This window comes from Idiotropiscis lumnitzeri, chromosome 8, assembly GCF_059441095.1.
Source record: "Idiotropiscis lumnitzeri isolate Australia: NSW breed Sydney's pygmy pipehorse chromosome 8, RoL_Ilum_1.0, whole genome shotgun sequence".
Taxonomy (NCBI): Eukaryota; Metazoa; Chordata; class Actinopteri; order Syngnathiformes; family Syngnathidae; genus Idiotropiscis; species Idiotropiscis lumnitzeri.
In genome coordinates, this window is record NC_142398.1 from 17,739,960 (window position 1) to 17,796,828 (window position 56,869).

General features: G+C 41.3%; 4 protein-coding genes across 10 annotated transcripts; all 4 read left to right on the forward strand.

Moving 5' to 3' along the window:
• Positions 1–22,289: 22,289 nt before the first annotated feature.
• Positions 22,290–25,504, forward strand: LOC148332478 (homeobox protein MSX-2-like). Its single transcript, XM_088302806.1, has 2 exons — positions 22,290–23,260; positions 23,797–25,504. Exons 1-2 carry the CDS (start codon positions 22,903–22,905, stop codon positions 24,210–24,212), a joined length of 774 nt encoding a protein of 257 aa, XP_088158932.1. The 5' UTR covers positions 22,290–22,902; the 3' UTR covers positions 24,213–25,504.
• A 519-nt stretch (positions 25,505–26,023) lies between these two features.
• Positions 26,024–28,553, forward strand: atp5pd (ATP synthase peripheral stalk subunit d). 2 transcript variants are annotated; one of them, XM_088302826.1, is made up of 6 exons: positions 26,024–26,176; positions 27,117–27,247; positions 27,828–27,924; positions 28,040–28,111; positions 28,226–28,288; positions 28,369–28,553. In XM_088302826.1, exons 2-6 carry the CDS (start codon positions 27,126–27,128, stop codon positions 28,498–28,500), a joined length of 486 nt encoding a protein of 161 aa, XP_088158952.1. In that variant the 5' UTR covers positions 26,024–26,176; positions 27,117–27,125; the 3' UTR covers positions 28,501–28,553. The 2 variants fall into 2 exon arrangements, with proteins under 2 accessions (XP_088158952.1, XP_088158951.1); XM_088302825.1 differs by having other exon boundaries at positions 26,142–26,286.
• Positions 28,554–29,287: 734 nt separating this feature from the next.
• pnpla6 (patatin-like phospholipase domain containing 6) lies at positions 29,288–50,091 on the forward strand. Of its 6 annotated transcripts, XM_088302095.1 has the most exons (37): positions 29,288–29,417; positions 31,756–31,844; positions 32,351–32,404; positions 32,545–32,632; positions 32,737–32,819; positions 32,900–32,991; positions 33,065–33,205; positions 33,288–33,447; positions 33,680–33,760; positions 33,967–34,095; positions 34,290–34,370; positions 34,679–34,802; positions 34,973–35,035; positions 35,846–35,946; positions 36,109–36,288; positions 36,997–37,074; positions 37,215–37,420; positions 37,611–37,742; positions 37,845–37,968; positions 38,666–38,779; positions 38,841–38,916; positions 39,040–39,189; positions 39,281–39,344; positions 39,507–39,675; positions 39,764–39,946; positions 40,056–40,174; positions 40,255–40,411; positions 40,631–40,747; positions 40,836–40,905; positions 42,942–43,058; positions 45,224–45,340; positions 47,026–47,174; positions 47,309–47,461; positions 47,930–48,046; positions 48,373–48,460; positions 48,713–48,858; positions 49,633–50,091. In XM_088302095.1, the coding sequence occupies exons 2-37, from the start codon at positions 31,797–31,799 to the stop codon at positions 49,699–49,701; spliced, it is 4,140 nt and encodes a 1,379-aa protein (XP_088158221.1). In that variant the 5' UTR covers positions 29,288–29,417; positions 31,756–31,796; the 3' UTR covers positions 49,702–50,091. The 6 variants fall into 6 exon arrangements, with proteins under 6 accessions (XP_088158221.1, XP_088158218.1, XP_088158216.1 ...); XM_088302092.1 differs by lacking the exon at positions 45,224–45,340 and having other exon boundaries at positions 34,679–34,814; XM_088302090.1 differs by lacking the exon at positions 42,942–43,058 and having other exon boundaries at positions 34,679–34,814.
• Positions 50,092–51,939: 1,848 nt separating this feature from the next.
• LOC148332481 (ependymin-like) lies at positions 51,940–54,376 on the forward strand. The gene is made up of 6 exons (XM_088302096.1): positions 51,940–52,072; positions 52,776–52,810; positions 52,896–53,030; positions 53,415–53,598; positions 53,762–53,849; positions 54,138–54,376. Exons 1-6 carry the CDS (start codon positions 51,970–51,972, stop codon positions 54,286–54,288), a joined length of 696 nt encoding a protein of 231 aa, XP_088158222.1. The 5' UTR covers positions 51,940–51,969; the 3' UTR covers positions 54,289–54,376.
• The last annotated feature ends 2,493 nt before the right edge of the window (positions 54,377–56,869 follow it).

Here is a 56,869-nt window from a genome sequence, read left to right on the forward strand (position 1 = left end):
GCCACCTAGGGGTCGTCTCCCATGGTTGCAGAGGCCCAATGTGGTGCCAACCCACTGCGGTGACGCATCCAGTTGTGTCTACATCGTCCCCTTCGGATAGACCGTACTGCTCATTGTGAGACACTGTACGGCTTTCATCGTTGCTTTTGTTATGATTTGTGAAATTCCTCATTAGTGTGTAATTCTGCGACAAAAAAAATCACTCTACACCAGTAAGACAAAAAAAAATACAAAAACAGAAAGCCACTTCACATTGCTGGAATACTTTGATAGTCTTGCGATTTCATTGTAATCGGCGCAGAATCGAGACGTCCAGTGCTTGGTGCAACAAAGCCGCCCCAGGACATAACCGAGCCTCCTCCTTGTTTCACAGTAGGGACAGTGTTCTCTTTTTGTTCTGCTTAATTATTTTGCAGCATAGAGCTGATGTGCCTTGCCAAAAAGTTCCAATTTTGTCTCGTCTGTTGCTTGGACATTGTCACACAAGGTTTGCCTTTTTATTTTTTAACTGCGCATTTAACAATGAAATCAAAATGCATGTGTTCACACCAATATCTGTTTTTACCAGCGCCCAGCTGCATGCATTTGCGAAAATAGCAAAATCCAGTCTAATTCGCATTTGCAGTGGGCACAAAAAGTAGAGCCCTTAGATTGAACATTTAGGTGCAAATATTGTTGTAAATGTGCAGAAAAGTCGCTTAAGTTTTTTAAGCACCGTTTGAAGCTAAATCCGACAAAATCTTGTGGTTATTTTCAGCATTGGCCGCTTTACAAATGGCGCACAATCTGTAATAAAATGCAATTAAGGCCATCAAAAGCTAGTAAACTGTCCGCAAAGTAAACTAAAGCTAATGCTAAACTGCAGGAGTCTGATTTGTTTTCACAGAACAGAGAGAATAAATGCCTGCGCATATTTTTGAATGAGCAGGACCAGTTTTGCATGGAGCTCAGTGAACAATTCCTGAACAATAAATGCAATGTTGCTGTTTTAAGGAGAATTTAAGACTAGACAAGAACTCGTGGAGTTTATGGAAATCTACAAAAAAGCTGCATCTGCGTTTAAGAGGCAGGTATTGTCCCAATTTTACTGTACTCAAAAATCACCCGATCACGTTGTCTGGAATCTGCAGAATGCCACTTTCCAGCAACAATCTCAATCGCCTCCTGAAAATGACATATCATATTGAAAGCTTGCTTTGTTTTATGTGCAATTCGAGATAAAACAGAAATGTGTTTGAGGAAGTACTAAAGATGAGACCGATGATTAAAAACATCAGTTCCGTTAAAAACCAAGGAGCTCCTGAGGGGGCGTGACATTCAGTGAATAAACTGGCTGCCTGTCGTCATTTCCAATGCAACATTTAGCCGTGATTTGTGTGAGCGGATACAAGCATCATGAGAATGCCTTTTCCAAGTGGAACAGCTTGTAGCAATCTACGTTATATGGGGGGGGGGGGGACAGCCGAAACAAATATTTGACCAGCGTCCATAATGAAATGGATATATTTATGCGCGGTGAATTGAATCAAAGGTTTTTTGTTTTTTTTTAATGAATACACGGCCCGACTGCCCTCATGTTGTAAACATTGTAGTGATGCTACGGGGGCTGGGGATGAAAGTTATTATGATTGTGCAAAGACAATCCTCAAGTCCCCAAGGGATTTGTACCAGTCATGCAAACACATTCAGAGATTCAGTTTGTTTCAGTCCAAAAACAATCATGGCAATTAGTGTGACAACTGTCTTACTAAGGGAAATGCAGAACTTTCTGATTTTTGAATAAGAACATCATCATCAACAGCATCCAGGGGTGGTGTCATAGTCACTCCTCATTTGCTAGCTGGCCAAAAATCTTATAGCCGGATGCAGCGCGGACAAAATATGCACTAATTAAGCTTTCCTTCATTTCTCAATGAATTATGGCGTGCTAAGTTCATTCGTGGCCCATTTTTGCTGTTTTTGGCATTTTTCGCAATAAAAAGTTAATATTGTGGCTGTAAAAAAAAAATTGATGGTTTTGTTATTTTTCATGTATAATTAACACCTTTAAAAGTGCATTTTGCCGCTTGCTGTATCCTAAAAATGACAAAAAAATGTGATCAGGGCTCAGCAAACAATCAATCACGACCTTTGTGGAGTTTGCAAGCTGAGCCGTGATTGGTCGTTACCTGAGCCCTACTCGTCTGTTTTTCAGAATATTAACGTTTTACAGCTGAAAATAACAAAATTAGTAATGTATCCCTATAAGGCCTTTTCCAAGATCAGATGAGCTCGGGTCGTTAATGTTCGGAAGCCACATTTTACTTCCCTTCACTTCTCTCCCATTCAGATTTGTCTTTGAGTTTAAACTGTCCATGGTTGTCCCTCTTCATTGTTAATATCTAAGGAATAAACGACAAATGTACCGATACCAGTATTGTATCAGTGCCGATACTGGTACTCTGTTTTCTAATGGGTACTCATTAATCGGACATATTTTCCAGATAAAAGTGATGTTTGCTGTGTGATGAACAAGCGATCGATTAGCTGTCACGTAATGTCACTATGCAGGATTCTATCACAAGGGGATTAACATTTTATTGGAACACATTTCTTTTCTAAAACACGCAGTTGGATATTAAAATGTCAGTCATGTCAAGTTGTTACTCTAACAATGGTATTATTTGAGTAAAATGTATATTATGTAATTTTTTTTTTTTTTAACAATTCCTGATTAAAATAAAACACATTTTCATCACAAATGCAGAATGTAATGGAATGCTCTAAAATCTTTATTTGGTATCAGCGGCTACTCAAATGGAAGCCATGGTCATTTTTTTGGATCTGGTACTTGTTTAAATGTCCTGTGTCTCCCAAATAAGATTTTGCGTTGCTCATTTTGGAATGGCTCTCTCACATGTTGTTGTTTGGCAAACTTCAGGTTGTAATACTTGACAAGTAAAATGTCAAAGTGCTCATGCTCGGCCTGAAAAAAAAAAACAACGCTGATGATCACAGATTTGACCCTGCATATACAAAACATTCGAAGCTACTCAGTATGTTGCCACAAAGTTATAGGCTACTGCAAATTACACACACACACACACACACACCCACCCCCACCCACACACACACACACACACAATAAGATCACTGTTTAAATGAATAATTCTCATTAAAAAAAAATATAAATGTTCATTCTAGTTTCTGATGGAACTTCCTCTTGCGTTTTGCGATAAGGGCTCCCTCTCATCAACTTGAACTGAGTAAAACCTAACATGAGTCATCTCAATAAATGTGTATCGTTGTTTTGTAAATGACATGATGAGTTACAGATGATTTGAAAGCGATCATCAGTGAACATATTTGTGTCCGCTGGCTACGTCACGCGGCATGCGTGAAGCTTCAAGGCAACACTCTTAATTAATATGTCACACCGAAAATATTTTAATGGCTTACAAATGGGGCCGAGTGCGCGCTGCCCTGTGCCATTTATTTTCGCAGAGGCTGAGACTTACTGGCACGAGGCTGCGAATTCTTAGACATCTAAATTAGAAGGAGCCTTCTGATGCGTGTGTGGGACTTCTGTGGTCTCCAAGCTCACCGACTCTTTCTTTTAGAAATTTGCCTCTTCTTAATCAGTACCAAATGTAGATCACTCTCTTTGTTTTTGCATCCTGGGTGATAGAGGGAAGGAATTGGTTGCATTCAATGAGCACCCTTCTATCAATGCACACTAAAAAAAAAAAAAAGTAAAAAAAAAAAAGCTGAGTGAGCACAAAATTTCAAGATGACAAAATTGTAAGTTGGGCAATTCAGAAAAAATATTTTAAGTTTTATTCTTGTGTAAAATGGCTTTCCAGTATTTCACAGCAGACAACTAATTATCTCTTGTATTACCTCACAACTTAAAGCTTTAAGTCAAAACATAGTCGCAAATTGTCTTAAAGCAAAAAATATACAGTACTTGATTTTTTGCACAAAAAAAACCATTGTTGCCATAAATTATTTATATTTCAAAGTTTCTCCTACTTAAATTATTGTTTTAGCCCCCCCCCCAACCTTTTACACTCCCATTCTCGTTCAAAAATATTTAATGAACCTAACATGCATTTTTTTTTATTATTATTATTATTACTATTTTATGTGGGAAGAAACAGAAATGCAAACTCTACACAAGATTCGAACACCAAACCTCAGAACTGTGAAGGAGTCGTTTAATTTTTTTTTTCCCTTTTACAGCCGAGTCACATCACCTCCCCCAAACCCCAACCCCAAATTCCAACTCTTATAGTTAGTGATGCTTTCATGTGTCCCAGCGAGCACTTATGGGGAATTGCGTATAATTAAGAGGTATTTGTTTTTGGGAGCCGCAGGGTGCTACATTCTTTCTACACATGACACACTGTGGTCATTTTTCAGGCGGTGTGAAACATTGAGCAAACATTCTTTATGCTCAGGAAAAGTCCAGGCGATTATGATTTTTGAATGAAATAAATTTTTGCCTGTAAAAAGTGCCGTTCCACTATGTCGGGTGAAGCGCTTGAGCGGCCGTTATTACACTTTTTCATCGCATTTACACCTATGGTCCCAGTAAAAAAAAAAAAAAAAAATCCATGCTTTGTACAGCATGTGCTTGTAATTATTAATTAGCGTTTTACTTGCATTTAAGCTAATAATAGGGAGAACTTGTAAAATTAAAAGCCCCTCAATGCCAAGGCCTACAATTATAGTTTACTATGTGTTTGTTTTTCAATCCGTTTTTAATGTTCAGCTGATGCAACAACTTGGCACACACATTCTCGGCCTCTCAACTGACTTTCTCCCGCAAGATGAAGTGAATTGTGCAGTGGGAATACCAGAGAAGCGAGTTGAAGGCTCGTGTCGCCACAAACACATATGCTACATTCGCTGACACTTTAATTGCTGTAAGAAATCATTCAGGACAATGTTGCGTTTATGAGGCCGGATTAATGAAATGGAAAAACACAGCGGGTCAAGAATCACACTCGGAGGATTGCGAACTTGTATTACTGCTGTATAATAAACATCAAATAAGCGGTTTATTTGTTTATTCCGTGTTGCTGTTGAAGTTACCGTAGCAATAAAAATGATAATCCATACAATTTTTATTTCACTTGACCTTAGTGTTGCAGGTAACCCGGTGACTTGGGGCAAGAGTTGGGGAACACTCAGAATTGGTCACCAGCCAATAACTGATAATCTAGCCCGAATGTGACAAAAAAGTACCAAGACAATCATTGCACTTAAAGGTCTGTTCCAGGACACTTGGCAACAATTTAAAATTTTTATACAATTTCTCCAAAAGGAAATATTGGAAAGAGAAATAATGCACTCCAGAGCAAATTGTTGCTTTAATAAAAATCTTCATTTGCTAAAAAAGGAATTAACTTAAAACAAATATGTTGCGACGTTCTGATTTTCCCAACAGGGATTACCACAGCAAACCACTCACATGATTTATTTGGCACAGATTTTCACACCAGATCCCTCTTTGAAGTAACCCGCCATTTTTCTTTTTTTTTAAACTGGGCTTGGTACCAGCAATGGCTGGGAATCAAACCTTTGCCAGCTGCAAAAATTGCAGCAGCATGTGAAAATATTTTATTAATATATTTTCATTATTTTTATTATCATCATTATGATGATGATCATTATTATTATTATCCGTCCATTATGCAAACCGCTTCTCCTCAAGAGGGTCGTGATTGCGCTGGAGCCTATCTCAGCTGTCGTTGGGCAGTGGGCGGGGTTACACCCTGAAGTGGTTGCCATCCAATCACAAGGCACACATAGACGAACAACCATTCACGCTTGCAATCGCACCTAGGGACAATTTAGAGTCTTCCATTAACGTACCTTGCATGTTTTTTGGGAATGTGGAAGGAAACCGGAGTACCCGGGAAAACCCCCCGCAGTCACGGGAAGAACATGCAAGCAGGAGCCCGGAATCGAACCCTGGACCTCTGCAATGTGAGACAGATCTGCTAATCAGCTTTATGAATACATTTTAAAAAATGCAATTAATTTAATGCAAGGAAAAATGCTATGTTGGGATTTATACGTCTTTCTTTAGAATAATCTATCCTTCCCAATTTTTGGGGAATAACTAGTGGAAGCAGCATAAATAAAATCCATCAATCAAATGAGTGGCAGGGTTAGCATTTGATCGAGTCGATAGCCTAGTTGTCAATTGAGCTTCGTGACGGAGGTAATGTAAGGTGTAATGTGATATATCAGTTCCTCTTTCTCTCTCATACACACACGCACTTTTTCCTTTTCATGCAATTTGCGCCCAGAGCATCCACTTGACAATGCAGCGTCACTGCGCTTCACTCATGACGTTCATCAAACTATGGAGAACAGAAGGTCGCTTCTTCTCTCTTCATCGCCTGAGTAATGCACTTAGGCTGATAATCAACAGAAAGGACACTTTTTCCACTGAGACCGCCAAACACACACGCACACACACACACCGTCCGATACACTTGTTCTCTCATAGGCTGACGTGTAGACTGTCCCACTGTCATTTGGTGATTCTGATGTGGCAGAAAAGCGTCTGGGTCACAGAGTCAGATGGCACCACAGTTAATGGCCAAATCTGCACAAACACACACACACACACGCACACCCAAACGGTTGCGGTGTGTGCGGCTCATCTCGCCCCCCCCCCCCCCCCCCCAGCTCTGTTCTCGGTCCACAATGAGCCGTGCTCTGAAATGTGGAGCCGCGCGATGACAGGCCGATCGGCGATGGACAATGTGCCGTAATTTGTGAAGGACCAGGCCTTGAGAGGAATGATGGGTAATTAAGAGGAAGACACTGAGAGACACCCTGGGGGCCGCTGGTGTGTACGGACAAGCCAACAAAACCCACTTTGGTCTCTTATAACACACACACGGTGACTTCAGAAATGTATCGTGCAATACAATTTAAAACCTGAATAAGGAAGCTGGTTTAATGTCGCGTTCCTTAAACATATTTTTTAACGTGACTGTTTTGACCACAGATGTGTCGTTAATTAGTTAATGAGGACATTTTCAAAGGACCTATTAGATGAAGCTGGGCTGTGGTTAATATGCTAAGCTATTGTAACTTAGATGGTCAAGGTTATGTCAGGTCACAGAGCTCCCAGGTTTTGATTACATTAGCGTCGGTGTGTAGCAACTGTATATATAAATTTTTAACGAACACGTGGCTCTTCAGCTTCCTTCAACTTCAACACTTGATAATTAGAACGATAAGGCTTCATTGTTCTAATTGACCCAATGTCAATATGATTGCCATATGAGGGTATCTGAAGTCTTGGATTTGCTGGCTATCATTTCACACAGCCAAAATACAATTCGTATAGCGGGGGGGGGGGAATCCAAAACGTACGATAAGAACCATTTGACCGTGCGGAAAATATCAAATGTTTTCCTTTTCTCTTGCATTTGCTCTCACGAGCCTTTTCATCTTAAGGGTTTTTAACCACATTCCTACTGGGACCAAAAACCGCACAGAGGACCAAATCCTTCAAGGTACGCACCACTTGGACTCGGTTCCCACAGAAAGCCCTTGTATCAACCCATGCCTGCACATCTCACCCTTGCATCTCCTTCGCAGCCTGTAAATCACCAAAGCTCACTCCTGGGCCCGTTAAATGTGCGGAGTCTCGGACTAATTGATAACATTACAATGTGAACCAGCTCTTAGTGGTGCTAAATTGAAAACACCGGTGGGAGGAAGCCGGGGGGTTGCTTGTAGTAAAGAGAAGTTGCATGGGAAAGTTTGGGAGGAAAGAGAGGATGGGCACAAACACGAAGACAAAGAGCGTGGAAGGCATCTCGGGACAGCCATGACAACAACATGTTCTCTCCATCATGGCAGTGTCAGGACGTAACGATATTTGATCGTCGTAAAAGTAGCACACTAAAAAGTGAAAAACATGGACTGCTTGTAACGAAGGCCAATAACAAGTGTGTTCAGATGAGAAAGAAAGACATTTTGGGGGAAAAAAAAAAAACAAAACATCCCGTCAATCATCTGTTAGCTCTTTTCGGTGCTGCACATCTCTTTTATTGCTTGGCGACATGAGAGGAAAAATTTATTAGAAACAGCTTCTTGGATGACGCAATGCTGTTACAACACTGCAAAGTACAGACACAACAATAAACATATTGGAATTAATCCCTCAAAAACTGTAAAAAAATATTGGTAACACTTTATAACATGTTTATTATATATATATATATATATTATTCATATATATATATATATGTATATATTATATATATTTTTTTAATTTCTCTTAATTGACTTTTGAAGGTTGCATGTACCTCAAATTTTTGGCTCAGACTCAGAATGCCCTTTATTGTCATTGTTCTCAGTGTACGAGATATGAGAGCTTCCCTCTCCAGTAAAATACAACAAATAATTTAATTAAATATATCAGTTCAATTAATTAAAGGCTAAACAATTAAATTAAAAAAATAAGTAAAATAAAAAATATCAACCAAGCACAAGGACTTGTGACACGGAAAGCTCAGGAAGTTGGGGGTTGCAGAATATGAAATCTATTATTATTATCCAACAAATAAAAGACACTTACACACAAACAGAAAACAAAAATAATAAGTTGGAAATGAGTGTGTAGCAACCGATGTGTATTATTATTATTATTATTATTATTATTATTATTATTATTATTATTATTTTTAAATATTATTATTACCCCAGAAGAGATTTATTTCCATTACATCCTTTGATCTTTTTTTTTTTCTTTTTTAATGTGTGAAAATCAGAGGCCATCCTATCCCAGCCTTAGAATTTCCTTGAATTAATTTATAAAACACATCAATACATGGTTGAAGTCGAGTATGATTAATGCTGAACTCCAGGTATGCGGCCATTGTGTCAAATCGGCAGCCAGGATAGCAGCAGATAGCGACTGAGAGCCGAGGAAGACGAGGAGGAGGGAGACGCACTTTGATCTTGCCGCTCGTCTGCCACGCTGTTTCCTTTCAAGGTTTGCTGGCAAGTTTCAGTAGACACGACCAGGTCCGCTCTCAGGGATCAGACGCTAATGGATCAGTTAAAGGGGCCGATTCTTTATGGCTGGGCTAAGTGTTATCATGTGGGGGTTAAAGACACTGACCATAGAGCAAAACCTTGTCAGATAGCGGCTCCTCCGGGGAATAATAAAAGGCCTTTTTGCCAAAATCAGATTATTGAGCAAAAGTGGCTCTCGTTATGCGTTTTGTTTTGCATCAATATCTCGGACGCATTGATCACTTATATTTTGCTCCTATCCTCTCCACAGTCACACACCAGGGAATTTGTCTGTAACGTTACCGGGTTGCTGCTTGAAAGCATTCATCTGTCGAGCAAGACAGAAAGCGGCGGATGGATTCCAGAGATTGAGGTGATCCCTTCCATACAGCATTTCATCCCGTCAAAGGGGGCGGGGGGTCGGGGCGTCTGCTTCAAATACGACGCAGGGCATGTCAGATAAGGATCGCAAAGACACAGACATAGCTCCTAAAGTGATCACCCCTGCCTGTGTTTTTGTTTAACGAGTGATCCGAGGGCTGGATTGGCAGCTCGTAGACTCCCTCTAATTGAATGTGATAGATTCAGTCATTAAGTTAATTGGCAGCTGGTTTTGATCACTGCGACCTGTCGCACTCACTCAGGGCATTTATGGCATCATTTTTCTTGTCCAGAGTCAAAAGATCAGTGACCCGACACGAGCTTGTAAGTGCACACCCAGACGGTCAGTTTATGGGGCAAAAGACGTTACGTAAGAGGAGACAATGCAAGTAGAAGTGTTCGGACGTAAGACAAGAATAAAACAACTGAGTTAGGTTTTTTTTTTTTTTTTTTTCAGAAGTATAACTCGAATATCACTAAGTAGAGCCCTCTGCCAAGGAAGATAAACAAAAACATAATCAGGACGCTCCATTTTTGTTTGTTTGGCTGACCACATTGCGGCAAGCGGTAGTTTCAGCAATTAGCAGAATGTGCCTTGACAAAAAGGAAATGAAATCCTCCTTATTGCCAGTTTGCCTTTGGTGCAACTTGCAATCTTACTATGAAGACAACATAAACAACAAGCCTCCCGCAATAATGTTCCTTTTCCTTTTATGTTGCATTTGCATCAATGTTATTAAAAAGTATTGAAAAGTGCTGGCAAAGTTTGGAGAATGGATTTTACGACAACCATTTTTGAAGGGTCGTTTGTCAATATGTGCGCTGTGATTGACTGCCGACCAGTCCAGGTTGTATTCCGCCCCCTCTTAAATCAATTAGGATAGGCTCCAGCTCTCCCGCAAGCCTGATGAGGACAACGATGATGTGTAAACACACACACGCACGTGTGTTCACTTAAAGGGGAAGCCCTCCCCCAAAAAATGTCTTTAAAATATGAGATTTTCTGCAGGTCCACCAGTCTGAACATGGCATTCTGATTAATATTGGATTTGTGGAATATGAGTTACGTATTAAAATCCACCTGTTTTTAGCCATGTCAGGGGGCGGCCATTTTGTCACGTCTGTCGACTGAAAATGACATCACAGTCGCGCAGGGATCACCTAACGACCAATCAGGGCTCAGCTTCAGAAAAGAGATGAGCCGTGATTGTTACCTGAGCCTTGAGCAACTGTGATGTCATTTTCAGCCAAGAAAAGTGACAAAATGGCCGCCCACCTGAGTTGATTAAAAACATGTGTATTTTTCTGCTTAACCAATCGTCCACGAATGTGATATTAATCAGAATGCCGTGTTCAGACTAGTGAAGGCGCTTAGATTATATTCTTTTAAGGAATTTTGGGTTTGACTTCCCCTTTAACAAATGCTACTTCGCCATTCTTGAATTCTCCATTCACAAATCTCATAGACTTAAGAAATATTTCCCATTGTTGCTTTTACTCAGTGCTTCTCAATTATTTTCTCTTACGCCCCCCCCACCATCTCCCACTCTCCGCCGCAACTATAAAAAAATAGTATATCCGTGACAAAACAAAACGTACATCGTAGAGTTAATACTTGCTGTGCACAACGGGCAAGGAGCGCGCCACTGCCAACTACTGGAGTGGATGTGCAATTACACTTCATTGTAGCACGGCAGAAAAAAAAAACATGTTCCCCCTCAGCATCGCACCGTTCCCCACCCCACTATTTCCCGCCAGTGAAATCTTGAAAAAGTCCCCTTAGAGGCTAACATTCCGTCCAATAGAAGAGAGGCGAGGCCCAATGGTGAAATAGCCAATAACACATGTTTCAAATTGGCCAATGGTTATAGATTGGTTTACAAGGCCGGCTGCTTATCAGCCTGGTGGCGTTTCCCCTGCGTTGATAAAGCACCAGGGAGTTGTGGGACAATTAATTTGCCGTAGCCGAAATTCCTGCAGACAGCCAATTAAAGCTGTTGGCCCCCAAGTCACGCCGCCCGCTCTTCCTGTTGACGGCTCCCGCTGTAAAAGTTAAATCTAGTGCTATTTATTAGTAGAACGCTTTAGGAGTTTATGTGTTTATGTGTGCTTCTGAAACATTGGCAGATTTGGCCAAACGTTTGTGCCAGGAAAAAAAAAATATATATAAACAAAATCAAACATTGGTAAATTAGAAGCAGGCTGCCAGCAAAGGCACAGACCTGATTGGACTGTCGGTCAGATGATGACACAAGAGCTTTGCTGGGAATCCGTTCTCGCAAAGACCCTCCCACCCTCCTTTTCCTTCTTAGCACCAATGAAAATCAAGCTTTCTGTCACTTTTATTGTTTAGCCATGCAGAATTGTTAATTTGCTGATGTGATATGAATGCAGCGTAACAGTAAACACTGCTCCATTGTGGGGATGTTGGTTTGGGAATTACCAGACTCAGCTGAGTCATGAGCTGTTTGTGCGTGTGTGCGCGTGTGCGCGTGTGCGTGTTCCTGTGTGTGTGATTATATAAGACAGGCTCCAGGATTCTTTGTTTGCTTGTTTCACTATTAAACTCATTCACTGCCAGCCCGGGTAAAATGAATGTACTTTTTTACGTCTATATCCGTCAATGGTAGCGAAAGAGTTGAGGAAAGGGACGCTTCCCTGACTGATCGATAACAGTGGTTCTTCTCCATCTTTTCTTAATGAGTCGTGACCGACTGTTATCGAAGTTAAGAAATTTCAAGTATTGCTCAAAATTCAGTTGGCCTTTTATTGTGCTTCAAGACCGACCGGAGTACTTCCTCTCGGCAACTCACCCATTCCACGCTTCCATGTCTTCTAACGTTTATCAGCATTCCCACTGATGCATGCGTCCTCATAAGTCCGAATACACGCCAAGAATCAGCTGATTCATGGTGGGGCACCCCTGGAGAAGCACCCGCTTAAGCCAAATGATCCCATGGAGCCAGTGTCATTTCAAAAGCCGACAGTCGAAGATGCGGGCCCCGATAAAGGACGCATGTGTTTTCCTTCATACTTAATTGAAATGGGGTTTCCTGCACACACACGAAAAAAAAAACAAGCCTGCAGCAACATGAGCAAACAAACAGATTGGAGGACATGACAACTGGATAATGTAATAGGAAAGTTTAGATTGTCGCATGGGAGTTATTTCTCCTGAGGGATGTTTATTTCATGTAGTTGTTTTTTGTGAAAGAAAATAACTGCAGTCATAGTTTATCATGGGATGTATTTGATCTTTTTCCATATGAAGTGGATTCATTTTGAAATATGTTCCACGTAAGGAAGCGTGCCATGACGACGGCTTTTCCAAAAGCATGACAGATTTGATTACGTTGGCAAAGACCTCAATGTGACAGCAGGCGTGTCATTTACAATCTGACAGAAATATGAAATACAGAATTTTAAAATTTCGGGGTTAAGAACATAACACATTCAAACCTAATTCAGTTTTTTTTTTTTTTTTTTAAATGATAGTGAGAAAATGGAAAACTCTATTATTACGAAAGTTAACGAGAGTCACGTGTTGTTTTATTCGTTTAATCCCGGAGGCTTCACCATCTCGCTGCTGCTGTCCTCCTGCGATCTGTTTGTATTTACAATTACCCCTTTACAAGGATCTCTTTACATTTTTTGGCACCGAGCCCGTTTTTTTTTTTTTTTGACTGCCTTCCTTTAATGTTAAATCATGACGACGTGTAAGTCGTTCCTTGACTTTGGAGACATGACATCTCTGGAAAGGTACAAGCCAGGTCAAAGATGGAGCTCATTAAACGTTTGCACGCAACCGCACATTCCCAGCAACATTTTGGACAAAAAAAAACGTCAGACACCCGTGGAGGCGAAAGCTCATCTTTTTTTTAAGTGACCGCTGGCGATGACAGACAAAGATAGTTTTGAGCCGACCGCTCAATGAGACATTTTATCTCGGGAAAATTATATTATCTTCAGTGGCGTTCAACAAGCAAAGACGCAAAATAGCACTCGCTGTAATTTTCTTCTAATGTTAAACATGTTTTTTAATTGCATCGTATAGAAGACGTCCATTCTTTATATGATGACTCTTCCGACAGACTACAAAGAACTTTCCAGCATCCGCAACAAACACTTTGGTAACTATTTGTCTCATTAAGTTCACTTTGTATCCCATTAAACCAAGCCTTGGACACGCCTAATGACTCTTCAGACGAGCAAATTACAGAGTTATTATTGTGAGCTTTAATTAGACTTTCCTAGCGAGCCAACATTGGGAGCATTTTATTTATTTACTTTCCACAAAACTGCTACATTTACACATCCCAGAACGCCTCAGTCACTCCACTTGCCGGGCTTGTTTTTCTCCGTCACATCATGATGCAATTTGAGTATTTTTAATCACCGTTTTAGCAGTTACGACGCGGCTGTCCCATTTCCTGCTGCAAAAGTGTGTCGTGCCATTAGCCCGAGCAATTCCACCCAGCAGGCCTCCGGTCGTGCGTGTGATCGGCCCCGAGAAGAAAATAACCTTCACAATGGAAAACCTGAGCTCATGTCCTCCATTGTCCCACCTTGATGTGGTTCTTTCGGTGACTGCACATTCCGCGTATATATTGTGGGAAAGTTCTCAGAGACTTGTTGTTTTGCTGTATTGCGTGCGCGTGTTTTGCACGCTGCGTTCTCAGGTATGTTTCGTATCACCGAATCTCATATGGATTGCAGGGCCGTGTGATGGTCCCTTAAGGTTCGTAAATGGGTCTGGAAAGGGATTGCGAGGTCAGTGGTGAGTCATGGAGCCTATGGTGGACCACTCAGCATAGTTTGCTACTGTGTCAGCGTTACGCTGGGATGTGAAGGTCGGGCTTTTTTTTTTTTTAAATTCCCCGGAAATGAACCCTCACGTGTATTCGCAAACCTCGACCTTCAGTTTCTTACTTGAACTTTTCAATCCTGGAATATTGAAGGCCGTGTGTGTGTGTGACAACATTGGCGGTGAATCTCTGCATATTTCGTTGCAAAAGTCAAGCAAACAAAGGCACACAGCGGGACGGATATCGAAAATGTGCACTGAGGGTGTATAAAGAACGTAAAACATATCAAATTTTTGTCCGGTGTCAACGCAGCCGGCGCAGGGTGATGTCTGATAAAATAGATCAAAATTACATTATTGGCTTTTATAGCCCACTGAAAACATAGCCCAAAGGTATGCTATTTGGCACGGAACAGCCCATAATATGTCCAAGAATTGTTACCATCTGGCTTGACTGCGGGGAAAGCTCCTCTATTAAAAAAAAAAAAAAAAAAAACCTCAGAGTCACAACGATGCAAGTCAAATGCAGCATTCATGACCAGCTTTGCTTGCACTGGTTGGACCTCAGCACCTTGGAAACAATCCCACTATTTAGACGAAATGAATGTTCAAATTAAAACATCTCATCACAGCTTGCATATGAACCTGCATAATGCAACAATATGAGACTTTTGAAAGCGACTCTCGTTTTGTTTTTCCACTAACATTGCTGCTTCAGCATGTTTACGGTAAATACCGTATTTTCCGGACTATAAGCCGCTACTTTTTTCCCCAGATCTTGAACCATGCGGCTGTGGATTTTTCTTTCTTTTTATTTATTTTTTCTTGGGTCTGTTCTGTTTTAATTAGCAAAGTTGTTGCCTTTATGTGCATTCACAGTACAAAATTGTTTTTTTTCAACATAGAAAACTGCCCGCTTATAACCTGGTGCCGCTTGTATATATCATTTTGGGGGGGGGGTTGCTGTGGCTTATATGCGGGTGCGCCCTATAGTCCGGAAAATATTGTAATAATTCTAGCTATCGAGATACTGAAAAAAAAATCACATTTTTATTGGAAAAGAAATCAAATCAGTACAAAAAGTCAATAGCGTGTTGACATAGTGTAAATAATAAAAGCTTTCGATAATGGCTGTATGACCCTCAAAGTCAATTATGACTTTTGGGACTATGCAGGGAATTTATTAAAAGCTGCACCATTCAGTAATACAGAATCAACATGAATTAGAAACCGAAACTCTGAAGGAGCAAAGTGAGTGAAACATGACATTTTGAGTCCCAGCCAAAACCTTTGGCCATGACTGTAGTTCATTTTCCATTTTTTTTTTCTGGTTGAAGCAATATAAAAACACTCACACGCACACACACACCATCTTCACCCTCTGTGCTTGGATGGGAAAATGTTTTTCCTGTGCTACACAGTTCTAATTGTCCTCCTGTACACAGTTTCAGCGCCCATTATGCTATTATGAGATTACAACGTCAATGCACTCGGAGTTGTGACAATTACAGTAAGTGCTGCGGTAATTTTCGCCATTAAATGGCCTCTTTGTGTACCATACAGTATTTCTATGGCCTGTCATGGGTTGAAAGTGATCGCGTATAAAGGTAAATAAATTCATATATTCTGTGTGTGTGTGTGTGTGTTGGCTTGTGGTATACGAAACTTGAGTCCCTGTTTAGCGGTGTGAAGCATGGGGGGGGGGTGTATGGGGAGGGGGCTCAGTGCCTCCTTGACCTGTCACTATTGATGATGTGTGCATGTGAGTGAGCACGAGAGTGTGTGAGAATCCGGCAGACATCTATGGGGGGGGGGGGGGGGGGACGGGCACCCCCCCCCCCCCCATCTCCATCTCCTCCGCCTCCCCTGCCGCCGATATCCTCTCATGCCACCACCGCCGCCCCTCCCTGTGCCCCCCCCGCCACTCTCCTGGCGCCCCGGTTTGAGAGAGAAAGCTGTTGTTAATAAAAAGTTTTCAAAGAATGGGATGAAAAGGGAGGTGAAATTGAGCGGCCCTGGCTGTATTATTTCTTCTCTGTATGGGTTCTGGCCTCTCGCGGTCTCTCCGACGCTCTCGGACCAGGAGGGGGTCGCTGGCTCGGTGACCATTACTGCCCCGGGGCCAAAGCAAATGATTTGCCTCTCTGAGGCTTCAAAGGGGAGCAATTACACTTAAGTAACCAAATGAATAGATAGCCCAGCTTGGCAGCAGTTTGGGGGAAACAGTGGAGGCCTTTGAGAGGAGAGGCACCACACCTCAGGAATAATATGTAACAGCTCGCATCACACAGGGGGAAAAAAAGAAGAAGAAAATTAACAGGGGAATATTCTGTCACCGACTTCAGAGGAAAACAAAGGTGCTGAAACCTGCCCCTGACAAAAACAACAAAGTGGTCTCTCAAACCAGCTAAAAGGGTTTACGATGATCTTGAAGCAAATCAACCACTGTGGCGTTCACATTTACTATGAAAACTGAATTCAAACCAAATTCATTCAAGAATGCTTGTTGACCTCTGATTTGCGCAGATATGAATACACACGAAAGAAAATACTACTGTGGGCGTTTCTAAAGCACACGCTGTGGATTTTGAGCAGATTGGCTTACTTTTAAGGTTGGCCTAAGTATTTTGACCCAGCAAATTGAGTTTAAACTTGGATTTGGAGGTTTTGTTACAAACCGAAATTGAAGTAAATTGGACGTAAGATTGTTGTGAGGATTGTGGTTGGAAGCTCGGTCTGGGCAGTGTAGTCACTGTGGTGACCCCTGACATGACAGCGTTGTTTATACTTCTTGGAAAATGTGGACAAATGTTAAATGGGTATTATCTTGAACAACAACTATTTTGGTAACTTCTTGTTGGTGATAAAAGTGCAAAACCTTTGACAACAAATGACGACACGTATGGTGACACTGGAGGTCTTCTTGTGAGTCAAATACACTAACTTGTTGTATATATTCTACTCTTAAAGCCCCTTACTGAGGCTGCTCGAAAACAAAGAGAAAGCAATACACAAGCACAGAGCTACTACCAGGATCACATGTTGAGCTAAGGTCTCGTGAGGTACACCTCAACCAAATATGCAGATTTTTTTTTTCGAAGTTTAGTGTTGCAAATAAAAAAAAAATGTAAAACAGTGAGAAGCAACTTAAATGCTTGGAGGGAGGGGGCATTTTCTTGTAAAATGTCTTTCAAAGAATTTTGGCATTTCGTCCACAAAAGATATCCCCCCCCCCCCCAAAAAAAAATAAAATTATTTGATTTTTCAAAATTTCATTATTATTATTTTATTTTATTTTTTTAATTATTCAAGGGGCCACTAAGAGTTGCCCATCCCTGATCTAAGATTGCCACAATCCATCTTTTTGAATCAAACTGCAGGTGTAGCTCCATGACAAGCATAACATGAGCTGTTGAAATTCACTGTTCTTGTTGCGGTTTGTGTAAGGGGCGCGCATAAACACACACACACACACACACACACAGTCGACGAATTGAAAGGGCCTCTGTTGAGTGGAGTGGAGACTGGGAGTCTCCACAGCTCACCTGTGGAGCGGAGTCTATAGCAGCATAGAAGGCCCAACAGCTGCCAGGGTTGTAAGTCTCGGCACCTAGCAGAGACACAGAATGGGAAATGCAAGTCCTTCTTTCAATGCACTGCCACTTAGTAACAGAAGGCATGTGCCAAACTTGCAGAATGAGAATGAAAACTCCCCCCTTCAGAGTTCACTAAATATCAGCAGTGGCTCTCTTTTTATCTACTCCCTGGCTTCTTTCTCTTTGCCCCCCCCCCTACTTTTAGTCTATTATAATTCCTCCATAAAAGAACAATGGCTGAGTCAAAGACCCCCAAACCACCGAGATATACCAACAATCGGTGGGGAGAGGGCAAGGAGTGAGGGGGGGGGGGACCCGGCTGAAGTGTGGAAGCCATCAATTATGGAGGGCCTTAAGTTAACATCCCAGCAGGGTACGTGCATTAGAATGCAGATATAGGCTGGCTACGGGCAGCAGATGCCAAGCGGCGCGGTCAAAAGAGCAGTCATGAGAGGACATATGCTATGTGGGAGACTCTCACCACTTGCGCCCTCACTTGAATTTTGCACAAGCATAGAAAATTCAATTGAGTGATGATTACGGTAGCACCTCAAAAGAGCCATTTGGAGGTCATGCTTGATTAAAAAAAAAAAAAACATCTCGAGATAATGGCGTTCATGTCAGGAAGTGGGTCCTTTGTCGCGAATCCGGGATTTGCCAGCGCAACAAGTAAGCCCGTCGGCCGAAGGCAACGGGATTCCTCCGCGTCGGTTTCTTAACAGGATTCTCTCCACTCACCACATCTCCCTATTCTGCACGCTCAGCAAGACTCAGCCCTCTGGGCTTCCTCACGCTGCTAATTTACACCAGCCTGGCGGCTATCTTCACAGCCAGAGCACTGCAATTGTATTTTCAGGCTCATTAAGCAATAGCACAAAAAAAGGGGAAGCTCTGACAACCCCCTCCCTTCCCACCCTTCTATCTATAAACTACCATCCATGCTATGTTCACCAAGATGGGACGGAAAAAGCTCAGGAGGTAAAAGTGAGTTGGGAGAAGTGGATCAAAATGCTGAATTTTGCCCAAGAGGAGACTCCATTAGGTTGTTTGGCTTTACTACGTGTGGAAGCTGAGCAGGAGGAGGAAGAGGGAGGGAGGCAGCTCCCAATCCTCTGAGAACCAATGCGGCTGCTCCGTTAGCCATCCTATTCAGAAGCAAAGCCATGCTTGTTTATTTGAAAGAGACCCGCTTTTTTAACTTCCCACCCACACCATTGTTCCTCTTCTCACGGGGAACACTTTGAAATTGTAATCTCGCCATATTCAAACACACACATTTGTTTTGACCTCCGGGGCCTTCAATAACGTTATCGCTATGAGACGAGCGTTGCCCATTTATGTCAGAGCGCATTCAGTGTCATGAAAAAGGTTTTATGACGATGCAACCATCAGCGTGTTGAATGATTAACATTTCTGCTCACATCCATTTGTATTGAGCAAAAGTTTGCTTTTTAATGTAGATGTATAATGAAATGAATGTTCTGTGATTATGATGATGATGAGTCATGTTTTTTGCTAGCCCCCTCCGGGGCCCACAAAGAAGATAAAGAATATGTGTTGCATTAAAACCAGATGTAGTTGACTTTTTTTTTTTGTAAATGTGTCAAATAAACATAATGACTTAAATTGAATTATCGACTGCAAAAAAAAAAAAAATTAATATCATAGTTTTTTAGCTGCTGGTTTTGACACTGTCGCATTGTCAATATTTCAATGAAAATTGTTTCTGCTGCCTTGTTTCTCGCTACACTGAACCACAGCTTAGGGATCTGTGAGCAAATAAAACGGCAGCGGCATGCTTGGGTTTTGGGAATGCGACCACAGTGTGCACATGGCCACTTAAATGTCATGCATTGTTTCTCGGGTATTTCCTATGCCCAAGAAAAATCAGCCGCTTGTTTTGACGTAAAGGAAGATTCATAAGTTGAGAGAAGCAAATGTGTTGCTTTTGATTTTCGGTACTTATTGAAATGGCACAACCACGAATAAAATGTCAACGAAAACTGTTTCACAATACATTCTATTAAACACTGAGTCGAAAAGACATTTTGAGTTTCTTTACTTTTATATGTTCCAAAAAATGTCAGTTGTCAGTCAGTTTGTTTATTTGTCAGTATTCTGCGTCAGCCAGGCAATAATTGTTCACATTTCTGAGGTAGTGGCTTTGGCAGGAAAAAGTCAACTCCAGGTTTTTAAAACCTGGACTGAAGCAATTGTGATCTGGTTTGGATCAAGTCGTTATGTCAAATACCAGTTTATGATACTCTGTAAATTTTTGAGTGTCGTGCAACCTGACGTTGGGCTTCTTGTCGCCTCACGTGAACTGAAGGAAACCAAAAAATGAGAATAAAGTCGACTTTTGAGCGTTAAAATGCAAACGTATCATACGAATGCGCTCCCAATCACAGCTGAGTGCGATCTGCCCGTAGCACACTCTTGCTAAGATGATTCCATATCAGAATAGTGATGCTAGTTGGGATGAACAATTAATTGATTTCAAATCGACATCACTATGTAGTAGAATGTAATTTAAAAAATCACAAATGCCGCGATTTTGGGGGGGAAAAAAGTTCATTTGAGTCGCTTGGTAGACTTTATTTGTACATGCGCACAAAAGCCACTTTCAAAAGCCAGGAAAAAGGTCAGCGGTGTTCACTCCCACAACGGCACAAACGCCCCTTTTCTAACTGCGTCCATCTATGAAAATGCCAAAAGAAAGAAAACTCCACCCATGCACACATTTAAACTATGCTTTATGCCAGATTGTGCTGTGCACAAAAATATAGCCCATAATGTTTAGTAAGGCAAAAATTGTAATTTGAGTTGAAAAATGAATTAACTTTCTTATTAATTCACTTTCCATTCGCATTTATTTTAACATTCGCCTAACCTGTGAGACCAAACCATTTATGTACAATAAAGTTGATAATGGTTATTTAAATACTGATTAATTTGTTGATTCTTTTTGTTAAAATTACAATGGAATAGGACCTTGAAAACATAATTGTGTATTAAATCATAATTACATTACTTTTCAAATTTGTTGTGATTTTAACAGACGTGTTTATAATTCTGTTTGTAGTTTGTGCTGGTGAAAAAAAATACATTTCATCATTCAGGTGTTTTCCTTTGGGCCCAAAGAAGAATTCGAAGAACCTCCACCTGCACTGCAAACTAACTACAATAATAAACATTATAATCTTTATATTTGAACCGTTCCAACGTGGCTTATTGTCTTTGCAAAATGGCTGTTTTTTTGTTTTTTTTTATGCTGCTCTTGTATTGCTCGTCACTGAACGGTGAAACTTGTGCTTTATGAAGTGACCAGTGAACGCTGTGTGCGCATTTGAATGATTTTCCATTTCTGACGCCAGCTGAAAGGGAACATGCTTCCTATCATGCTTGCATTGACCTTGATGGATGAATCTGCTTTCAAACTCGCTAACATCTTCTGACATGGCTTACTCCCCTGCACGCTGTTGCACAAATGTATTTTGGGGAGCATAAAGCAGAGGACAGTAAACTAGAGGGCAGGAGGAGGGGGGGGACTGTATACTTGTGTGCTGCTTAGATCGCTGGGTGTACCTGCATGCAGCAGATGAAACCCTGCCTGACTCTTCTAGCAAATAGAAGGGCGCCAACATGAGACGTAAACCCAAACCATGTGGGTAAAAAGAGGCCCCCAGTATATGTGGAGACAGAGGTCTGACTTTGTCGTAAAGGGAAAAAAAAGCAAAGAGACACAGCATGAAGATTTATGTACTCAGGTTGATTTCTTCATCAGACACCTAATGTGTATTTTTTAAGTAATTTCAAGCACTGAATGCTAGTGGGAACAATTGAGGGGAGTAAATAATAAATCAAACACTTTGTAAAATTCTTAAAAATGACTCCTTCAAATTTAATTACTTTTAACACATTATATGGCTGATTCGCTTTTAAAAATATGCTTGGAATCTTAAAAGACAGTATAATAATACTCAATAACGATACATTGTTTCATTTGACCATCAATGACCTCAATCAACGACAACAACACGCTACTTTTGTTATTTAATGATTAAATCTATTTTTAAACCCAAATCCTAAACTCAGAAACCATCTCACTGTGAGCTTTAAACTAATAAGCTCAATTGCACTCCCAGGCAGGATGAGAAAACGTTTCTTCATGCACGCAGTGCACGATGAAATATTTGGGGGACAATTGGTTTAGTGGAGTTGCACGGTCGAGTCCTTTCTCCCTGAGGTGTCTCTCTTTGAGATCCAACCGAGCCTGGCGCCGGCAAAACACAACTTGTCTGGCTTATTAAATGGTTGGAGCTGCAGAAAGAAAGAAAAAAAAGGCCTGTTGCTTCTCAGCCGAGGCCATTGTGAAGCCAGAAAGGATCCTGACAGGCCTTTAATTGCTGTGATACTGCTTGACCCAATCAGGATGCCTCGTCACTCTCCGTGACGTGTTTAATTAGATTTTCTCCCATAAAGGAATGTCTCTTTTTACTCTGGGAAGTCTTTCTTTAGACAGCTTTTTCTGGGGGGGAAATAGCTCACTAAAAAAAGCACACAGGTTTCCTTGCTCGTGTGTTGCGTATCATGCCAGTATAGATATTTTTTATTCATTATGTCAGTGAGCTGCACAGCAAGCACACCTCTCAAAAAGCAAGCCGCATTCCTGCCTGATGACTTCGATACAGACGTGATTGCGGGGAGAGGTTGTCGATGGAGTGTCCGGCTAATGGATGTAAATGGTCGAGAGAGTCCTCCCCACTGGTTAATTACACTAAAATTGGTCGAAGCTACTTTGCGAGGGCCTTGAATGGCCTCTCGCAGCATGGGGTCTGTATGATTAACTACTCCTTCCTTTCAAAGGCCTCTTGATGTTTCCTTAGAAGGCTGAGAGCCAATCGAAACCGCGCTCTGACCCCAAATTAGGCAGCTGATTGGTGGGAGTGAGCAGTGGAAACACACCTCTTCCTCTTATAGACGCTCCTGTCGAGTGCGGAAAAGTAAAAGTTAAAAGTGCGCGTCGCTGACGGTCCGTGAACGTATCGTCGACTCCATCGCTCCTTCTAGCGGCCCACCGGGAGGTGCATGGCCCCATCGCCTCGCCTGACGATGAACGCAGCGCAGGGCTCGCCGTCCCAAGACGCCCAAGTTGTCCATCCCAAGGAGGAAACGGAGGACGCGCAGCCCAAGGACATGACCACGGAGAAGGAGAGGAGCCGCCTCCCGTTCAGCGTCGAGTCTTTGATTTCCAAGAAGAACACCTGTAGGACTTCTTTCGATTCGGCCGTGCTTGCCCAGAAGCCCGCGACGCACTTCACTCCAAGGACTTTTTACGCGGAGGGCTCGCCGGCTGTTTGCAGCAGCTCCGCGGAAGATGCGCCACACTCGGCTGACACGGATCAGAGCACTTGGTTCCAGGCGAGCACCTTCTCTTCGAACTCTCGTAAGTAGGCGGCATTAAATGTGATCTTATGCATGCGGTGTTGACAAATAAAAGGGTGATATTCCGCAATTATACCCTCGTATACTGAAAGGACTCGCACACGGACTTGTAAAGCCCACATCAGGCTGCTGCGTGGGGATGCGTGTTTTCACATTTATGAATATGCAAGCTCATAATTTCACGGGAAAATGAAGAGACCACCACAAAATTATCAGTTCATGTCAATTCCTCTTCATCGTGATACATAGAAACTGAAGAATTTGTCTTTTTTCTCTAAATGTAAGCACAGCAGGCGAAAGTCCGTCGTATACGTCATCTTACTTACTTTTGATTGTTTTCTCTGGCAATAGTTTTTTTTTTCTTACAGGGTTATTTGTAACAGTCGTAATTTAATTAATCAACATTGTGAAATATGGGCACATACTCTTGAGCATACATTTGCACTATAAGTCATGGGGTGTGTGTGTGTGTGTGTGTGTGTTTTGTTGGGGGTTTTTTTTGACCCAGTGATGACTTTTATCTTGTCTCTGTACCAGGGAGCTCCAGTCCATCTCAGTGTACTTTACGGAAGCACAAAAACAACCGTAAACCTCGCACGCCCTTCACTACCTCTCAGCTGCTGGCCCTGGAGCGCAAGTTCCGCCAGAAGCAGTACCTCTCCATAGCCGAGAGAGCCGAGTTCTCCAGCTCGCTCAACCTGACCGAGACCCAGGTGAAGATCTGGTTCCAGAACCGCAGGGCCAAAGCCAAGAGGCTGCAGGAAGCCGAGTTGGAAAAGTTTAAGTTGGCCTCCAAACCCGTCCTGTCAGCCTTCGCGTTGCCTTTCCCCCTCAGCGCGCATATGCAGGGTTCGGCAACATGGGGGCCCTCGAACCCCTTCCCAAGGCCTAGTCTGCCGGTTCCGGGACTCTTTGGTGGACCTGTCACGTACGGGATGTACTATCTGTCGTAGTATTACCGTGGGTTCTTTCACGGGAAATAGGACATGGTTTCAAAAACACAAAGGCACAATAAGCATTTTCCAACTGGACAAACTATATTTTTTAATAGCTACTTTAAGTTAGACAAATGTTGTTCTTACCTCCAAAAATGAAAACTGTATTGTTGGACACGTTGTACAAATTCGTGAGGAAAAAAAAGTGCTGTTATTTGCGCAAGTTTATTTACCATGTTTCAGACGTAGTAGTCAAAAGTACTTAAATGAAGTGCCTTAAAGAGCCAGCCTCATATATTGTCATCTTGTTCAACTGTTTATTTTACTTACCACGAAGTTGTCAGCAGAGAGACAATTTATTTTATATAAAATGTGTATCAAATAGTGTTTACTCTCCCAGCGTTGCCTTTATGATTAGAATTCGATGGGATTTTGCTGTATATGTAAATAAAAAAGTCCCGCAGTCTTCCTTGACGAACAGCAGGACATTTGTATTTATTGAATCATCTGTACTGTGTACACTTCTTTATTCAAATCTATAGCGACGTGTAAATAAACTTTAAAAAATATCTGCACGTTTGTATAATGTTGTTGTGTGACAGGGCTGTCATTCACATTGCCTCAAAATACAATTTTATAGGCAAAGAAATGTGTATTGAATTAGTTTGATGTTAATCAGTGGCAAAAATCTGCATTTATTGTTATCTTAGTTTAACCCAAAATGACGTGTCTGACTCAAACTGTTCATGCACTTTGTAAATTGGAAATATGGAACATGGTGATACTGGTGTATAATCCTAATTTAAAAATACACAGCACAATCAGAGGACATGTCGTTTGTATTTACAAAGACATTGGTAATATGTCATTCAAGTCATTTGGAGTAACTTTCACACATTTTGAAATTCAACTTAGTCACTGCAGACGGTCGCAAAGAATCGCAAATAAAATTTATATATCCAATGGATATAATTTAATTGTAGCTCTCAATTATGCAGCTGTGCCGTTGATTGCATTTTGCAAAAAAAAAAAACATAAAAACATAAAAACGTCACGCCACGTTCACGTCAGCGGCCTTTTTTGAGTGGTGTGCCCAAAGCTCACTCTGTTTTATATAATTCAACCCACGGAGAGTTCATTTTATTTTAAATGTTTTTCCTATTATATATATGTTTTGTCAAGAGTCCTGTAAGATTTGTTGTGGCACGTTTTCCCATAAAACTGGTTAATTAAAACATGTAATAATTTTCCTTATTTTATCTCATGAAATAATAGGTTAATTGGTTTATTTAAAAAAATACGACGTAAATATAATTAAAATTATCAGGGGTTATATGTACATGTTATTTTTGTTCCTTAAACTAAATCGTTGGTTTATTAGTTACATTAAAATGAATTATAAATAACATTTAAAAATCAGCATGAATATTTCTTTTGATTTCTTTGAAAACCATTGTATGTGTTAAATTAATAAAGCAATTTCCCCTAAAATTGGTTTATTAAAATGTAATAATCAATTTTAATATATTTTCATTGATTACTATAATTAGATAAATGTTTAATGTCATGAATAATTTTACAAAATAATGTACTTTTAACGTGTTTTATTTATTGTAATAAAAAGCGAGCTAATGTATAATTGTAAATGACATAAAACAGGAACACTGTAAGTAGTTTTGCATATAATTTTAAAACACATTTAATTAAATAAAGGGTTCGTAAGTGCAGTTAAAATTATTTGTAAATATAAAGATTTCTGATTCTGATATATTAAACTTCATCTAATAAAAATTATCAAATGGGGCCCTTATTAAAGTTTGCTCACGTGACTATTCTCCAAGCTCAAGCGAGGGAACGGCGACGCTGTAGTTGTTCCATTCGACCAACAGAGGGCGATAACTGGCTCACTGCAGACCTGTTTTGTTAATCGAGGAATCACTTCCGTTCCTTAGTCCTGCCACAGATTCCTTTGGTGAAGCGAGGTGAGGACGCCGCATTCATACCCTATTTCCATGAAGTAACAGAGCTAAATGTATTTTAAATAACGAGTCTTTGTGCAAGTGGGTCCGTTGCACGTCCCTTCTTTGCAAACGTGAGCTTGTTTTTAATCGATCTTTGGCTGAAACCTTGTCGTTAGAAAACCTCTTCTCTGACCTTGGCTAGCCAACTAATAATGCTAGCCTCGTTTTGCAGCCAATTTCAATTTCATGCCAAGGGCGAGGGAACAAATGTCACATGAATAGTTAGTTCTCTCGATTAGTTACGTTTAACCGCTTTAGTGTTTGGCTGGATTCTATCTATGACTGTTAAACGGGCACGAGGTTATCCCGAATTATTCGGACGGTACACATTACGTTATCATTAGCCCACCCATTAAAATAACATTTTGAGCTCCATACATTAATTATTCCCTAGCAGTGTACTATGTGAGATCCCGTTTGACTTAAAAGTATGTTCATATTTAATGTATACAAGAGACGTATAGCGACTGGCTGAACAAGCAAATGTTCATCCGCTAGAGGGCAGAAGGTAGAATATTAACTCCTGCACCCACTTGTTTGGCCATGATGTTTTTAAAAAACAAAATATTTGGCTTGGCTAAATACAGCATGAGAAAACAATGCCAATAGTGAAATGAGCAGTTTGATTATCCATGTAATCTCGTGTTGGAAAACTGTCACGTGGTTCATTGGAACGTTCTGATGAAAGACTGCAGAGATGCACTCTTGTAAAATCGGATATGCAAATTGTAATTCCAGAAGAAATTGGAAGGCTACATTGTATGTTGTACTGTGTTAACCGAAGTTGTGTTCAGAGGTTTAATATTTAGAATTAACTGAATTAAATACTTGACTAATGTTATCTAGCTACACATGTATGTTTGCTATTTAATTTTTCAATATGTTCAACTGTGTCTTTCAGATCGTGAAGATGGCCGGCCGCCGTGTAGCCCTGAAGGCCATTGACTGGGTGGCGTTTGCTGAGCGTGTTCCACCCAACCAGAAGGGCATGTTCAATGCCTTGAAGAACCGCACTGATGCAATTTCCGCTAAGTCAGTTAAATGTCATCACCATTGCTCTTTATTGTCAAGTATGGTTTCTTCCTCTCCAACTTTTTCTATCTTATGACAAAATTGATCAGACATCAAGCGGTCGAAAGGATGAATTTTTTTGGGGTGGCTGTATTCTATAGCTGTAAAGTTTAATTTACTTTAAAGCGGGGCTGAACCAGTGGCGGGCAATCCGCCAGTAGCAAAATCACTACTCCTGTTTTGCTGGCAGATTGATGGAAACGTTGAAACACTGACAGACGTGATTAAACCGTCGTTAACCCGACTCTCAGCCAATAATGTTTTGCGATGCACGATGGCACACATACATTACTGCCAACGTAGCGTAAACATTTTTGACTGGAAAACTCATTTGAACATGAATTCTAAACAACATTTTTTTCATGCTGCCACAGGGTACTGACTTAAGCATGCACAAGAAAAAAAAGTTTTTCATTTTTTTTTAATAGCTTTTGACACACGTCAATGCGTTCCAGAATTAAATAAACATTGCCACAGTTGTAAAAGGTTCCACTTTTGTTTGCGAGCTCATTCATTTGTTTTTCGTCTTTTCTCTAACTAGGCTCGCTTCCCTGCCAGAGACTCCTGTTGCCATCGACTGGAGCTATTACAAGAGCGCTGTGGCCAAGGCTGGGATGGTTGATGAGTTTGAGAAGAAGGTAAATGGCTCTACATGCCAGCATCTAGAAAACAGCTTTGAGCTTTCTCAATCATTTAGATCAGCTTGAGTTGTTTGTTTTCCTAGTTATGTCATTTATGTTGGCTTGTGTGTAGTTCAAAGCGCTGAAGATCCCTGAACCTGTTGATACGCAGACAAGTGCCATCAACATGGAGGAGGCAGGGGCGGTAAGTGTTAACCTCAAATAATGAATACCATCACCAATCATTGTTGAAAAAAATGCCTCTGAGTCTGCGTTTATGACATACATTTTTTTCTCAACATTTCACTAATTTCACCAGGAGAAAGATGCTAAAGCTTACGTGGAAGCGTCAAAAGCTCGCATCGTTCAGTATGAAGCAGAGGTGAGGATAATTACCTCATGAGTATCCTAAAGAAATTATTCCTTACCTCACTCACTCACTTTCTCACTCTGTGCTCACAGTTGGACAAGTTCAAGAATATGATCCCCTTCGACCAGATGACCATTGAAGACCTCAACGACACCTTCCCCGAGACCAAGTTGGACATGGTCAAATATCCGTATTGGCCCCACAAGCCCATTTCTGAACTGTAATTAATTCATTGACTTGACCGCATAATAAAAAAATAAATATTTTAAATGTATAATGTCTTTGGGTGTCTTTGTTTAAGTGAAGTGATCCTAAAATATGCTATGTACCATACTGATTAATTGTACTTTTACTACACAGTTTTCCATGTCTAATTGACGAGCTGATAATTTGAATCAGCTGTGTTGCTTCGGAGCCCGCCGGAGAACATTATGAGAATATTTAAAATTGCGTTATTACGCAGTACTTTGTCATTCAATGCAATAATTAGTGGGGAATTTTGCACCAGTATTGCGTTAGAACGCTTTGTGTTGCTTTTAATTGCAATTTTTTTGCATTGTAATGCAATGTTTTCTGTTTTAAATGCGTTATTTCGCAATGAAAATAATTATTGCAAAATAACGCTGTTTTTTTTGGGAGGCGAATGAAAGACTTCAACATCCGGGTCGTGACTATAAGGTATGACTTTTGCAATGAAACGCAACTCTAAAGAGTCGTTACGCAATACTATTGTGAAATTACGCGTTGTTATATTATTTTACAAAGTATTGCGTTACGTCGCTATCTCAAATATTTTGTGGGACAGGAGGTGGCTAGCCCGTTTCAGTTCTACTCTACCATCTTTGGAAGCTTGTCCGCGTGCTGTTGGACATGGTACCTGTCAATCACCTTGTCACCCAATAACCTAGCGAAAGAATGTATATCTCAATGCTCATTGGACAATGAGGCTATATTTACATCGTTATTTCTTTAAGTTCAGCCTCTTACCAAATAGCGCACTTTGGTTGGTCTGTTTTTACAGCTCCTCGGTTGCTGATTGGTTTAGCGTCTTGCGGAAGAATAAAGGCGGAGTCTATCAAATATGACTTCTGTTCGGTTATTTGACAGTCATTGACGACAAATCCGGAGCCCACAAGTTCAGGTAAACACTCCACTTACTAACTAGTGTTGTAAGTGTGTCCGCGTTTGTATATGTCTGTCTACATTTTGTGTACCTGAATCGTAATATTGGCCGACCGAGAGTTTACCTTTGACTGAACAGAGTGGTGCAAAGTACATCTCACGTCCCAGTGTGAGTAACGGTGGTGTTTATCTGAATTCGATATGTGCGTCAGGGGGGAAGGCAATAAAGGGACCAAAATGAATTCGAGTACGAGCTAACGCTTGAGAATTTGTCGTTATCTTTCAAGCGGATTCCGACAGTGGGCCGTTATCCATAGCATCTCGACAGCTAGCTTATGTTTTGGCGACCAGTGTTAGCTACCAGCGATGACGTTACCAATGGGACAGGCAGTCAGGTGCCATCTGCCCTGAATGCAGAGAAGCTGCCACTTGTTTTGATTTTCAAACGCAGCGATATCACGAGAGAAGCAACTCAAAAAAAAATTAGAACAGTGCCCCTCCTTCTGTGTTTTACTCATTAAAACATTATGCAACGGTCACCTTTGAGAATGTAAGGGTAGCACGACGAGCTAACGTTGCTAATTTGGAGGGGGTAAATATAAAATTAATGTTTCTTCTCGTGCAGGTTGTGTTTCACAGATTGTATTTATTGTTTAGCCACTGCCATTGGTGATTAAAACGAGACCAGACAGTTCATTTACAAGAGGTCAGTAAGGCAACACCTCAGGGGGGGTGCAAATTATGCAAAACTATTTTGGCTACTAGGGAGAAATATGAGCTCTCACCTGATATAGGTTCACCTTTCTAGTGGTGTACACACGCTCTTATTTACTTTTTGCTGTCATTCGATCAGACAACAAGGTCACTCAGTCTTGATGTATTTGCGTGTACTCAAATGCTATGTTGTTTTTCTTACAAGTTTGCACTTGGGCGGTGGGTGGTTGACCCACATCATGTCCAGTCTCATGTAGGCTCAAACATTGTCTAATTTGCAAACTACCCCTGCATTACAAATACCAGTGAATGTACACACAGGCATGTTTGTATTTGCGTCTTCTCTGTACAGTAGTGTCACTGTCAACACTAGCTTTGTTTCAAAGCGAACAAAAGCATGTTGGAGTCTATGGAGGGAGGCACTGCTTGACACAATCTCATCTGAAACTCAGAAGCAAACATGTTTGATTAGACGATCACCACAATAGAAAGTGCACTTTAGAGCGTAGATGATGACTTCCTTCAAAACAGTAATTGCAGACAATGCCTGCTATTGATTTCCCTTAACTGACTTCTGTTGTCATTTGCATTAATTGAAAGGTCAGTCACATTTCTCTGCAGTATTCCCATTTCTTATCTAAATAAGACCAGTATTACACAGTTACTGTAGCTACACTAAATACAAGCACTCTATACCACCTTTAAAGTTACTTGCTTGAGCGATAATGGGGTTAATGGCCGGCAGATGATGCATCCTCTCTCGCTGTATTGCAGCAGCATCCTTTCCGGAGGGTTATTTTGTCATTGCGTCTTACTTCATGCAACATGACACTCCCCCCCCAGCCTTTCAGTAATTCAATTTGATCTCTACACAGCAGTTCAGTGACATTCAACCATCCGTTGATGATCAAGATTGAGCAGGAAGTGCATCAGGCCTGTCATGCAGCCGATGCAGCCTGTGGTGCGGCTTCATGTTTAGTATATGCAAGTACTGAATGGAGAGAGGGTTTGTTCACCCTCGTATGAACAAAATTGATAGTATATTTTAAGATACCAGTTTTGAGGTGAAACAAGCAAGGAGTCATATTATTACAAATTATTATTAGATTAATTGTGCAATCACGACGGACGCGCTAACCCTCGGCACACTTTAACCCTTAAGAAGATCATCCGTCGGTGGGGTGGGTGGGGTGGGTGGGGGGGGGGGTGACATCTGCATGGTTTTATTATGTTATCCAGAATGGCGCCAGTGTTTCACGTATGGGCCGTTTAGACAAAGGCCTGGCTCTGTGTCCTCTGATTCCTGTTGTTGCAAAATGCAATCAAGTCACTCCACTGTGTCACTTGCTGTCATTGCAGGGATTTGAACCAAAGATTATGTTTTTGTGACAGCAATTTGACAAGCAGTCATTCTTGTCAGCAGCTCGCAAAGCCTTCCTGTAAGCTCTTCTTCAACACCACTGGCTAATCTTCTCTTGCTCGTCCAGACTGTTGTTTAGACTGTAGATGTTCTCGTATTGTTCACTGTACAAAGGAGGGGCATTGATAGGCAGCGACACATTGCAAACTCTTAGGTTGAACTTGATGTGCTCTGGAATCGACCGTTGAAATGAATAATGTTTCCCATGACTTTTTTTTTCTAGTGGCCTTTTATGGATCACCCCTATGAAGAAACAGGAATACAATGGGACAGAGTACCTCGGAACAAGAGGTCCAAACGGATGGTCCAGAGGTTGGTTTGTCAAGCAGAACTTCTCTGTAAACCATTTTTTGTTGTTTTTTTGTCCTGAAAATTACAGAAAGTACACAGTATCACTTAAATAAAAAATTCCATGTCACTTCTAAACTATATTTTAGGCGCACATTCTGCCTTTTGTTCTCACCATCTGTCAGCACTACTTTCAGTATCCAAAGAGTCCGGCTTTGTCATTTTCTGCATCACCGTTCTTTGCTCTTCACACCCTTATCAATATCTCCTTATAGCAGGCACTTAGTCTCATTGACTGCATTGCTACAAAACCTGTGCTGCCTCTTTTTTAATGACAATTTGCCAATTTTCATCTTAGTGACTTCAAGAGACAAATGTATCCTTAAAAGGATAGAAAAGACTGCTTTCTACAATATATTTTGAAGTTTGTTGGAAACGTACCTGCGATGTGCATCTGAGAGCCCACAAGTGAAACTTTGACGTGGTCCAGTAACCCGATTAACTTCATATCACCCCACTTTTTGTAACAGGACAAGTTTAATGACATCAAGTCATTTGTGGAGGAGGAACTCCAGACCAGCATGGTAAGTATTGTGAAGAGGTTTTAGTTGTCCTGTTTAAAAGCCATACTTTGATGATATAAATAATTTTTTTTTTCTACTTTATTCAGTGGATTGTGCCATCATGAACAATGCAACTAACCCTGGTGTTTTATTTTCTTCAGATGATGGGGATCGTGATTGGGGCTGGCGTTGCCATCGTCCTCATTGCCATCCTCATCTTCTTCATCCTGCGGCGGATCCACCTAAGAAGTCAGTGGTTGCTTGTGATGCTTTTCTTGCGTGGGCGTACGCAATCATGACACATAGTTACAACTTGCGTTTCTATGAATAAGATAAGTTGTTCTTGTTGACAGACCTAGAAGCACAAGAGGCGCCCAAGTACCGCTTTCGTAAGAGGGACAAAGTCATGTTCTATGGGCGAAAGATCATGCGTAAAGTAAGTTTTGCACGCAGGAATTCAATGTCACAGGAATTGCCCTTCTCATTCCCTCTTCTATCGCTGTTATTTCTCAAAAGGTCTCCCAGTCTACCTCCTCCCTGGTGGGTACGTCCTCCACCTCACGGCCACGCCTGAAAAAGAAGCAGAAGATGCTCAACATTGCCAAAAAGTACAAAAAGTCAACACACACACAACGTCACAGCCCTCCTGACATCTCATCCCGAGCCGTCTCCCATTTTTAGGATCCTGCGCTTTAAGAAGGAAGTGCCTACGTTGCAGGCCAAGGAGCCTCCTCCCTCCGTACTGGAGGCAGATCTTACTGAATTTGACGTGGCCAACTCTCACCTTCCTTCTGAGGTGCTTTATATGCTTAAAAATGTCCGGTAGGTTGAGGAAAATCACGCCGCTGATTTTGACTAAAATGCCTCCTCAAGTGATGTCTCATTGGTTGCATTTTCATTTTAGTGTGTTGGGCCACTTTGAGAAGCCCCTCTTTCTAGAGCTCTGCAAGCACATGGTGTTTGTGCAGTTCCAACAAGGAGAGTATGTCTTCAGGCCGGGCCAGCCAGACAGCAGCATCTACGTGGTTCAAGATGGAAAACTAGAATTGTGCCTTACTGGAACGGTATGCGGATTTTTTTTCACAAGTTCTGGCTATTCTTGTGAAGGGTATCAACTCCTTTTTGGCACGCTTCTGTTAGGGTACTTTGTTACTACCATTTAGCAAGATTGGGATGGAAAGAACGTAACACAGAACGCTAGAGGGTTATGGCAGTTGTTTGCTTCGCTTTCAGCTCAGACTTCAAAGCACGTTCTTGAATATTGAATGGGCTCTGTTGTTTCTTCTCTTCTTCCAGGATGGCAAAGAAAGTGTGGTGAAGGAGGTTTTCCCTGGCGACAGTGTCCATAGCCTCCTTAGTATTCTGGATGTCATCACGGTACGTTTACGACCAGGTTTATGACATGCATGTACAGAAATACAGATACAGTTGTCCATAAAAGTTACGCCATAAAACAAGTAGGCGATTAGCTTCATTCATACTGCTTTAATTTCCTTTCAGTCAGCCTTTTCATATCCCCCCACAAAAAAAAGAGAGAGAAAAAAAACCCAAACTTTTTTTTTTGTTGATTTTTGTCTGTCCAGGGCCACCAGAAGCCTTACAGAACAGTGTCGGCACGAGCTGCTGAGGTCTCCACTGTTCTTCGTTTACCAGTAGAGGCCTTCCAGTCTATTTTTGAGAAGTACCCTGAAAGCCTGGTGCGGGTAGTACAGGTGAATTTTTTTTCTCTCTGTAGATTCAAATTTTAAATCCATTCACTGTATTTACAATAGCAGAGCAGTGTGCCCATGATTTTTATTTACTTTTTGTTTTTTTTTAATAGGTCCAATCTAAGTTCTTTCAATGTATGGCTTTATATACCAGATATGATTTGGATGAACTTATCTGTCAAGCTTCTATCTTTCAGATTATAATGGTTCGTCTCCAGAGAGTTACAGTCTTAGCCCTTCACAACTACCTGGGCCTAACAAATGAGCTCTTCAGCCATGTGAGTTCATGACACACACACACACACACACATACATGGTGCATACGTTCACAACGTCAGCAATTTAAAAAAAAAAAAAAAAAAAAAGAAAACACACATCTCTGTTTCGGTCAGTAATAATATTTTTCGATTATAATATTTTTAAGATGGAGAGAAACCAAAATCGATGTTTGGTTTTGAATAAATGAACTGCCCTACTCAGGTACACTGTGTGAATTCATGTATCATTATGATGCATTATTCAGCTGCTAACTTCTGTCTGTGTCTCTGTCTTGGATGATTCGTCTCACATCCACGCGATATGACAGGAATTGCATCCTTCACGTCAGCCACCCCCGTCTCCACACCCAACCCGCACCAGCCCCATCCGCCACGGCAAGCGCTTTGGCAGCCTGACAGTGCCTGAGGAGCAACGCGAAGCTGCCATTAAAGGTGATTTAGCAGGTAAGGAAATTGCTTTGAAAATCATTTCAAAGACCATCCAATACCAATATGTGATGCAAAGAAAATCAATTACACATTTATGGCTTATGCTTTTTTTCTCCGTTTTACATTTAATCTTGGTGGCCCATTGGATTGGAATCTGTTGGTGTATATAATAGGAGAACAAGGCAAGGATGGAGCAACTCTTAGTAGGACCATCTCCATGCCCGTGGATATTGCTGGTGAGGTGTTTTTCTTTGTTTCATGTTGTGTGAAGTCTTTCTGAAACGGTGTGCCTGAGTCGAAAGATATGTTTAGCAACAAATGTATCCATGATCCACAACACCATTTATTGGTCCTTCCATTCTTTATATCAGTTTTTCCCAACCTGCTTAACCCATTCATCATCCAACAAAAGTGTCAAAAAAGCACATTTAATGAAGTAATCAAGTTGAGCTTGTTTATTTGAACACATTGTACTCGGGAATTGGAAAAAATGAGATTGAAAATGATTTTGTTAATAAGTTAGCAACAATTTACTGCAACTCATCTGATTATCTCTCTTGACACACTATTTTGGCTCAGTGGTGGGGGATCACTTATCTAGAACAATTTATCTTCTTCAGGACCACAGCAAAGGTGAAGCGCACCTCTGCAATTGATATTTATGATAATCTTTGTTCCTTATATTTAAAGGTACAACAAACCTTTTATTTTGAACATCACTCCACTCTCTGCTTAAATGTCTCACGTAAAGTCTAGCTGCCCTAACCAGCCACTTCTCCATTCTCTTAGACCTGGTTTCATACAGACTCTATGGTGGCAAATGTATCTGCATGTTTGGCATCACATTCTTAAGCCCTGATGGAGTTTAGCAATATTGTTTAAAAAATCTTGTGGATGTGACATTTAGAGTGAGTAGCGTATTAAAGATGTCTTCAACAATTGCAGATATCAGCTTTTTAACCTATTTTTACTTAGCAGTTATCTTGCAGCCACATGCTGTTTGCACAGCCTTTTATAATGGTTAATGTGTCATTCTGTCAGCGCAGGTATGCAGAAAAGTCTGAGATCAGACTTTGACATGGCATACGAAAGAGGGCGGATCTCTGTGTCTGCAGAAGATGGCAACACCCCACCCAACTTTAGTCGGGTCAGTCTGCAGTATTTTATATTTTAACCAGTGATCATTTTTTATTTAGTCAAGAGCATAAAATCAAATGACTGTGTACTTAACCTGATATTAAAAACAAAGTCACAAATTCCCTCAGTGAATTATCAATAGAGGCTTATTAAACACCGTGTATCATGACAGTCTGTTTCCCAGGAGCAGCGGGAGAGGAAGGTGACAGTGGATGAGGTTCCTTCAGGAATTTACCTATATCCAGAGGAAGAGACAGGACTGGATAATATTTTCACAACTGTACCCTGTCGATCCAGTTCAGCGTTGTTTGAGGAAGCACAGAAAGAGGTCCTTAAGCTCATGAGGATTGAGGTATAGTATATCCGTTAAATTGTGAGCTCCCATTGAAACTGGCGACAGTTACAACAAATGCATTCCTAAGATGAAGGGAATTTATTTAAAATCTTGCTTGTTTTCTTTACATGTTAAATTGGGCATTTTCCAGGGGCTTCCCATCTTTTCATGTCCGCAGTCCAGTCTGCTCAACTTAAATTATTTATAGAGCACGAGCCCTATAAAACAACCGTTGCTGCACACAAAGTGCTTTACATGGAGTAGAAATCAGCCTGACTGTACAATAACAAAGACAGCTCTCATGCTGAGTCAAAAAAAGCCATAGGGTAAAAACAGATTTTAAAAATGCACATAAAGGGGGCTTGCTTAACAGGGACCAGCAACAAACAAACTGCACTTTGAAAAAAAAAACATTGTTTTACAATGTGCTTTTGTAAATTTCATTTGAAAAACTGACAGATCTGTGGTTACTCAACCGTTAGCCTATGGATTGAGAAATTGCTGCTTGAATGAGCTGATTGACATTAATCACCCTGCAGCATCTGTTTACAGATTATAATGCTGAAAGCAGGTCAGTAAGCAGGCCCCCTGTTGAGGTATCGTGCAGTACACTTTTATTTACTCACACACAGAAACGTTTCTTAAATCCGACAGTGTTCCCAATTAATGTTTATTGTTCCTTACTATTCATTTATGTATTTTCACAATAAATCCTTTCCATCCCAGGACCCTTCTCTGTTAAATGGGAAAGTTACTTTACATCATGCTAAAGCTGGAGCTGTATTGGCCAGACAGGGAGACCAGGTAATAACCACAATGCAAATACAGTCTTCTGCCAATCTTTAGTCTAGAAAGCAATATCACAAATAAAATAATGACAAGTACGGGAAACCAAATCATATGATGCTTGCTCTCGTTTTCTTTTCCTCTCTTGGCTCACCAAGGATGTGAGTCTGCACTTTGTTCTGTCCGGATGCCTGCATGTGTATCAGCGGATGATAAATAAGCAGGAAGCCGTCTGCCTGTTTGTGACCCACCCAGGGGAGATGGTGGGACAGCTTGCTGTGCTTACTGGAGAGCCTCTTATTTTCACCATCAAGGCCATACGAGACTGTACTTACCTCAAGATATCAAAATCTGATTTCTATGAGTGAGTATTTTGGAACATGTAAAAAACAAATGGGTCTCCTGAAAGAATAAACTGCCTTGATGGAGTCCGAACAAGGAAGCACTAATGTGAAGTTATGACCGTAACCATCTGCAAATCTTGAACTGAACCGTTATTTAAAGCTTTCACTTGTTTTTGCATCTTTATCGATTTGTGTGATTCAACTGCTCAGGATTATGAGGGAGCAGCCCAGCGTGGTGCTGAGTGCAGCGCACACTGTGGCCATCCGGATGTCACCATTTGTCCGACAGATGGATTTTGCTATTGACTGGATGGCCGTGGAAGCGGGTCGAGCCCTCTACAGGTACTCTAGTCCATCTTTTGACTGGTTTGCATGGATTACAGTCAGAATTCTTGAAGTCACATACATGGCGTTAAAACATGTTTTGTGTCTGCTCCCATACAGGCAGGATGATCAGTCAGACTGCACATATATCGTTCTGAATGGACGTCTGCGTTCAGTCATACGCAAGGCAAATGGCAAGAAAGAACTAGTGGGGGAATATGGAAGAGGAGACCTTATCGGAGTGGTGAGAGTTTCCTTCAAGTGAACGTTTGGATAGAAATCAAAAGGATACACACCCCTGTTCAAATACCACATTTTTTATGTGTATATATGTATAAAAAAAAAGACCAATAGAAATAATTTAAAAAAATATTTTCCATTTCAATTTGTGTTGTATTTGTTTTAAGTCTTACTTCGATTTATGAAGGTCTCAAGTTAGAAAGGGGCCCACGGAACCGATTTAAATTTGTAATTTCAGGTTCCACTTTATTAATTTGAGGGTGTGCACATTTATGCAAGCAGATTGTTGTATGTTGAATATTTTTCCTCTCAAAAGTTTTCTTTTCTGTTTCTTTTGCATTTGAGTGTTGCACAGGACAGGTTATAAGTCACGTTATTAGTTTTTAAATGATTTATCTTGGTCTGATTTTTTTTTTTTTTTTTTTTTTTAAACATAAGAAACACCTGATATATGAGCAGGGGTGTGTAAACTTTATGGAGCAGTTTTTTTCACAACAGTAGACATTTTCTTTCCTTTTATCATCATTTTTCTTGCACTATTGAAAATACTAAATTCTGACACACATTACAAGAACTTTTTAAATATAACTTCTGATGACTAGAAAACTTGTGTTAAGAGCTTGATGCCATATATATAAAAAATGCCATTATTATTTTGCCAACAAATACTAGCCTTATACATGAATCTCCATATGCTTTAGGTGGAGGCGTTGACCAAACAACCACGAGCCACCACTGTGCATGCTGTAAGAGACACTGAACTGGTCAAGCTGCCTGAGGGAACACTGAACAACATCAAAAGAAGATATCCTCAGGTAAGATTAAGCGTTGGCTTCGAGCTGTCTACAGTTGTTCTGAGGCTCACCGTTTGTTCAGGTTGTGACGAGGTTGATCCACTTACTGGGCCAGAAAATTCTGGGGAACCTCCAGCAGGGTCGAGTTCCATTCTCAGGTAAAGTGATCACGATGAGGATCATAAAGTGTAACACGTGGCCGGATATCAATTTCATACTTTTGAACGTGAGTTGACACTTGAGGTTTTGCCGCTCATATTTCTCCCTCGGCTCACTGGCAGGCTCCCCCCTGAGTTTGCCCAGTATGACCACCAGTGCTGACGTAACCAACCCCGCCAGCAACCTCTCTACTGTGGCTGTGCTACCAGTTTGTGACGATGTGCCAATCAATGCATTCAACCTGGAGCTCAGCCATGCCCTCAGGGCCATTGGTAGGCCTCTGTGATTTGTCGGCTCTAATTCTTACTCAATGACTATTTGGATTTTTCTGCTTTATTAAGTTTAGCTTTTATTACCATAAAGGGCCAACTTTGCTGTTGACCAGTGACATAATCAGAGAGCGACTTGGAGCATCAGCGTTGGACAGGTCCGATATCGTATTTGGCCTCATTGTTGAGATAACTTTTAGTGCTTTATTAATCCTGATATATTTACTATGTCCCAATGATTCCACCTGGCATTATGGCGTTTTCCTGTTCCCTTTATGTGGTTACAGTAGTTAGTGATATTCTCTATTCCCATCTGTCAGCATCCATGAGTACCTCCTGTCCGGCTGGTTGGCCCAGCAGGAGGACATCAATCGAATTGTCTTGTACCAGACTGACAACAGCATGACCCCATGGACTCAGCGTTGCATTCGTCAGGCAGATTGCATCATTATTGTTGGCCTGGGAGACCAGGAGCCTACCCTCGGAGAGGTTTGTGTTACAGGAAGCGCAGAGAACTGCATAGGCAATGAATCTTTCACGTGATAGTGCAAATACAAATGTTCTCTTCTTACATCAGTTGGAGCAGATGCTGGAGAACACGGCAGTCCGTGCATTGAAACAGCTGATCCTTCTTCACCGAGAGGATAGTCCAGGTCCTTCCAGGACCGTCGAGTGGCTTAACATGCGTAGCTGGTGCTCAGGACATCTTCACCTGAAGTGTCCTCGCAGGGTCTTTTCCAGACGCAGCCCCAGCAAATTGGTACAAAGGACCATCGAGACCTCTTACAGCACACCTCACTTGGTTAACTTTTTATTCCTGACGCTGGTGTTACTGCAATTTTATCACATGGGTTTTATGTGTTTTGCAGAGAGAAGTTTACGAAAAGGTTTTTGAGAAAACAGCAGATAGACACAGTGATTTCTCTCGGCTGGCCCGAGAGCTAACCGGAAACAGTATAGCCCTTGTGCTGGGAGGGGGCGGAGCAAGGTGAGGCAGTGAGACGTAATGTGCAGCATGTACCCCGCGGGTTAGCAACATCTTGATGTCTATGTGGTTGTCCTCTGTAGAGGTTGTTCTCACGTGGGTGTGATTAAAGCTATGGAAGAAGCGGGGATTCCCATTGATATTGTTGGTGGAACATCTATCGGCTCTTTCATCGGTGCACTGTATGCTGAAGAGAGAAGTGCCGTCAGAACCAAGCAGAGAGCCAGAGAGTGGTCAAAGGTGTGGTACTCCTATTCATGTTATTCAGAAATTGGAACCGGTTGGGATTTATTGACATTCCTCATACTTTATCTGTGTCCCGTAAGATTGTGAAAAGTCATTTTATACTTGTGGTCTATGATCATTCCATTTTTGAGAAAAAATTTCGGCCTAGTCTTGTGATAGTTGTTGAACATGATACACGTGTTTAAGTGCCTATGTCTTTTGGTATTTTAATAGGCAATGAACTCGGTTTTCAAAACAGTTCTGGACCTGACCTATCCCATCACCTCCATGTTCTCTGGCTCTGCTTTCAACACCAGCATCTACAAAGTTTTTCAGGACAAGCAAGCTGAGGTGATTTGCACTGTAAAGCCCTTGAATAGAATAATAATATATAGAAACAATGTGGACTTGTTGCATATGGCGCTATTTGTGTCTTCAGGACTTGTGGCTGCCATATTTCAACGTCACCACAGACATCACAGCATCCGCCATGCGTGTTCACCAAGATGGTAAGTGACAGCTGATTTAATGAGGACAAGTGACCTTCCTTCGTTATATTTTGGATTCAAACCTGAGGCAATGTAGGGCAACAGATGATTTTTGTTTTTCTTAACCGCGTCAGCAACAGTATTCAGAGCTTCGCCTTTGTCTTAAGGCAGTGCAAAAATGCTGCTATGGAAAGTACTTTGTAAAGAATGTATTTAGACTCTACAGTGATATAATATGTCAGTCCCAAGTAGAGTAACGTACTGTATGTGATACACAGTCATCTGCTAAAGTTACTGTTCCTATTTTCTTTGATGTGTGTGTGTGTGACTGGCATGCTTTCAGTTTTATTTCTAATTCTGGCACACTGCAACCGAAAATGCAAATTGAATGCTAATAAGATATACCGGTATACACACATACGATAATAATGCAATAATTCCCATGATGCTGTTTATAGGAGGCCAAAACCAATGATTTGATTTGTTTACATCAGGGGTGCCCACGTCCGGTCCTATCCAGTCTGTTTTATGTCTCCCTCCTCCAAAACACCCGATTCAAATGATCACTGGACCGTTTCAATCGCGCACGTGAAGCCATTTGAATTTTCCGCAAGGACCTGGACTATCTTCGATGTGACGAAGGGTCAGAGAGCTAGGCCACTGGAAAGCTTGCTGATGAGATATCATTAGAATCAGGTGTGTTGGAGGAGGGAGGCATATAAACCAGGACCGTACTTGGGCAACACTGGTTAGACAAAAACAATATTTGGATGCGTTTCTATGCTTGTACATTTACATTTGTGAATATGCATTATCACTAACAGTGACTAAAGTACTGCCGTCTTCACCCCACAAATCCAGTATAGTGCAAATAAATATGATTTGCCACTGTGCTCTTTTATATTTTGAATCCATCCTTGATTATGAATTAAACTGTGTTTTACTGTATAAAGCATACTGGTTTTGAGGGATTTACAGACTGGTGTGCTTTGGGGCACGATACTGTACGATACTAAAACCCATGTTTGCATCGTGGCATGTCTATTAACAGCTGAAGCGAAGCCTTTCCCTCTCTGTTTCACTTACTTGATCAGTTTCTTTCACTTCTATTTCACCGTGGTTATTTTTTTTTCTTCTTAATTTCCTTCCCATTATTCTTTCATCAGCTAAATGACTATCTTGTTTTTAAACAGCTGTGTTTCCAAGTCAGTACATAGCGACATCACAAGAGTTGCTCATCAAATTGAAAGAGCAGAACTAACCTGCTCCGTCCCCTAAATGCCTTTTTAGTTCTCCCATATCCATGTCAGCACGTAGGATCCAGAACACTTCATCCCAACCTTTTCCTTCTAAAATGCCATCCCGCCATGTTCCCTTCACTCATTCAATTTCATGTCGTGCCTTCTGTAGTTACACTAGTGTGTTGCCTAACCCTGCAATAGCGGCATTACTTTTAGTAGGTTTCTTGATGGGTCGGGGGTGATGGGTGTCATACACCTCCATGTAATTTTATTTGATTTTTTTTTAATGCACTAAGATTCTACAATGGGATGCATATATGTTGGACAAACACAGTTGCAGTTTCCTGTACGTGTTCCAATTTAAAGATGTAGTGTAAGGCCCAGTGACATGTGATGAAGTGTTGGACTTCCTCTTCCTCAACTCTCCTTCCTATTTTCTTTCTCACACGCTACTGTACTCACCTTCCTTGCTTGTTATCTAACAGTGCTAATGTGATTTATTATAAACACTTCAAATCTACTAGCATTCAGTAAGACAAATTACGGTCTGACTTTTCGGCCATATTTGGGTTTTATTGCTCTTTTACTAGTCACCGAATGTAAGCGTGTTAATATGTGATCATTGAGAGTGCAAACAATTAGTTTTATATCGCCTTTAGTTGAATACGATTGATCAACACGATGCCATTCATCCATGCCCACGGCAGCTTACTGTGTTCTCCTTTCACACTTTGTCTCTCCTTCTCTTTTCCACCTGTTACTTTTGAGTCCAACCCATATTTGATGTGTTCCTCCTCCATCTCAATCTCCTGACAGGTTGTGTCTGGCGGTATGTTAGAGCCAGCGCCTCCTACACCCCCTATTTACCTCCCCTCTGCGACCCCAAGGATGGCCACTTGCTTGTGGACGGTTGCTATGTAAACAATGTCCCAGGTCAGATCTTAAAACCCGCGCACACCAAAACCTCCTCCCTCACCCTCAAAGTTGACAAACAGTGGCTCGGCTGTCGTCCCCCCGCCCCCCCCGTTCCTGTTCCTAACTAACCCCATCCTGACCAGCTAGACTTTGGGAGCCCATGGTTTGGAAGGAAAGACGAGATTTGTGGATGTCTTTTAGATTGTGTCCCCCTGTCTATAAATAATGGCCAAAACAACATCTCATCCTCTTCAATTAGATCTTAACTTTACATTTGGGCATCTCTGGATCAGAGAGTTGCATGATCTTTTTCCTGCATCTGGCCTCCTTTGTCTGCTTTGAAATTTCTTATTCATCTCTGAATTTGGATTGATAATGCCAAAATGCTTTTTGTGTACACACGTTATCGAGCCCAGCGGTTTTCAAAGTGTGTGGCATGCCTCCTTTGGGGGGACTTAGGGAGAGCAGCATTTTGAGAAGATTAAATAAAATATTGACTTTAGCTTCATTTTATAATTGGTTGAATGATTATCAGTTTTTGAGAGAGGCACCATGATCTTGGATGAGCGGGAAACATGACAGTGCCCCAGCAACCAACCCCTTGAGATTTTTGCCTGTTCTTTGCATTTGTGTTCTGTAACTGCTGTATTATTTTTATCTGACGGGACGCTCACTGTCGTGCACTTGAAAAGCTCTAATTTAGTATTTATATTTAAAAAAAATCAGCACATCTTGCAGTTATGAGGTTCGGGGTCGGATTTTTGCCTTCCCGTACGGAGTTGGCATGTTCTCTGCGCTGCGTTGGTTTTCTCCCGGTACTCTGACCGCCTCCCACATTCCAAAAAGTCAAGTACAATCATATGTACTTATTCATAACATAATCATAGAAAAGTCTTAAAGGGCTTCCCATGCCCACAAAAACACACCCGATCAGTTCATTGAAGACTCTAAATTGTCCAGCTCACTCGTGACTCCTAATGAAGGATGCGTGCTTTCGAAAAATTGATTATATGGATGGTGAAAAGACCGTGTTCGTCATACAACGCCATATTTAATTAGATAATTGATTAGATATTTAGGCATAGCCAACTACTGGTGCAGTTTTGTGTTTGGGTTGTTTTTATTAGCTGTACCACTTTTGCAGCCGCAAGAGGAAGTATAGCACTGCAATGTGTTGACATCACAACATTGTTTGGCTTCGATAACTGCACCTATCATCGGGCTGAATTGTGTCTGTCTTGTTTCCTCTTGAGGAAGTCAGAAATGTTTGTTTTGCCGTTTCATTTCAATTCATCTCTCAGTTCATCTTCACCTGACGGAACATTGTGATTGGCTCCTTCAGCAAATCTTTCTCCTCCTCTGGCTCTGCTTGCGTCCACGTGCATGCCACTTCTGGACACGTTGATTCAACGGATATATTTCCATAAATGTGCTCGACCTCTTGCTTCATCATTTGATTTCCATTGTTCCTTCAAGTATTTGGGAATAAGTGTTCTGGATCCTGCTGTTAGCCCATTTGTTACCCATGTACAAATTTGAGAATGAGCATTCAGTGAGACGAGAACCCTGCAAAGATAGTTTAAAATGACTTCCCAATTCACAAATACTTAATGCACAGTTGCACCCTGGCGCATTTCTGCTGTGCTCCTTATCCTTCCAATCCATGCAGCTCTCTGTCTGCTCCTGCCCCCTGCTAGCGCAGAAATGTACTGCAGAATTGGGCAGGCTGGTTGTTTCCTGGTACAATCTTCAAACTTGTCACAAAGCAACTGCGCCTTTGAGTTTGACTTCTTTGCAGCAGCACATTTCGACCAACCATTCATTTCACAGTTATTGCTGCTTGGATGATTTCAAAGTAAATGTGCAAATGTTGTGACCGAGTTTGGAGATTTGTACAGTCTTGGTGCTCTGTGATGGCTGCCATTTGCCTTTTACCGGCCACACAAGTCACAATGGGTCTGTGTGCTTGGTAATTAAGGTTTGCTTTGGTGTACAGCAGAGTGTAAAGGCGGGCAGAACTGCATTCCCATACTTTGCAGGGTCGGCCTCGCCATACCTGACTGATCTCTGCCCGGTGTTGGGATTGTGGTCTGCATCAACACTAACGTGAATCACTTAGCCGAAATTGAGATGTTATCCCCCCCCCCCCTTCCTCCTCCCTACTTCCGTCCCCGGTGTGCCAGGCTCTCTGTGGCGCTATGTGCGGGCGAGCATGACCCTATCCGGGTACCTGCCGCCTCTCTGCGACCCCAAAGATGGGAACTTGCTTATGGATGGTGGCTACATCAACAACCTGCCAGGCAAGTAAAGGTGGTACCCTCTCTCAATATCCACCAACCCCACGGCCCAGAAGGATGGGCTCAAGTGGACTAAGGGAAGCTTGTTTAGTGGTTTACTGTGAATAATGCGCACAGAATAGGTGAGTATGACATTTTTTTTTTTTTTTAATGTAAGGCAGACCACCAACATCAGAGTCCAAGGGTACGTTCACATCTGCAAGGTAGTTTTGTCAAACAACCCAACTTTGCAGTGAGTCTAATTCTGCCCAATCAGTGTTTAATGAAAGTACAGGTCAAGTATATTCAAAATGTTCTTTTAGTAGTCATAAAATACATTTATAAAGACAACTTCACATTTTCCATATGGGCTCTGCCGTCCATTACTGGGTACAGAGTTGGCAATCACCTTCTGCCCGTACTCTTCGGATCCAAGACACTCCCCAAAATTGATTGTTTTGAATATATTACCATGCGCATCTCAAACATGTCACGGTTTGTGTCAACTGACAAACGACTGTTGTGGTTGATGTGACTGTGAACGCACCCTCAATTTATGAACAATTGAAAAACGGTCTATGACAGACCCATTTGATGGGGAGGGTAAACCCGCTCTTGGTCACTGCACGGTATTCCAAACAGATTGGGATTTTAAATTTCTTTGGACCTGATGTCTGCCTCACGAGCTAGTGTCAGATTCTTGTGTGAAAGTATGTGAGGTTAACTCTTTTCACATTTGGACATGTCGATACCATTGCAAAGTTCGGCTAATGTAATGCTCAGATTTTTTTTTTTTTGGACGAGCTGACACTAGTTCATTGACATCAGGTCCTTGTGTCCTCAATTGAAATTTGCATTTTTCTTTGGACAGAGCAAGATGGTGCAAAATGTTCTGTGCTATTTTTGCAATTTATTTGGAAAACTGTGACATTGGACATTGGTCTTGATCAATCACATATTTGTGGATGGAAATTATTACTCAGCTCAACTTTGATTACTTTTAGTCTTGCTCTGTTCCAAAATTAGCTTTCGTTCCTATTTGACCCAGAGGAAAGATGAGTTTGTTGGTCTGCAAATCATTGTTTAAAGATGTACATGGTCCAATATGTTACGATTATGAAAAGACCTTCATGAGATTCTGTGTCATCCTGATATAAAACAGAGCAGCCACATTTCACAAAGCTCCGCACTGCAAATCTCTGTCCGGACTGGGAATCATGTCTCACCGTCCGCCAAGACTTGTCACTGAAGCTTGTGAATTATGGCGCTACGTGGGTCTAGAAATTGATCCAACAGACATGCAGTCTTGTAAAATCAGCAGCTCTTTATTGATCGACTATAGGGCTGACCGCTGCTTGAGAAGTTTGATCAATCAAGAGTATTTATGACCCTTCTTGACACTGAATCGGCGCTTTGCACTTTGTCTTTAAATAGGCTAAACACCACCACAATGTTGAGGCCCACCTTTTTTTTTAAACACTAGCAAGTTCTTGAGAAAAATGATTTCCATCCTTCTTCTGTGCTCTGTTTATTAATTTTCCAAAATGTCCACATCAGTTAGTCATCAATTGGCCTTAAATTCTCTGCTGGAACTCCTTTTGGTGGTGTCAGTTTATTTAATTTGGGCCTCCAGACTACAAGTTGCATTGAAGAAATCTTTATCTTTTATCTGCGGCTCGATTCTGGTGTTTGCGTTGTGGACATCACAGCGGATATTGCGAGGAACATGGGCGCCAAAACAGTCATTGCCATCGACGTGGGCAGCCAGGACGAGACGGACCTCTGTAACTATGGCGACTGTCTGTCTGGCTGGTGGTTGCTGTGGAAACGAATCAATCCTTGGGCCGAAAAAGTCAAGGTGCGTCCGAGTTGGCAGCATGACCATGATGAATGCGTAACTTCCCATTCAGTGTGTTACTGTGGTGATGAACTACTTTTGTGGCAGTTTTACGGTCGCTGTATTGTCATTGTAATCTTTACAACCTCATCCAGGTGCCAGACATGGCCGAGATCCAGTCTCGGCTTGCCTATGTGTCTTGCGTGCGGCAATTAGAGGTGGTCAAGAAAAGTGCTTATTGCGAGTACATTAGACCGCCCATTGATCGTTTCAAGACCATGGACTTTGGCAAGTTTGACGAGATTTATGTGAGTTGCTCAATAAGACTTTCCTCTTTCAGTTTATGTGTGGAAGTGCATGTTAACATATCCGGGAACAATGTTTTGATATCCTCGTGGAAGTATACAGTGCCTTGTGAAAGTAGCAAATGTTTTTCCAACAGGGTTTGTTCAAGGTCACAAAGACAACAATTTTAAAGGTCTCTAACAGTTTTTCCTGACGCAGAGAATTTTTTTTAACATTCGACCAGAAAAAACATTTGCTACGTGCACACACATTTGTTGACCTTTGCCGCTCAGGGAGATACGGGCTTTAGTGGGACACAATTGAGAAGTTGAAGAACATGTTTTTTTTGTTTTTTTTAAGGGTTTCGGTTATGGCTACTTCTGTTGTCTCAGATTTATCTAATTCATCTCTGATCATCTAAGCATTTAGGCATTTTAACGCAAGCATTTATCTTTCCTTCTGTTCCAAATATCTTCATTGTTCTTTTCCAGGATGTGGGCTTCCAGCACGGTAAGCTGGTGTTCACCGGCTGGGCCCGAGGTGACATCATTGAAAACATGCTAAGGGACCACCGATCGGCCGACTACAACGACAGCAAAAGAGTTGACGTGAGCTCTACATGCACCATTCGAAGTAGCGCTACTTGATTGTCAGAGTAAAGGGTCCAGCCCTAAAACAACCAATTGTGTAAAAAAGCTGCTGGCCAAAAGCTTCATAACTTCCACAATCAAAAAGTTTGCCCACCCCTGCCTAATGTCTTGTTTCACGGAGCCCATCATGACATCATTGATCGGTCTGCAAATTATAACAACACATACGATCAGCGCTTTTGCATGAAATGAAAAAGATCCAGCCCATCAGATCTGTGTAAAGTCTATTTTTTGACTGCTTCAATATTAAGCAAAAATGAATGATGGACAAACATGTGTCCCAGTCATGCACGTGTCAAGGAGCCGACTTCACAGACCTCGCCGAGATCGTATCCAGGATCGAGCCAGTCCAAAACTACGTTTCTGCTGAGGGTGACATATTCACTTTTTCCTCCATTTTTACTGCCTACAATGTGTTTCTTCTTTCATATTTTAAGCACTTTGTCCATTTCACCTTCAAGATCTCATTAGCTTTAACTGGTATAATAAATAAGAGCTTCCAACACTACACCAATCTTTTATTGGAATACAGCCAAACACGTCCCTGACATCTGATGGATGCGCGTGGCTTCAGCCACTATATAATTTATCGCCGTGATATCGCCTCTAAATCTGTCCCTTCAGCGGAGGAGTCGGACTGTCTGACGGAGTACGAGGAGGACGGGATGGACCCTGTGAGAGAGGAGGATGCACAGGAGGAGGAAGATGAGGCAGAAGACGCAGAGGATCAGTCCCCTGGAGAGTGGGGACCGAACGGAATCTTCCAGACTGTGAGTACAACTTGAATGGCCAAAGAAAACTCCAAAGCTGATGCAGTGGTACTATACAGTGGGAGGGACGAAGAATGTGAATCCTTCAGAATTTCTTATATAACTTATACATAAATTGGTCGTAGGAAAAAGTGAGCTCTCCATAGCTTCATATAACAGTCATTTCATAGCACACAAACAATTCCAGGTACACATTTTCATATTTTTATAAAGCATAAGAAATGAACATTTCCAGGACAGGGAGGAAAAAGTAAGTGACCTTGACCGTTCGAATGCGTCAGTTCTCGTTTGAGTACTAAGCATGTTGCAGCTTAGTCAGCTGTGAAAATCAAGTCAGCCACTGCAACGATGGCTTCAGAGAGCCAACTTGAAATAACTCTTGTTTTTTTAAATAGCTGCCAGACTGGTTGAAGTAGCAGCTTAACACAGTGACAGGTCGCTGCTTTTCTTCGCTTGCACTCTTGACATGTTCACATTAAAATAAAAGCCGCACATATTTGCCTTTTGGACTAGCTGGACGTGGCCCACGGGCACTACTTTGCCCAGATGTGCTGTAAGTCTACGTTCATCCATGTGGCCGGGAGGTAAAAAAAAAAAAACTGTGCGCCTAACAATGACTCATTTCGGAACTGCACCAATATTGTTGTCTGCACGCCTAATTATCTTTTTAAAAACTGAAGGGATCATCACTCATCTAATTTGACGCCTCATGGGGCAGAGTAGTTCCTTGTCAGCCTCTGTACTTTCTCATAGAAACATTGTTTTATTGTGCAGGATGAGGAGAAATCTGTGAGGCAACGTCGGAAACTCCGCAGCGACGCCGCAGAAGTCTCCGACTGCTGACAACAAGCCACAGTGGATGATTTTGAAGTGGATCATCAAGGGCCAAAAAAAGGAACAATATTCTCCACTCCAGATTTTTCTGGAATTATTATTATTATTATTATTATTTTAATAGTTTTTCTTGAACTCATCTCAGTCAGTCACTCTGCTCCAAAAAGAAATGGCTTTCTGTCTGTCACGCGAGGACTTGAGCATATTTTTCAAAGGGGCCCTCTCACTTCATATAATCTTGTCATCAAATCCCAAAAGGACTCCAATAACCAACCACCCACAGGAGGACCTTGCGCGACTGCAGTGCTTGGCAATGAAATGACCAGAAAGACACTACAATGCATGCCTCCAGGGTATTCATGTACACTGTGCGTATGTGTGTGCTCGTGTGCGTACGTGTGTGCGTGTGCGTGCGTGTGTGTGTGTGTGTGAGAGTCCTGAATATTGAAATAGTAGCAGGACACTGTAAGGTGGATATTTTAAGAAACTGTAAGAAGTTGACAGCTTGACATTTCAAGTTGCCTCCCGATAGGTCGCAAGAATCAATCAGGAAGATGACAGCAATGTGAAAGGGACTTCAGATTGTTTTAAAAAGTGTCTTTTTAAAGACGTAAAAAACACATGGCAGTAAGTTAGTGTTATTTTAATTTATTTGAGACTAATGCACAATGGCAGCTTGCTTTTGGTTGTTGTGAGAGAATGAATGTCTGTGTGATGAAACTTTGGATTGATTGAGCTGCTTTTAGCGATGACTGCGAGTTTCAAACCGCAGAAGCAGCCTTGCAGCCAGCATTCCATCGCAGCCCCTTTTGCCACAAAGTGTCTATTTTCATTTTACCTGTACAGAAACGTTATGCCGCTTACCCCCCCCCCCCCTCCCCCCGCCCCGCCCAACAGGTGATCGTCATCCCATAACAGATGTGTAGTTGGTCGCTGACTCCACTCAAAAGCACCCCGAGTAAAATTCTGCAACTGGAATGATATGGACTTGCTTGGGTAAATATTCATACATTTCTGATGCTTGGCGGCAAAACCGACATCCAAACAGGTGACAATTGTACTGAAGGTCTGTTTTGTTAAAAAAAAAAAAAATTTTGTCTGTTAACTACTGGATGTTAATTGATTTTTATTTTTTGGGCGGGTGGTGGGCGAATTCCTCTATAGTTTTAATCAATTTAGGATGTTGACTGACAATATTCCTTGCTCATCAGATGCTTGTTTTTTGTTAATTGTCCACATTGAGAACCCAAAGCAGCAAACATGAGGATAAAGATTAATAAAGATAATTCAAAATATGCAGATTGGGAAATAAATATGCATTATTTATCATTTATTTTGTTTTTTTTCATTTTTACTGCAATTATTCTGCTTCACCATTTTTTAACATTGATGTTTAAAATGGAAGGTACTTGCTTGCAGAGAGCTGCTATTTTTATAATTTACAAGAGTTCGGCTTTGTTGCAATGTGACCTAATTGTAAGCCATGAGATAGATGCGCCACTTCTTGCACATGCCTATTTTTTAATTTTTATTTTTTATCATGAATGCATGAGAAATGCAAGCAGTTGCAAAACAAGAATCTCCAATGCTATAAAAGCACCTCATTCCTGGATCTGGACCTTTTTATCTGTCATTGGCCCACTGCTCCTCAACCAAATTTCTTGGTAATTGAGTGTTTCTACAGTGTGCTGATAATAAAACCACTTTGAATGGAAAATATGTGCTCGCAGGTTGGGGTGGTACGGGGTCAAGAGGCACGTGAGTTTTAGACAGTCTTTTTGTTTCCTGCAGAAAAGATAAAAGAAATTCTTTTCCAAATTTTAAGAGCTTGAAATTCTATTTATTTTCATTCCCATTAGTCAGGAATAGTAATAATCTGCTTAGTTTTTATGAGAAACTTTAACTTGGTGAGTAGATTAATTTGCTCGGAGATAAGACTGAGAACCAGAACAGCTGTACGTTAATTCTCTGTGGGAATTGTTCCACCTGCATTGGCTTCTACTCCACAACTCTTGTCTCAATGAATCTCATTTGGAAAAGGTCTGGATGTGATTTTAATAATTCAATTCCGTTATCTCCATGATGGCAGCTGAACATGGGCTTGGAGCTGCTGTGATAAATGACATCCATCACCCGTCATCAGTGTGTCTCACTTTCCAATTGGACTTGAATGTTTTCCTTTTTTGGGACAAGACAAGAGTCAATGTGGGCGGAAACACTTGGTGGGACCTGTCCAGATGTGAATCGGGTATATTTGGTGACTCCTGTTGCTCTGTGATGCGAAGGTGTTTGCAGTCTCTGAACATGAACGTCATCCGTGCTTTGGCCATCCTCGGCCTGCTGCTTGCAGTTGCCAGTGCTCAGAAACCACAACAATGTGGTGAGTTGCTTCTCGACGCCTGTAAAATAATCGTGCATTTCTCAATTCGCTTTAATGTGTTATAATTACACTTGTTACATAAGAGGTGGGGAACGTGTAAAACATCCACACGGCATGATGCTGCCACTACCATGCTAGCCTGTATCCTTCCCCATATTTGTGCCTCAGGACAGTCCTGTCCTGGAGGTTTATTGACTGTTTGGCTTCCTGCTTAGTTTGTGCTCTGATATACCCTCGTAGGACCTTCTTTAGGCCGATTGAATTTTGGAATGAGGCACTAACTGTATTTTGAGCATTTGTGGATTGAAAATTTGGTGGGGCGGGGGGTGTATTATTCAGCTGTATTTGTTTTTAGAATTGCACTGCCGGCCATTTGAAATGCTCTTAAAATAAAAAGACCACAGCTGTAGGTTGCTCTTCCATTGGGTACACCTCCACAATCCAGTCAACCTTTTTAAATTGTTCTTATTGGACAATGTCATTACAGCAAGCATGCTTGTCTCTGTGGGCATTTGTCAGGCCTGAACTTTTGATTTGGCTCTTGTGGTCATTTAACTGTGCTGGTGAGCTTTTAACGCTGTGGCCACAGAGTGTAATTGTTAGTTACTCTTTGTAGAACTTAAATGCCGCCATTTATTTCGATGCTTATTTTGCATGCGCCAATATTTTTTTCATGGTATATTTCTGTGTTTCTTTTTTGCAGAGTCTCCTCCCCTGATGAGTGGAGGCGTCACTGTGGTAAGTCAGATTTTTTTCCCCCAACTTCTGTACTGACACAAGAAAAACATACAAATTCTGCAAATATTTTCCTTTTGGTATCCAGATGGGCTTCAATGGCCTCGTCATGTCTACGGGAACAATCAGCTATGATGCTTTTGGTCAGAAGATTCGGGTTAGGAACTTTGGCATGGCTGGAAATGAAACCTTCAATGTGGACCAGCTGATGTTGTTCAATAAGGTATTTACATGTGACTGGAGCAGCTGCTTTTAGAAATAAGAAAAGTCCATTTGCAAGATAAATCATTACAAAATGTTTTGCTCCAACCTGTACAACTAAAGTTTAAACATCTAAACAAAACAAAATACTCATGAGATCCTTGGGTGCGCACCTGTTGTCTGAAACCATGCCGTTACATGGAGAATAATCAGTCAATAAGTGTCTGCGGTATGTGAACCAAAACATTTCCATTTCTTTCCTTCTGTCTGGCGTTTGTATGTTCTCTCCATGCTTGTGTGAATTTTCTATGGGAGTTTCAGCTTAATATTTGTTGTCACCGTCTGTTCGCTAAATATTGAATTCTAATTATGATTTATTAAAGGTCCACACTTTTCTATCCTCTAGAAAGTCTATTACAAGATTGACTGGAGAAAACCGTCTTGCAAGAAAAGACGTCTGAGTGCGGATTTTATTCCCATGCAAGTGCCCGATGATGCCAAATTGATGGGGCAAGTCGTTATGGGTTCCTCCTCCTCGTGGGGAATGGGTGTGTTGGTCAACACCTGGTACGGGGACCTGCCCGGTAACGGTGAGAAGAAACGCTGATGGATATGGGCACAGCTCATGTGGTCAAAAATAACTTAGGATCCATAATGCATAAAACATTATTTAAATATAAATATTTAGAATTGAACTTAGTTTATTCCTTAACCACCTTTTCTTGCACATATTGTGTACCTTCATGAATTCAGGCACCTATGCGAGCGTCTTCACGGAGATTGGCTGCATCCCAATGACCTTCAGTAGCTACACACCAACAACGGGATGGACCATTGTCAGGTATGACTTGACATGCAATGGCAAATGTTCTTAAAGCGCGTTTTTTTTTAATTCAAGCTTTCATGTGCCATGTGTCAGCATCTTTAAGTGTCTGTCATGATGATTGCATGATACTTATGTGATCTAATATAAGCGCTGCAACGCCAATTCATGCTCACTGTCCAGTATTGTCAATGAGTCCAGTTTGAGTTTGCAGTTGACTTCCAAGTATTATTCTCCTCATGTGCTATACTATAAGCGCTGTAACACATACAGAACAATTTGAACAGGTCTTTTTTCCATTTCCAGCACTTTCAACTGGGTACTTGGCATCACCAATCCTATGGACTTCTTCCCGCCTTTACTCTGTGCAAAGGCTCAGCTGGAAGAGACCGAAACACCAGACACCATGTTCACCGCCTTGGAGTCCCTCGCCAGGAAGACCAGGGACATGAAGTAAAACATTCCTCAGCCAGCCCCTCACTCAAAGAAGGATCGACTAATTCATTCATTCAATTCAAATAAAGTCTTGACATGACACATGATAATACATTTGTGCATTTGTAGCATGTTTGCTGGGGAAAAGCTGTTCACTATATATGCAGAGTGCCACTTTACACTTTCTGTGTGAGTTAAGCGTGAAAATTATTGAAATGACCAAATATATATATTCAGTGAAGTCGTACTGAGTCCGACTTGAATAAATCCCCCTCATACTGCCATCATTCATGACACTACAGCTGGAGAAATAATATATAAAAAGACACTAACTACTGAGTGTTGGATGACCCAGCTTCTCTTGAAAGGTCCGTCTTGAAAATGGCCTCGCAATTAAATGCACACTTTTCCCTCCTTCGGCCATTGTGGTTAAAAAAAAAAAGCAATAGATTTTCGAACGGTCGCAAGTTACGACTTCCGGGTGTGTTGATTGCACGTATCGCTGCCCCGGTGCTCCCTCACAAGCGAGTATCCAATCACAAGCCGCGTTCACCACCTTCAACGTAAGGCCAGCGGGAAGGCTCACTGTCACCAATTCGTGATAATAAGATATCGATGTGAAGAAAATGATCATGATTTTTTTATTATGTTAGGCCAGCAGAGAAGGCCTTGACCATCCACCACTGCATTTAAATAATAGCCACGATACTGCAGTACTCGTATCCTCCAGCAGAGAGAAGCAACATTCTTTTTCCTTTCAGAAGCCGCACGAAGGTATAAGTTTGACTTTTTTTTTATTACATAAAATAATTTAACGACTACTTGATACAAAAAGATTATTTGAATCCCTTATTCCAGGCAATTTACAGCGCCATAAGTTCGGTACAAAAATTTTATTAACTGAAATGGCCCCTTATAGAGGTGGGCAACCGTTTTCCTTTCTTTGGAACATTAGCAATACTAATGCAGTCATCATTTATGTATACATATATTTCTATACACGCTTCCTCACCCATGGCTGGAACTTCCATCAAGAATAGATATAAACTCTACACTGTGAAGCAGTCATGCCAAGCAGTGAACACACCGTGCTGCACCATTAGCAACCCAAATTGTATACAGATGTAGATTGCATTCATACATTTGGAAGATCCAATTAAAGACTTGCATCTATCGGTAAAAAGTCTACACATCCCCGGCTCAAATAAACAAGACCAATATTAACCATTTCAAATCGCGTTCCACCATATGACCTGTAGCCTGTACAACTCAACAGAAAAAAATGAGAGTTAAAAGGACACTTGATTGACGTTAACATTTGCTCTCATGTAATAGGTTTGCATGTAAAAATGACACCAGTGTTTAAATGTATGCTGCAGGTATTACAGTAACGCTAATTTAAAACCCTTCCCAATAAAAGCACACATCTGTGTGCATAGAAATAAACATATAATAGTTCATGCCACCGTGGCGAGGTAATTACATATTTAAAATCAGCGTCAGATGCAACTGAGCTAAAATGTTAAAAGGAGAGGCTGCAAGCAGATTTGTAATTTTGTGCTTGACTGCATGTCAGTGGCGAGATGAAGCAATTTTAAACTCTGGCGCTTCAAATCTACCCAATTTTTCACAGGAACACTGCAGAACTATAGCTCACTTAATGGAAATAATGGAAAAGGACTGGTTAAACTAGTTGAACACTGAACCGTGAGTCATGTACAGGCTGCCCTCTCATTTAGATGTGAAAACAGACTGACAGTCTTTCTGCCGAGGTATATTCAGTGTGTTGTTTGCGCAATCAGTAGTACATATAATAAAGTAACATGCATGGCCTATCGATGAAAATGAAATGCATTGCTGTAAATAATCAATTTGTTGAAGGCCTCGGCGTTGTGTGACTTGAGTGTCTTGCGTTGGTGTGGCGTGATTGCAAACTCAAGCTGTTGTGGTGATTACATGCTTCCTCATCCATGGCTGATGCTTCATGAGGAATGGACAGTTGCACATTAGTGCACACTGTCATCATCATTGTTCTGGGAATCTGCCTGCAGAGAGATTTAACTTCTAACCGGCAGAGGTTTGTCCATTTCAAGATACTTTATTGTGGAGCATCTGGCCCAAATACGAGTCACTGATCATGCACTGAGGTGTTTCCTGATCTGAATTGAGGCGAGGGACGTAGTACTGATACGGATATTATGCTTGCAGATGAAATTTCAAGATGAACCTAAATTCCAGTATAATCTTCGCAGGTGAACTTAAATTGACCTTCTCTAAAATTTCGAAGGCTGTGCAGTCTTTCAGTTTTTTTTTTGTTTTTTTTTGCACAATTTGCTCTTTTCTAACATGTAGCTGAATGGCAAAAAAATCAAACAGATGTATGATCTATTTATGTTTTTTTTTTTCTTTTTTTAATTTCCATTCCATTTGTGTGTTTATTGTAACATTCTAATGGTTCTCTCCAAAACACAAAGCTTATTGGACACAAGTATGAGTTTAGAGAAAGTCAACCGTAGTTCACCTGTAACGATTATACTGCATTTTGGATTAATCCTCAAAAATCACCTGAAAGCAAAAATCATAACTTTTGTGCGTAGTGTAGA

Bases quoted from the DNA above. Each gene is read 5' to 3' on its own strand.
- LOC148332478 (XM_088302806.1), top strand. From the start codon at position 22,903: ATGGCCCCATCGCCTCGCCTGACGATGAACGCAGCGCAGGGCTCGCCG. The intron at 23,261-23,796 runs GTAAGTAGGCGG...TCTCTGTACCAG, and splicing joins CACCTTCTCTTCGAACTCTC to GGAGCTCCAGTCCATCTCAG.
- atp5pd (XM_088302826.1), top strand. From the start codon at position 27,126: ATGGCCGGCCGCCGTGTAGCCCTGAAGGCCATTGACTGGGTGGCGTTT. The intron at 28,112-28,225 runs GTAAGTGTTAAC...TAATTTCACCAG, and splicing joins ACATGGAGGAGGCAGGGGCG to GAGAAAGATGCTAAAGCTTA. The intron at 28,289-28,368 runs GTGAGGATAATT...CTGTGCTCACAG, and splicing joins TCGTTCAGTATGAAGCAGAG to TTGGACAAGTTCAAGAATAT.
- pnpla6 (XM_088302095.1), top strand. From the start codon at position 31,797: ATGGGACAGAGTACCTCGGAACAAGAGGTCCAAACGGATGGTCCAGAG. The intron at 34,096-34,289 runs GTGAATTTTTTT...TCTATCTTTCAG, and splicing joins GCCTGGTGCGGGTAGTACAG to ATTATAATGGTTCGTCTCCA. The intron at 36,289-36,996 runs GTATAGTATATC...TTTCCATCCCAG, and splicing joins TTAAGCTCATGAGGATTGAG to GACCCTTCTCTGTTAAATGG.
- LOC148332481 (XM_088302096.1), top strand. From the start codon at position 51,970: ATGCGAAGGTGTTTGCAGTCTCTGAACATGAACGTCATCCGTGCTTTG. The intron at 52,811-52,895 runs GTAAGTCAGATT...TTTGGTATCCAG, and splicing joins TGAGTGGAGGCGTCACTGTG to ATGGGCTTCAATGGCCTCGT. The intron at 53,031-53,414 runs GTATTTACATGT...TCTATCCTCTAG, and splicing joins AGCTGATGTTGTTCAATAAG to AAAGTCTATTACAAGATTGA.